Below are 72089 nucleotides of genomic sequence, written 5' to 3'. Positions count from 1 at the left end.
TGGACCTCAAACTTCATTCCATTACATGTAGATCTTGAGTTCTCACAACACAATTTTTGAAATGAAATCCCCAAATGAATTTTCTTGGCACACTTGTTGATATCAGTTTGACCACAGATGTATAGATTTATTTCTGTACTATTAATTCTATCCCATTGGTCCATATTGCTGTCATTATGTCACTATTTTACTGTCTTTATAACTGCACAATTTTATCAAGTTTGGAATGTGGAAATATGAATCCTCTAACTCTGTACTTTTTAAATAATAAATTATATACATATTGTTTTATACAATTGTTTTTTAAACCAATTAAAAGGAAAAAAAATACGTGTTTTTACTACCATTGCTAATTGCACAATTAACATAATCAGTGTCTTTTTTTTAATGTGATTTTTAATTACTGTAATTACTGTTTGGAGTCAAAAGCTTTCTGCTTAAAGATGTCCTTTAGTATTCCTTTTAAAGTTGCCTTTAAAGCAATGAATTATCTCAATTTTCATTGATCAAATGATATTTTTTTTGTCTTCTCTTTTGAAAGTTAGTTTTACTGTACATTAAAATTCTTAGTTAACAGTTTTGGTTTTTTTTTTCCTTTCAGCAGTTCGAGTATGTTATCACACTACTTTTCTGGCCTGGATTTTTTTCTCACGAGAAGCCAACTCTTTTTTTTTTTTTTAGGATTTTATTTATTTATTTGAGAGACAGAGAGCACAAGCGGGGGGAGGGGCAGAGGGAGAGGGAAATGGAGAAGTAGACACCCCGTTGAGTGCTGAGCCCAAGGCGGGGCTCTGCGCTCAATGTGGAGCTCAGGGCTCATTGCAGGACTCCGGGCTTGGGGTTGATTCCAGGATGCTGAAATCATAACCTGAGTCAAAAGTCAGACACTTAATTGAGCCATTCAGCTATCCCAGAAGCCAACTCTTAAATCTTGCTGAGGTTCCCTTATACATGGCAATTTCATTGATCGTTCAAGATTTTCTCTCTCTGGCTTTTAGGATTTTTACTTTGATGTTTCTGATTATGAATCTCTTTATGTTTATCTTATTTGGAATTTGTTGAGCTTCATCTTTTTAAAATCAAATTTGGTAAATACTCAACCATAATTTATTTGAATTTTACCCCTGCTCTTTTTTCTCTCCTTGTTACTGTTATTTTTCTCCTGTACTCCCTTGATGCTTATGTTGATGAAGTTAATGGTATACCACTTTGTCTGATTATTTGTTTCTTTTTCTCCATTCTATCTTTCTCCCTGTTTTTGGATTGTATCAATTCTTTCAAACCGTTTTCAAGTTCACTGATTCTTCTACCAGTTCATTCTATTTTTGAGTGCCTGTAGGGAATATTTCATTTCAGTTATTTTATTTTAAAATTCCAGAATTTCCATTGAGTCCTTGTTTAAAATAATTTCTATCTCTTTATTGATATTCTCTATTTGGATTGACGTTGACATCAAACCTTCCTTTTCTTCTATATGTATGCTTTCCTTTAGTTCCTAAAAAGATTTATAATGGTTGCTTTAGAATCTGTGTTACATCTGACACCTGGACCCTGTCACAGGCCATTTGGGGCTGCCAATTTCCTGTTTGTTTGTTTTTCTTTCCTGTGTATAAGCCCACACTTTTCTGTTTCTTTCCAGTCTATGCATTTTGTTGAAACCTGGACATTAAAAATAGTGTCTGAGGGCGCCTGGGTGGCTCAGACGGTTAAGCGTCTGCCTTCGGCTCAGGTCATGATCCCAGGGTCCTGGGATCGAGTCCCGCATTGGGCTCCCTGCTCTGCGGGGAGCCTGCTTCTCCCTCTGCTTCTCTCTCTCTCTCTCTCTGTCTCTCATGAATAAATAAATAAAATCTTTAAAAAAAAAATATTGTCTGAACACCCTTTCCTCCCTCCTGTCTAGCTGATTGCTCGCTTGCTTATTTGTTTGGTATCTTGGTTGTACTATTTTCGTAAAGTCTGTTTCTCCCATACTGGGAAGCCCGTGGTGTCACTGCTCAGGAGGCATCGACTTGGGTATGTGCATAATCACCCAGGATTTTCTCTGTCTCTTTTTGTGCTTTCTGTGTTAGGTTCATTTGCTGTTTTCTCTGTCTGGTCCCGCACTGGTAGAATTACTGCTCTGACAGAACTGGGAAGGACAGGAAGATTTGAATAGGCCTGGGTGACAATGACATAGACTCCCATGATTTTTATCTAAGGTTCATTAGTGTTTCTTGCAAAACTGCTTTTCAATTTGTCACATCTTTGTTCAATTTTCAGAATTCTGAAAATACTGTTTAGTTTAGAATTGTGGTTGTTTCAATTAATTTTGTGCAATTTTAATATTGTTAAGTAGGATACTTCCTAAATTCCTTACTGTATCACTCCTGAAGCTCTACCTCCAAAAACACATTTTATAGACCCAGTATATAATCCAATATATAGTCCTTTTGTATCTTGTTTCCTTTGTTCAGAATTACGTTGAAAAGTTGCATCTGCATTTTTAATATGTAACCAAAGCTTTGTTCTATATAAGATTTATGAAAATTTTAACAACCAGACCATATTAAGGAGAAAATATATTGTTTTGTCTTTATTTGTAGCCTTTTATTTAAAAACAGTATAATGCAAATAGGCAAAATGTTAACAGTTGTTAAAATTTGGTGGTGGTATATTTTAATTATTTTGTTAGCATTTTTTGCCAGACTGTATGTTTGAATGTTTTACAATACTGATATGACTAAAACAACCACAGATAAAATACTTAAAATACAAATAGCATATTTATTCTTCAAAGATACTAACACTTAACCTCCTAAAAATGTGATATCACATACAAGAACTCAAAACATGATAGCCTAAGTTTCGTTCTTTTCAGCTTTCCCCCCCAAAGTACAAGTGGACACACATATATGCTCACACACACACACACACACACACACACACACAGTCATACACACATATTCATCCCCTTGAAAACCTGATCAGATAACTGATAACCCCTTTCTTGCACTTCAATGATGTAGCTAGACACTTCTGAAACATGAAACATGAATTTGGTCTGGCATTTCAGAATAAATATCGCAAATAACTTCATAGGATAGAAAAAAATGGTTTTTATTTACCTAGTCTCTAGGAAATTTATTACAGAAATTATTTTCTCCCCCCCCAAAAAAACTAGCTCCTTTTTGTTTCACACATATTCAACATGAATAAAGACCACAAAACACAGTTTTACAGAGATAATTCAAGTAAGATTTATAAATCTCTTTTTCTCACATTTGTTCTTTTTCTTGGGCTCCAATATTTTCTGTATTACAAGGAACCAAATTCTGATCCCCCCACCCAAGTTAGGTAACAACAGCCATAAGCTAGGTGGTGTCTCAGGATATTTTCCCAGAGTAGGAGGAATGAATTCTAAAGGTGAAGATAAAACTGTATCAAGCTAGACCATATGGGAGAAAAAAAAACAAATTCAATACAGATCTGTGGGACTAGAACGGACTAAAAAATGTAGATTAAAGGGCCCAAATTTAGTCAGGCTGGATGTACAAATGTACAACATAATCCTTATTCCCTTTTCCATTTTCTAATCCTTACTCAGCTTTGTGGTTTCTGCTTAGCTGTCATCTCATCTAGGGAAGCTCCCCCCACACTTACTAGACTAGTTTAATGTATACTTTTGTTTACTATGCCAGTTTCTTGTATATCTTCCATCCTAGCGTTCATTAGAATATATTTTTATTGTATGTTTGTTTTTCCATCTTTTAATTCCATCATTTCATTCCAGTTCTGTGAAGTAAATAATCATGTGTCTTCAAAACACAGATCAATGTTTGCCATCTAAAGAGCTCCTAATGCATGTAGTCAACAAATATTTATTGAATCCCTATTATGTGCCAGTTATTCTCTTAGGTACTGGGTAAACAGTTCCAGGCCTAGCTTTTAAGAAACTGACAGCTTCCATGTTCATTCCTTAGAGCCCTGAATCACCTAAAAAGTCTGACTACATGGCTAGAGAGACAGGTACAGCCACTCTGAGCCACCCTGAGCCATTTTAGCCACTCCGACTGAATTGCCAACCAGGTCATAAAGACTTTTTGGGTACTTTAGCTCCAGTCAAACCTATTCAGCTAACAACACATGGGTCAGAAACAACTCTTCCTCACTGAGCCTGGTCCAACTTACTATTAAGAATAAATAGATGGCTATTATTTAATATCTCTATTTTATGGGGTTTCTACATGACAATAGATATCTGAAACACAAAAATCAAAGGAGGAAAGAATTAATTCTGCTGGAAGGAATGGATGTAGAGAAATGAAGGCAGGATTGAGAGAAGTATAGAAGTTGAAATCAACAACGTGTTGATTAAAGTGGCAGAATGGTGGAAACTTCTGACTTACCGATTTTGCTTGTAATGAATGATAATCGTATTGGCTGAACTGTAAGAGAATTTTCTGTTTAAAAGTAGTTAGACATCAAAAATATATTTTTCAGACAACTTTATTGAGATTAAATTCATGTAAGATAAAATTTGCCCATTTAAATTGTATAATTAAAATTTTTGGTTCATTCACAGTGTGCACCCATCCCATAATCTAAGTGTAGAACATTTTTATCTGTCCAAAAAGAAAGCCTGTATTATTTGCAGCCATTTCATAATCATATACCCCAAACTTTGTGCAACCAATGATCTACTTTCTCTTTCTCCAAATTTGCCTATTATGCATGTTTCATATAAATGGCTTAATGTTTTCAAGTTTTACCTGTGTTGTAACATGCATCAGTACTTTATTCATTTTCATTGCCAAATAGTATTCCAATAATATTGTTTGAATATACAATAGTTTTTCCTCATCCAGAAGAGATATGTTCCAGGACCCCTAATAGATGGCTAAAACTACAGATGGTTTTAACCCTATATATATTATGGATTTTTTTCTACTCATACACATCTATGATTAAGTTTATTTTATAAATTAGGCATAGTAAAAGATTAACACCAATAACTAATAATGACATGGAACAATTATAACAATATACTGTGATAAAAATGACATGAACGTGCTCTCTCTGTCTCTGTCTCTCTCTCTCTCAAAATATCTTATTGTACTGTACTTACCTTTCTTCTTCTTGTGATGATGGGAGCTGATAAAATGCCTATACGATAAGATGAAATGAGATGAATGATGTAGGCACTGTGACATAGTGTTAGGCTCCTATTGACCTTCTGACAATGTGTCCAAAGGAGAATCATCTGCTTCTGGATCATGGTTAGTTGCAAGTAACTGAAACCACAGAAAATGAAACTGATGATAAGGGAGGATTACTACATTTTGTTTATCCATTTGCTAGTTGATGGACATTTGGGTTGATTCCATCTCTTGGCTATTATGAATAATGCTGCTAGGAACATTTATTTACAAGTCTTCATGTGTGTATATGTTTCTCAGGCATATGCCCAAGAGTGGAGTTGCTGGGTCCTATGGTAACTCTGTGTGTAAACTTTTGAAAAACCGGTACACTTTTTCACAACCAAAAAAATATATGAAGTTTCCAATTTTTTCACATCATCAACAGAACTTTTTATTGTCTACCTTTTTGATTATAGCCATGCTAGTCAGTGTGAAGTGATATCTAATTGTGGTTTTTATTTGCATTCCCCTATCTTATGATGTTGTGCATCTTCCCATGTGTCTTTTGGCATTTGTTTATATTCTTTGGAAAATATTTGTATTTAATCCATTCTCCCATTTTGGAAGTGGGGTGTTTGTCTTCTTGTTAATATGTGTGCAAATTTATACTTCCATGGAAAACATCTAGCACAACTTTGAACAAAAAAATAAATTGAATATTAATGTATTATTCTGTAGTTAAAATTCTTTTACTTTGAATTCATTTAATGCCATCCTCTATAAGATCCTCTATGATGGGCGCCTGGGTGGCTCAGTTGGTTAAGCGACTGCCTTCGGCTCAGGTCATGATCCTGGAGTCCCGGGATCGAGTCCCGCATCGGGCTCCCTGCTCGGCGGGGAGTCTGCTTCTCCCTCTCCCGCTCCCCCCTCTTGTGCTCTTTCTCTCTCTCACTCTCTCTCTCAAATAAATAAATAAAATCTTTAAAAAAAAAAAGATCCTCTATGACTTTTTTTCCCCCACCCAAGATACAGCATAAAATTGTACTGTTATTGCCATTTAATTAGGACATCTGAATGGAATAACATTCACAAACTGCAAAATGACTAGAAACAAATTCAAAGAAAGTCCATCGGATTTTTTATTTACATACTGGATATGAAAACCCTGACTCCAAAGACTTCAGGCAAATATTGTCTACAAAAGAAACAAAAGAAACAACAACATCACATTTTCTTTCTTTCTTTTTTAACATCACATTTTCTATGGCAATTTTACATCATTCTGACAGTTAAGTTGTAATCTATTCTTCAAAGCAATTATAATAGTAGCATTTCAATTATAATGAAGAAATTGAAAACACTCTGTAAACTTTCTATTCAAAGAAAACACACATCTCAATTAAGGCACACTATAATTGACAAATACATGACAGGTGCCCATAGTGAGATGCAATTAACTAATGTGGCCAGTAGGTATGATGTATATTTAATATGAAAAAATGCTCTGGATCACCAATATTATTGAATGCCATGGCAATGAATGGTAAAATGTCATCTCTTAAACAATGAGATTATATTTGTTAATATTACTGTCTGCATTATTCACTAATACTAAAATTTACAAATGGCTGAAATGCATTAAATGTTTTTGTACACCAAGCTTTCTTATAGCAGTAATATGATGTTGGTACTACTATTACTAAGAACAATTTTCAGATTAAAAAAATAGATAAACATGAGGTTAAGTAATCTGTCCAACATACTGCTATTAAATATTACAGATAGAATTCAAACCCAGAAGCTATCGCTTTAGAGACTTCTTTTATTGTTGTGTCATATTACATCCCACAGATGGCACATTTCTCAGAATTGGGTTAGTGTTGTCTGTTAACGCCTTTCTGTGTACTCTCTTGCTCTGGACTTTGTCTGGATATGAACTTTGTACATGCTTTTAAGAATGATTGGAAACTCCAACCTTGTTTCTTGTCACTGTCAGTGGTATATTTTAGTTTTCTTTTTCAGACTCATTTTGATACATCAGATGCTTTTGCACATATTGGAGACACTCAAGGACTAGGGTAAGCTAGAGAAAACAAATGGATGATAGGAAATGAACACAACTCAAGATACCTTCAAGAAACTCACATCCAAGTGAGGAAGGAAAACACACACACACATATATATATTCTATAATTATATTTAAATGAAATAAGGAAATTACAATTTGAGTCCTGTTGAAATTCAGAAAATTAAAAATTATTTAGATAATGTTGTTACATAGTAGAAAGAAAAACTTCACGGAGGAGGCATTACTGAACTTGACCGAGAGCAGTGTTCTCAGTCATGCCTCTTCAGATGATTCCAGGATATAAAGGTTGAGAAATATGGCCCCATAGACAAAGTAGAATATTGCTAGGCATAAGTGAGGGGGGAAAATCTATAAAACTATAGTAGCCTTGAAACTTACAAACTGAAATGTCGTTTTTTTTTTTTTACCAAATACCTGCAATATGCCATCAATAGCCATAAATACTAGACTGCATTAACTAACCTGAATTACACAAAGCAGTAAAATTTCATGTGCAAAATTCTAAAATGGATGATTTTTTTTCTCCTTAGTGCCCTAAACCTCTCTTTCTCATGATAGACCCCTTGTATGTTTGGACTCCTGCCCTATCTATTATGAGGGGAGATGACCTTTTCATTAAGCCAGAGCCCAAATCAGTGGGCTGGATATATGTCAGATGGGATAAATCAAAAGCAGACAAGATAATCAGGCAGATTATTAATGGAACACTAAGTTTTAGAATGAGTTAAATATTAGACAGTGTTTCTAAAATTGTAGGTACACAAGACTCTGCTGATTGTTACATTTTTTTTCTTTGGGAGTAGACCCTTACTAATAATAACCAGAGCTGAGATATTTTTCATGAGTTCAAACACTCCAAAAACCTCAAAAAGTAGAATTTTTTAGGGTAGTGAGAGAGTTTTGTCAGGTAAGGGAAACTATTCAGCTTCTCTAAAATCTTGGCAGGTAGGCAGTAATCTGTGTCTATGTGCGAGACAGACACTGGGGACAGTCTCCATTATTATTATAACATATTTTCCACCCGCCCACACATCCCTTTCCTTAGAGCAGAGTTCTATTTGGATAAATACATTAGAAAACTGCTGTTTCCAAATAGCAAGTGAGTCTTTGTTTATTTCAGACAAAATATTCTACCATAAAACTTTTGTTGACAGGCCTACGGGCAAAGTAAATAAGCTTTAAGAGCTGAGGACAGCAGAGGTGTTCCTCATCTTGTGACAAATCAGGGTTCAATTGCCTGGATCCTGCCGTGCTGTCCTGCTGTGGGGAGAGCCTTGATGAGAGGAGAGCAGGGACACGATTTGGTTTTCTAGAAACAGAGTTATTTCCCCAGAGTGCGAGGACTGTCTGGTGGGCATCCTCACACCTAGCATTATAGATGTTCTAACAGGAAAAATACTGAGAATGAAAAATGCCAAATATCTTATTCATGATTTTATATTAATATTCTTATATTTAAATATTATACAGTTGTGTGATGCAACACACACACACACACACTTACACAGAAGCCATGAAATCAAGAAACTACTCTGTAGTCCTGGCTGGAGGTCTCCATCTTGAGCACCGTAATGTTGAACACAATAAAAAAAGAAAGTAAATATATTTTAAAAACCCCAAATATGGAGATAGAATTTGAGTTTCAAAAACATAGAGATGGCATTTGAAAGCCATATGCCTTAATTAAAGGACCTAGAGAGAGTATGTCTTAAAACAGAAAGGTAAATCAAGAAACTATTCCCCTCCTGAGCTCTGGGCTCTCCATGTTGCCTGGACCAGAGAGACTGGATGGAGGGTGAAGAACTTCCAACACAGTCAAGGGAGGGTGGCATCACACGAGCTCTCAAAAGATCTTCAAGAAGAAATTAGTCTTCAGTATCAATGCTACGGAGAGCTTTTAATGAGGACAGAGATGTGATCATTGAATTTGGCAACCTGGAAAGCATTAGTGATCTTGACAATAAACAATTCAGTGAAAAAATGAAACAGAAACCTAGTTGCAGGGTATTTTTTTTAAAGATTTATTTATTTATTTTAGAGAGAGAAAGAGAGCCCATGAATGGGAGGGGCAGAGGAGAGAGAGAATATCAAGCAGACCCCTCGACAAGTGGGAAGCCCAACTCGGGGCTCGATCCCAGGACCCTGAGGTTATGACCTGAGCCTAAACCAAGAGTCAGATGCTACCAGTTGCAGAGTATTAAAAAAGAATGGGAGGAAAGGCTGTGGAGACAATAGCTATACATAATTATTCCTGTATGAAATGGAAGGATCTGTGGTTCAGGAGGATTTTTTTTTCCTCTTTCTCTGATGGGAGCAATATCTATGGGCCTTGACAGTAGATTCCCTCTCATGCACAGCCCATCAATTTTGAGTGCACAGATTACACCGTCTGCCAGCCACTGACGTCTTTCAATACTGAGGAACATGTCCCCTGATGCTGCGTGTTCAGAGGGTGCTACAGCCCTCCTAGGTCCAGCTGGATGCTCTTCAGAGTACATTGCTGTAAACTCTTGGTTGAGGACCTAAGATCCTGTACAAGGACACAGGTCCACAGGAGCTACCCTAACTAGTATTAAGTGCCACTGACCCTTTGGAAAAGCTTTCTGTTGGTAGTGTGGAGCCAGCCAGCCAATCCCCATACTTGGGAAATATTTTCAAGTCGCAATGATGTAAAGCATAAATAAGTTTCATTTCTTCCATCAATTCAATGTCAGAGAGAGCCCTTTGTGCCGATAGGGTCAGTGGAACCAAAAACCAATTTCCGAAGTCAAAATATTGAGTTCTCAGTTCTACAGCCTCTCCATGTTAAACACCCTCTCTCTTTTTTTATGGATACTCCTTAACCTGACCATTGATCCAACATGCAGTATCCAAACCACATTGCTACCATTCCTCCATCTTGATTTCTTATTCTTATTGATCCTCAGGCCACTTTTCACTCCCTCCTGACAGTCATTATTACGGTGATCATTGCTTCACTCAGCCTGTTTCTCCTAGTTATTTCCAACCATCCATCCAGATCCCTATTCATGGAGCAGCCCTGAAGGCTTTGATGTTCCCTTTCTGACGCTGTCGGAAGGAAGCAGGGGGACGGCTGTGGGAAGTACCCTGTACCCATCTCCTTGCTATCATCGAGGTAGACATCCTCGGAGCAAAATGCCAGGGAGCATGCAAGTTTCTACATATATGATCTCACATAATCCTCGCAAAACCCAGGGAAGAAAATGGCAACATTTTCATTTACAGATGAGAGAACAGACTCAACTGTTTTATGCCGTGAGACCAAAGTTAACAAGCTAGTGGGTAGCAGACAAGAATTCAAATTCATGTTGTCTACCTACATCCCTGTCTACTTCCCACTATTTCAACACTGCTTTCCAGAACTATGATGCCAGAATATTCGTTTACAGAGATATCTTCTCACTCAAGTGAGCTTTTCACCTGTCTGAGCTTCGACGTTTGTGGTTGTTTCTCCCCGTGCCACACATCTGTCAAGTCTCAGTTCAGGCAAATCTCCTCTCTGCAACCTTTTCTGACACCCACACTGAGGCTCTATTGCCTAAGTGCTCCCCTAACACCTTATCTTCTTCTTATTGAGAGGTACCGTGTTTGGAATTTGTCTGTGCCTTCCATGGAGCATGTGTTTATGAACAAATGAATGGATACCCAAATACGTGAAGAAAGGGATATATCTTTAAAAATCTCAGACTGGATCATGCATATCACTTGGGGCCTCTGCACCTGTAGGCAAAGACCTGCCACGCTAAGGGGTCTTGAGGGAAATATTTCCCTCTAACCCTACACCAGGGGTAGCAGTGCCTTCTGACCTAGGGTTATTTTTACACCAGGTGATCACACAGGAGCGAGATCTCACAGTGTTTCCCCCAGCAGCCCCTCCTCTGTGCCCTGCCATTTCTGCCTCTTTGGTCCGGTCTGTCCCTCTCTAAGAGCAATTGAGAAGTCCTCCTATCCCTTAAAGTGAGCACCGTCAATTTTCCCAGATGTCATTTGCTCCCTTTCTGGAGACTTCTGTTCCCTTAACGACTCTTTCTGTGGTGCTTGAAGTTCCCTGGCTCCTTAATATCTGCCACTTTGCCCTTTTCAAGAATCTCTGTGCTGTCACTCACACTAAGTACCATCTTGTCTGAAACCTTTGTCCTCCGGCCCTGAAACTGACAGTGTCTCTCTCATAACTGTCTCTGTAATTGATTTCAGTCTGGGTCTGGCTCTGGTGCAGCCGGGTCTTTCTCCATGAAGAAACAGCCATCTTGCAGTTGACAACCAGTTATCTTCCTACCTCAATTTACCCCTGACTTGGGGCAACAAGGCACTTTGTAGTTAAATAAGTTAAAATTCTGAACCCTTCCAACCTGGCCTTTGTCAAATCGCTTACTGTTTGTGCAATGCAAGTAGTATCAGGGTCAACTCTTCCCTGCAGAGTTCAGGAGTTAAGGTTTGGATTTCAGACATTTATGCAACATCAACTCCCCTGCCCTTTGTCTTCGCCATTCCTCCAGGAAGCATGGTTTCTGTTGGTATATTATACACATGTCTGTTTTAAGAGCATCGCATCATACATAGTTAATCTATACACAGCTGAGACACTAACAATATTCTTGTGCTGTTTCTAGATTTGGAAACTTCATCTATCTCTTTTAAATATCTCAAAGACCCCTTCAATCCAACACTTAACAACTGTGATCTTTCCCCCATCCTTAGGAGGTAGTCCTGCAATCTTTTTATTGATTTGTCTCTATCTTGATTTTTAAATTAAGTCAATTTCTCGGATTCAGTAATAAATAGTGTTAAGGATTGTAGGAATAAGGTGCATATGAACAGGAAAAAGTTCAGGAAGAAGAATATGGATCATCAGATGGGCTGTATTCTCTGCTTTGGTGTGGAAAACTCACACAGCAAGGCATCTATTGCTGTTAATTAATGATGGCTCACCTCAAACAGGACCTCAGTTCCTCCAGGAAATTTCACTATGTTACTCTCGTCAATGTATTCCTTGAATGAAACATTTTCCTCTGTCCTTAAACTTTGACCAACTCATCTCTTCTTTCAAAACTGTCATTTGATAGTAACTCCTTAACAAGGAAATAGGACCTATTAAGTGGGAAATCTCTCAGCTTTTGTTTACCAAACACAAACCAAGCTACTTGATACTCATCCTGTCTTCTTCAGTCTTGGTGCAATAGATCAGTAATTCTCAGACTTGAGCAGGCATCTGAATCTCCTGGAGGGCTGGTAAAATCACCCATTCCTGGTCCCCACCCTCAGGGCTTCTAACTTTAAAACATTTCCAAGTGGTGATGCTGCTGTTGGTCTACAAATCACACTTCGAGAAGCACTGTGATGGAGAACATATCCGTCATTGTCTGTGACACAAAGCCCTTCACCTGCGTCCTGGCCTCCAACCTCTTCCCACTATTAGTATTATCAAGATATTTATCAAATAATGTCATTCTTTCCAGTTCCATAAAATTATATACATACTAATGTTTGAAACAAACTTTTCTATGAACCCATACTCTTCCTAACTCTCCCTTTCACAGGTAAATTTCTTGACAGACTTTTCCAACTTAATGTCCGCATTTATTCATTTCCCTCATACCTCTCAACTCATTCCAACATGGCTATTTCCTCAGTCCACTCAACTGAAACACACCTTGGTAAATTCATCCAAGACCTCCAGTTTGCTAAGTCCAAAGGACTTTTTTTTTTTTTTACTTTTCTCATATTGCTTTTTCTATTTTTTTCTTTCTATCACACCATGCACTTCCAGTTTAACCCATGTGAAAACAGCACAGACAGCCATCCCCCTTGGTTCTCCCTTTGTGAGTATCTTCACAGTCTTCTCCTATATTTAGCCTTACAATCCTCCCCCAAGCCTTCAACTCTTCTCTGTAATCTCTTCCCAGACAATTTCATGCTTCACCAAGATTTTAATTACCACCTTGATGCTGATTACTCTCAAATATACCCACGCAAGAGCTCTCATGTGTTTTTCCTTATATGTGTAGCTAACAGTCTACTGCTTATCTCAACTTGAATAACCGTAAGCACCTCAAACACAATAGCCCTAGACCCGACTGTCTGTCTGCCCTCTGCTCCCATCTGCACAACAGATTTGATCCATTTCCATTGTTCCATATCTCAGAGCATGGCTTCACCATCCAGTCAGTGATGCAACTTACACACCTAATTGCTATCTTTGATAACTCACTCTTACACCATGTGTTCAATTCATCATGTAGTGTGATTAACTTCACATTTTTAAACATTTCTCAAATCTTTCTACACCAATATTGATAGAATTTCAATCTTCTACAGGTTTTATTTTCTTGTGTTCTATAGTTCGATGGTAATTTTCCTAGTATGAATTTCCATTTATCTTGCTTAAAATTTACTAAAACTCATAAATCCCAGGACAGCATATTTTGATCAATTCTAGAATACAGTCATTATCTATTTGTATATTTCTTCTATATATATTCTTTCATTCTGGATTCTGCTTAAATGTATAGTGAAATCTCTCATTCAATTGTTCTTTTTTTTAAGACTTCATTTATTTATATGACAGAGAGAGGCAAGAGAGCACAAGCAGGGGAGCAGCAGAGGGAGAGGGAGAAACAGGCTCCCCACTGAGCACAGAGCCATGACTCGGGGCTCAATCCCAGGACCCTCAGATCATGACCTGAGCCAAAGGCAGTCGGCCAGACCAACTGAGCCTCCCAGGCACTCCTGAATGGTTCTTTTGATTCCAGGACCCAGTTACACTGTGTGTGTGGCAGGGGTTATCCCACACCATCAAGTAATGCTGGGGACACCAGCTGGGTGTCCAACAATTTAATGCAATTCAATTCAACTCAATCCTGACACTATCTACCCAGAGACTGCATCAAGTTCCACAAGTTAAGGGCTCGGTCGTACAAGACTGTCCCCCACATGCTCAGATGCCAAACACAAGCCTAGGTTGTCGCCTGTGCTTCTGACCTACTGCCTATACATCAGAGGTTCCCAAACCCTCTCCTTGGGTTCGATTAATCTGCTAGAGTGGCTCGCAGGACTCATAGAAACATTTTACCTATAGATTACTGGTTTATTATTAAAGGATATGACTCAGGAACAGCAGCCGATGGAAATGCACAGGGCCAGGTGCATGGGAAAGGGATGGAGCTTCCAGGCCCTCCCTGGGCACACCGTTCTCCCTGCATCTCCATGTGTTCCCCAACTCAGAAGCTCTCTGAACCCAGTCTTTTTGAGTTTGTATGGAGGCTTCATCACATAGGCTTTGATTGATCAAATCACTGGCCATTAATGATTAATTTAACCTCCAGCCCCTCGCCCCTTTGTGGTGGGGGGGACAGAAAGTTCCAACCCTTCTCACAAGTTTGGCTCCAGGCAACCAGCCCCCATCCTTAGGTGCAGTCCAAAAGTCACCTGAATAAAAGACATCTTTATTAATCTCATCATTTAGGTAATTCCAAGGGTTTTAGAAGCTCTAAACCAGGAGCCTCGGATGAAGACCAAAGATGAGAAATATCCCTTGGTCATCTCTGAATGACCAAATTTATATTTCTTATGGATCACAACATTGCAATTGTCTATTTCTATTACTTTTCCCCCCATAATCATTATATTTTGCCTTTGGTGCTACATTCTGAATTATTTATTCTGCTCTATACTCTGGAAAAGTAATTATTTTTCAGTTATGCTTAATCTGCTCATCTTGTGAATTTAGTGTGTGTATTATTTCAATTATTAATTTTTTAATTCCTAGAAGTTCTCTATTTTTTTTAAATATGCTTGAACTCTTGGATAGCTTCCTGTTCTATTATTATCCTCTTATTGCTTATATGTTTTATTTAAATATATTGAAATTTTAACATTTTTCATCTGAAAAATCTATGTGTAGGCTTTTGAAATATATTTTGTGATTTTTTTCATTAATTTTTGTTCACTATCATTCATGGTGGGGTTGCTACTTTGTTGATCTACCAAGCATTTTTTTTTTAATTATGTGCTTGTATTTAATATAACTTTAGTTTTAGATATGGTTTTAAAATGTTTGACTCTGGATAAGAATTGCATCCAATTCTGTAATCACTATGTCATTGCTAACCCGGCACTTCTTTAAACTTAATTTTCAATATTTTGTGTGTGGGGGCAGGACACATTGTTAATGTGACCTCAATTAGAAAATCCAGCCTAGGTTTGGACTTAGGAATTCTCAAGGAATTCTCTTAGGAATTCTGTTTTCTTCTTATTTATCTAGATAGAATATTGAGACAGGTGCACATCTCCTCTGTTTACATCTGCATTACAGAGAATTTTTAAAAAGCACCTTCCTTATTGTATTTCTTGAAACTAAAACAATCTTTGATACCTACTCAGTGTTCACTAAGTACTTGGAGGATAAATGTTTAATACTGAGTAGTCACAATTGATGCAGAGAAACTGGGTCTAAATTGCTTGCAGAAGGAAGGCCCTGATGGCAAGGGCATGGAGACTTCACGAAACATCTCAGAGACTCAGTTTGGCAGGCTTCAAACTTAGAGGCTTTTTACCATCTGAAATATTTATGAGTGGCTATCACAGCATATAAATATGTATAGAAAGTTGGTTACAGATAAGAAAATATAACAGACAAATCTACAGGTTAATTAGAAGAAGTTAATATATCTATCTCAACCTTCCTAAAGTGGAAAAATGGATCGATACAATTAGTAGAGTTTATCTTAGTGTATGGATAAAAATCAAACAGGCAGATGATATCTTTTATGATTAAAGTCGTTAATCATAAAAGTTTTAAAGTAGTTTTAGCAGTTTTAAAATCTCAAAATCCTCTCCTGATAAACACACACACACATCTCACACACAAAATATTTCCTTAATGAAATGAAGTCTATTTCAGGTCATTGGCCAAGCTCATACCCACCATATGATACTAAAATAAATAAAACATAAATAAGTTGAGTTGAATTTTAATAACTGGGAAACCCTTTCAAAGTAGTTTACATTTAGTTTCAAATTTACCACTCATATCAACCCAATGATAAAAGGTCAACCAATATCTCTATTTTTACCACAGTTTTAACTGGGACTTCTAGAGATTAGGAAACTCTACCAAGGTCACACGGATATTTAAATGTCTAAGTTGACACTCAAATCTATGCCTGACTCCAAACTTATATTCTTAAACTCTATTCTATACTGAAAATTGTGGAATGGGGTAGGGGTGATCATCTTCTACAGAATTTTCGTAGAATCCAAATATAAAATGAAAATGTATTGCAAAGGATAGTCAACAAATCCATTGCTTTTCTACATATAAAGAATAGCTAGTTAGGGGCCCTGGGTGGCTCAATCAGTTTAGTATCTGACTCTTGATTTTGGCTCAGGTCATGATCTGCGGGTTGTGAGATCAAGCCCTACTTGGGACTCCAGGCTCAGGGCTCCATACTCAGTGGAAGTCTGCTGAAGATTCTCTCTCTCCCTCTCCTTCTGCCTCTCTCGTCCCCCCACCCCGCCCCGCTCATGGGTTCATGTGCAAGTACACACATTCTCTTTCTAGAACAAATAAATCTTAAAAAAATCAAATAAAAAAATAAAAAATAGCTAGTTAGAAGGGCTCATGAAAAGAAAACCATTCAGAATAACGATGTACATATACAGAGAAAAGACAGTTTTCATGGGAGAAATACTCCAAAATCTTATTGAGAGATGGAAGATTGTTAAATGACAGAATCCTGAATGTTGTAAAATTTTTTGAACTTACCTCCTCAAACATGAGTCCTCAAATTAACATGTATTAATATTTTTTGTCTATTTCTATATAAGTCAGGGTACAATCTGGCAGAGACAACTAGCCCTGAGTATTTAAAGCCAGGGGACTCAATGCCCAGGGTGAGTTACACGGCAGCGAAAGAACAGCAACAGGAGCTCTTAGAGTAACCTGAGATTAGCAACAGCAGTGGGCAAAGCTGCTCTCGGGTTGGAAGGGTAACAGGAAGGGGTGGTTTTAGCAGAGCCCAGGAGTCTGACACATCTGACAAGCCAAAGAGGAGATCCACTGGTACTTCAGACACTGTGCAAAGCAGAGAAGGAGGGGAAGAAATCAGTCAGAGAGAGACAAATGCCATAGGATTTCATTTATATGTGGAATTTAAGAGACAAAACAAAGGAGCAAAACGGAAAAAAAAAAAAAAGAGAAATCAAGAAACAGACTCTTAATTATAGAGAGCAAACATGGTTACCCGAGGGGAGGTGGGCAGGGCTGAAATAGGTGATGGGGATGAAGGGGTGCGCTTGTGATGAGCACCAGGTGATTTATGCAAGTGCTGAACACTACATCGTACACCTGAAACTAACATTACACTCAATGTTAACACACCGGAATTAAAACAAAAATTTAAAAAGCCCTCCCAAAAATTTGCAATCTGCAGCGTGGTACTCTGTAGTATAAACCCTGACTGCTTTTTGTTTTTGTTTTTGTTTCTGTTTTTGTTTTGTGATGCAAATGTCTGACTTAAGCTTTGATTTTGGAGGCACCCGCTTCAAAGAGGCTTTCACATAAAGACAGCTCTTTGAAATAAACACATTGCCAGCCAGGGGACTGGGTGAAGAGCCAGCCCACGGCCACCTCCGTCACCTGCCCAGGATCCTTTATTTTAGAGATATTGGCTGAGTTTGATAATTGGCCATTTGGGCCACTTGTTTTTTCCGTTCTCTTGCTTTAAATTCCTGCTCTTATGTTTTAAATTCACCAATAAAGAGTGAGTCCTTGAATCCCTAGGTTCCCACACTCAACCCCGATTAAAGTAGTACCCCAGGCCTGTGAGTGCTCTCTCTCTCTCTCTCCCTCCTGGAACTCACTGTGTAGCCCCAAGTAATTTCCAGGACTTGTAAGTAATAAACCTTTTTTTTTTTTTTCAAAGTTTTCTGATGTTATTGCTGAAGATGTCTTGTCATCCTCAGAAACACAAGGGCTGATCCTGCCACCACATTGCTTATCAATAGACTGATAACCTGCACACTGCAGACTCCCTCTTCCTGGGCACTGAAGTGCAAGCCAAGCAGGGAAGGTCAATAAAGTTGGCAAACCTCTTTGTTCTATGATTTTTCTTAATATGAATATACACACATATGTAATTGTCAACATTCAGTGTATACAATTGAATGTCCTTTGTGCCTTAAAATTATTGGAAGTGTTTTCCTCTACCATAATCTATTTTTCTGAAAAGTGTCTTTTTAGTGATTGTCTTTTCTCAACATATCTCCTTTAAAAAAACAAAAACAAAAACACAGCATTTTAAGTTTTATAATAATTTTAATGTGTAACCCCAGTGTACAAACGCTTTGATTATTTTCTTACTGATTAACAAAGGATTCTTGGGTCTAAAGTAATAAATTTGTTAAGGCTTTTGATAAATTTTGCCAGATTGTCTGTCATAAGTGTTATAAAAATGTCCACTTTACATTTTAAATTTTGCCTCCTAACAATTCATAAAGGGCAAGGAAAGTACCTTCTCTTTCTACATGCCCCAACAGATTTATCTCAGAACATTGCACCATTTAGGGAGACTGCTTATCAAACAGTCTCTCATCTAATGCATTGTACGTCTTGCCTTTATCATCACCAAGACCTCTATGTGGCTGAACGATTTTGGGAATGGCATTTAAACCTCATCATTTGGAAATACAGTTGATAAAAATGATGCCCTCTGGGTGGAATTCACCTCTTGCTCTTCTTACTTGCTTTCTTGATAAAGATATGTGAGTTGGATCAGAAACAGCGATGGGCAGTTTTATCAATTTTTCCTTATCTAGCAATGGTCAATGAGAGTGCTATTTGCACTGTATCTAATTGTTACAACAATACTCCATGAATGCATGTGGTTGTTCCTAGCTTGAAGGTGAGGAAACAAGTTCCAAAAGTTTTGGTTGCCCAAGATTACATATTTAGTTTAGCATTAATATTAATATTGTATTAGTGCTTTATACCAAACATCGTGTGTAATCTTTCCACACCCCTGCAGAGTGTTATCCTCATTTTACAGACATCAAAACAGAAGTTTGAAAATGTTGAGAAACTTGCCTGAGGTAAGCAAAGCTGAAAAGTAGGAAGCTGGTTTCCCAGTTTGTATCTTTTTCTTCAAATTCATGCTGCTTCACATGATGTAGATAACAGTCACCGATAAGTGTGGATTTGCATACATAATTTATGATTTTTATATTTGGCTTCTCTATTGTGCAATCCTGTTTAGACGAAAAGATATAGCAGAAAGCATGGAAGAGTATCATAAAATAAATAAGTGGATAACCCAGAGTTTAATATAAGAAGAAATTCTATATTCTATGTCAAGACGTCACTAGCATTACTTTAGTTCTAAATACTTTTCTTTCTTCTTAATCCTATTGAATATAGGATTTAAGTCCTACCATAAATACACGTTTAGAGATGCTGGTCTAGAGTTCATTTTAGTGCCCCTTGTCTGTTTCATGCCAAATGTTAGGTAAGGTCTCTAGTTTTGTCACATATCGGTTTAGAAGCCTTTGTCCCCTTGCTAGAAAGGAGATTATTTTTTTTAATAAAAAATACTATGGATTCAGATAGACATGTTTTTAATTATAGCTTACCTCTCATTTTCTATGTGCACTTGGTCAAAATATTTAATCTCATTGGGCCTTAGTTTTCCTATTAAAAATGCCAAGGAGTTAAAGATAGCAAAGTAAATCCATTATTACTCCATACAGCATAATTCAAACACATAGAAACAAAACTGCAAGAACAAAAAACAGAATAACTTAAAAGAAAAATTCCTAAACCCATACCACAAATTATGAGTCACTTCTGCAAATTCTAATGGTTTTCTCAACATGAAGAATCTTGCTGAGAGACAACAAACACTTCTCACACCTCCAGTAGAACGTGAAGTGAATAAAAGTAAGGGTCTCCTTCAGGAACTGTTGGTCCGGTAATCACGTGACTAGAGCAAAGCCATCCGAGACTCAGCAAAACACGCAATAAGAGTGGAATAGGCCTAAAACAACCCAATGGCAGGGGCAAGAGATCTGCAGTTAAAACAACCGCACCTGCATTTTCCAACACTTTCTCCTGGGTGCTTCAGGCTGCCGTAGGTCAAGTGGGATTGAAGATGGTGTATCAGTCAAGTTCAGTCAGGAAAAGAGAAACTATTCTTTGTATTCCAGGGCTTACATTAACATTGGAAAAGCAATGTTGCCATCGAATCTAGGTTTCAATCAAGCTGATCCAGTAACTTTGAATTCAGAATCTCTGGTCAGTCTACCCATATCAATAAATTCATACCGACCCAAGTCTGCACCATCTGTTCCTCCTTCATCAACTACCCTTAGAATCCATTTTAATACATATTCCACAGGTTTCTACTTGTAGGAATTGACAAAATTTTGCAATATTATTGTATGTATGGGAACTCTTCTCAGACTTTGTATTTGTGTTCCTTGAGATTCACTGCAGTTTGAGTCTAACACTGAAGCAATGAGTGGTGTGGAATTGGGTATTAAGGAGATTCAACTTGCCTGTGCAAGACAATTGCCCCTGGCAAGAGTATTATTAAGATCTTTAGTCAAGGGGCAGCAAATCTATTCAGATGGGGAGGGACATGTGGTTGTTTGTTTTGTTTTGTGGTTTAGTTTTGGGTTTGTTTGTTTGTTTGTTTTGTCTCCCCTGGGATTTGGGAAATCACAATTCCAAAACCAATTATTATAGTTCCACTTACTTGCAAATTGTAGTGTAAGAGACCTGAGGAGGGTATGAATTCCATTTACTTTGTAATTCAGCCACTTGTTGGATAAGACTTTGGATTTGGTTTCCTAAAATACTTGCCCTATAACAATATAGAAGAGCTTCATAAAAAAAAAAAAATGTCTATTTTCTATCCATGCTTAGAGCTGAAATCTCAAAGTCCCATACTTGTCGCTTTTGTCTTCTAAGATCTTCAGCATGTTCAAAAGCAGCCTTCCCACCCCACAAAACTCGTATGCTTTGTTTCTACGATAATTTTTTTTTTTAAAGATTTTATTTATTTATTTATTTATAGGACAGAGAGAGACACAGTGAGAGAGGGAACACAAGCAAAGGGAAGTGGGAGAGGGAGAAGCAGGCTTCCTGCCGAGCAGGGAGCCCGATGTGGGGCTTGATCCCAGGACCCTGGGATCATGACCTGAGCCGAAGGCAGACGCTTAACGACTGAGCCACCCCTCTACGATAAGTTTCTAAAATCTCTATGGTATTGTCAAATCTCACATTCCATAGGCATTCAATTCCAGGCAACTTTAAGTAGTATGTTAAAAACTGTTCACTGATGATTATTTCTAAATGTAAGGCTCATACATGGTTCTTTAACTTTTATCACATCATATCGTATCATAGGAGAAAAAGTTCTTTCCCTTAAATAGATTTCCAAATACTTACAAAGTAGGAATATAAACTCATGCCTAAATAGCAGATATAATCACAGAGCTGTCTCCCATCCCAACCTCACCCCACCCCAATAAATGACATCTACATTTCATAGAAAGTAAGTGCTATTAGTTATTCAAATGACTACATGTTTATTTTCTGTGATGTCACACTGGAAAAATATTCTCTGTGAGGAAAGGGACTTGATCTGTCTTATTAATATTTTTTATATATGTGGAATGCAAGGATAACTCTATATTATTTATCTAACACAACAAAGCCCTGTGGTTTTTTGTTGTTGTTTGTGATTTTATTAAAGCACCGGGATAGGACTCATGGGTAGAAAGAGCTGCCCACAGTTTCCTTTTCTTTCTTTTCTTTTTCTTTTCTTTTTTTTCCTCGAACCATTCCCTTGACATTGGGCAAATGATTTCATTTCTCTAGGTTGGACCCCTCTTCTGTAAAATGGCAATTTTAATACCTGAAGCTTAATAGACACAACTAATAAGGAAGTACTGTGTGAACACAAGAAATTGCTCATTGTATCTTCATTTATAATTGGTTGTTCAGTCTAAGCCTTGAGGCCTGGTGCTGGCTTCTTGGGTCATATTATAATCATTCCTGTCTTGTCCAATTTTCTGCTGACCCAGTTCTTTACCTACATTTGTTTGTGAACTGTTCTTTCCCGGCTGCCATCTGTTCTACTTTGACCTCTTTAAAAGTTTCAGGCACACATAACTCAGCAGCAGAAAAACCATGGACACACTTATCTACATTTTGCATTTATTAAGTATTTACTATGAGTCAGACGTATTTTAGCATGAGATAAATAGAGATATTTGACAGGTATAGATATATTTTAACATTATATATATTTACTCTCATCAGATTATATTCATTATATCTATCTATATCTATCTAGATAAATATATAAATAATATACATCATTTCTATAATATAATCATTTGAAAATAGGGTCCCATGGGTAAATGGTTTGTAAGTGGAAAGGAATTTAAACTCCTATAGTCAATTTCCATCTGTTTTCTTAACTACTAAGTATACTGTACTAACCTTGATTTTTCACATTTTATATAATTTATTTTTATATAGAAGTTATGTTACTTCACCTTCTCTCATTTTCAGTGACTAATTGTTTTACTCTTTTCCTTTGATCCTGACCCTGAATTTCCCTAGAATGTCATTCCCCAAATTCGCTTCCACTCCACAAATTTAAATCACAGGTAAGAGGCACATTTTTTCCATGAATTCGTTGTCCATGCCACCTTTTGTCCTTGCTGATCAGGAGAGGAGTCTCAGACATCATTCTTGAGTCATTATTAGAATCAACCCAAGAGGATCTTTGGTTTTCTCTGGTCTGGTCTTGTGCCTTTACTTTTTGACAAACCCAACTATTAAAATATCTCTAATAGACCTACTTTCCTCAGTAATTCTATTCAAGGAGTCAGACTTCTGCTAAGCCAAATTCATAATTTATTTAGCCAGATGACACTTACTACTTCCCAATGAGAAAATAATTGCCCTTCTCAGAAGAACTCCATGGTGTAGAAAAGCTATACAGGATGCCAAAACCATGATCCCAAGTTGACTGGGTGAGTACAGGAGTAGATCAAGAAGAATCAAATGGAGATGAATGGCTTAATGACATACCAGTACAAGAGCCCGATGCATCCATGTCTACAACTGAGACCAACTATTGTAGAAACCAAATAGTGGGAGTGAGAGCTGTCTCGTCCAATACCAGTGCTTTTCTCTCCCTCATTTTATGTCCTCTGCTGAAAGATCCCCCTTTTGTAGATACATTATTTGTTTAGCTTTCCTAAAACTAAGATATCCATAGGCCTTTTGGGGGGATCTGTTTTACCTTTGCTTTGTGATTGAGATATTGCATCTCTAACTCTTTAAGAGAGTTTCACAGCTCTAGGGTGAGCACACTGACTCACAGCTCATTGTCAGTCTGTCACCCCTTCCAAGGTGTCACTTACCTAATTCCCCTGACATATTTATGTTGGGTATCTGGCTATTTTTCCTGAATCCACAATCTAAAAAGATGCATTTCAACACAATAAAATATTTGCAGCTTTGCCTCTTCCTGGATAAGGAGGTGTGATTTTCTAGTCATAGCTTTGGCCCCAATTTTCTGAGCCTTGTGGCAAATCACAGCTATGTTTGCAGCTCACTTTCTCCACAGGGAAAAAGGATATTCAACCAGATAACTACTATATTTATTCTCAAATTGACTTGTGTAATTCAACTTGGTATCCTAGGGTCTCCTTCAAGGCATCAGATTCAACATGACAATTTAATAATAATTAAAATAAGAACAAGTAATACAGTGTCTGTTACACAGGCAGGGTAAGTGTAGAGTCTTCATTAAATAGATGAGAAAACTGATGGTAATGTGTGATTTTCCAAAGATGGCATTGTTTGAAGAAGGATCACCAGAATACAAATTGTCTTATCCTAAGGCTCTTGTCTCACCATTATATTCCAATTAGTTTCTCCTTCTAACTACCATGTGATATTTTGGACACACAAATGATTACAGCATTAACCCCATCTATCCGCTCAAATCAGTAATCAGATATTTAACTTGGGCAATTCCTTTTAGAAAAGAACACAGTTTGAAGGTTCCAAAAGCAAAACCAAGAAAGAAAGAAACAAAAACATTTAAAAAAATAAATGAAAAATATTTCATATCCCCTACAAAGACTTGAGAAAATACATGTTTCTGCTGAAAAGAAACTCAATACACTTCAGATTCTGTTCTTAGAGAAAGGTATTGTCCATTGACAAGGTGCTGGTGATCCAATGTTACCAATGAAAACACAGTCAAAGGACAAATTAATCTGACTTTCCTAGAAGTATAAAATCAAATAGTCTATACGAACATAGGAAAAACATCATTCAATTTTTGATGTCACATAATTCAATTACTTTGGATGTTAAAAACATGGGGATAATTTAAACTACACATATTCCATGTCTTAGAAACCTGCAAATCTTATTTATATTTAAATATTAACAATTGAAAAAAATGAAGTCAAAGTAAATCAGATACTGACTGAAATAAATAATTTTCTATAAAAAAAAAAGTATCCCAAAAACTTAGAGTTGTATTTTGCAGAAAGTATTTTTAAAAAGTCATATTTTGTGTTTCAAACTGGAAATTGTTGCTTATAAACAAGAAATTTTTTTATTTTTTTATTTTTTAGAGAGAAAGAGTGCAAGTGGGGTAGGTGGGGAGGGGCAGGGGAAGAGGGAGAAATAGAATCCCAGGCAGGCTCCACGCCCAGCGCAGAGACCCACATGGGGCTCCATCTCACAGCCTTGAGATCATGATGTGAGCCGAAATCAAGAGTGGGACATTCAACTGACTGAGCCACCCAGATATCCCAAACAAGCAAATTTTTTTTTAATGGAAATATTTGATAATTAAACTACATAAAGTTTATAAAATGTTTTAAAATGCTTTGCATACATTCTAATTTGTGGTCCCCAGAACAAGTATACTAAGTAGATGAGGAAAATGAGACTTCTTCCTTATATGGAGAAAAAGGTTTTCTGTGTCATTCTTTGCTGTGGTTATGTATTTAGCTGTGGACATTCTTAGCCTTCTGGTCAGAACACTTAATTCCTAATTATAATTCCAGATCCAAACTACAGATAGTTCTTTATCAAGCCTTCTTTGGATTTCCCAGAAAATTTATTACATCTGCATTTATCATTTATCATCATTTTATGCAAATTCACTCTGTTATTAATGCATCACACTGTAATTATTGCATTAATATTTTTATATTCATTGATACCATCCCTGCTCCAGAAAGTAATTAAGTTAGTTTAGGCAAATGCTTTAAATATAAAACTTTGGAATACTTGAAAAATTCAAATGGCAAATAAAATGAAAGGGGGGGGTGATAAAAACAAAGCCATTAAAATAATAATAAAAGAAAACTTATTATAGTGACCTAATATGTTTGCTGTCAATGAGAGGAAATTTTTTTTAAAAATCAATTATGTAATTTATTATATTCAAAAATGCAGGGTAAAAGGCTCAGGGGAAAAAAGAAAAAAAAAAAAGAAGATCCTTTGCAGAATTTGAAACCAAAACATCTCTGAGCTCTCTGGCACCTTTTTTGGTTTTGTGTCTCTCTCATCCTAGACTAGACTCTGAGTTCCTTGAGGGCTAGGTGAGTTCCATTTGCCTGTCAGAGGAGAGACTGATGTTGTTAATAGTTTCTCCCTCAGTGTAGCAGAGGTAACAACCACCCTGTAAAAAACCCACAGCTAACTTTAGCAAGACTGCTGATCTCCTCAGGCTCTCTTTCTCTGCCTCTTTAGTCCTAAATTCTCCTGTTCTATATGAGAGTTCCTTGACTGTTGCCTTTACATGAATTTTTCTTCTTTGCTTGGTTCCATCAGCTTGACACCTTGATTGTTCTGTCTACTGAGCTTCAGTTTCACTCATGGATACTACCTTTTATTTTTTTTTAAAAAACATTTATCTATTTATTGAGAGGCAGAGAGACAGAGAGACACAGAGAGAGAGAGAGAAACTTTAGCAGACTCCTTGCTGAACTGAGTCCAACGTGGGGCTTGATCTCAAGACCTGAGACCGTGACCTGAGCAAAAACCAAGAGTTAGATGCTCAACCAACTATGCCACCCAGGGGCCCCCATGGACACTACCTTTTAGATAACACTTGGCCTTAAGCCAAATCCCCACTTACCATGAGCAGGGCTAGATTATGATGAATGACTAAGAGTAAAGTACAGCAAAGTGCCATACTCCCCGCAACTAGCCAAATGCTCATCATAATAGTAGATATTTAACAAAAGTGTGTTGGCCATTGGCTCTTTCTTAAAAAATTCAGTGATTGGTCTAAGACCTACAGAATGCAAAGAGTTCATTGATGAATTTGCAATGACATATCATAGTTATCATGTTCTCTGTGAGGTTGTATGGTCATATTTCACTTTTTCTTCCTTAACATGTCTGTTGATGTCTTTCCTACCTTTTCTTAACCTGCTCTCTGTTTCTTAATGAATTTTAGGAGTTCCTTACGTATTCTTTTAGTAGTTATATTCAATTAAACCTATTGTATTTGTCAATGGCTTGTCTTTTTACTTGTTTGAGGGTATCTTTGTTTTTCTTTGATATATCAGTTTTCCATTTTAATGAAGTGAATTTTATCTTCCCTCAATAGTTAGTGCTTTCTGTGTCCTGCTAAATAAATCTTCCTCTATTCTGAGAATAGTCATTCTTGAAATTTAGCATGCATCAGAATCACCCAGAAGGACTGTTAAAATGAAAATTGCTAGACCCCACCCCCAGAGTTTCTAATTCACTAGGTTGGGGTGGGACCTGAGAATCTGCATTTCTAACAAGGTCCAAGGTGATGCTATTGCTGCTGATGATCTAGCAATCGCTCCATTAGAAACACACCCTTAGATCATTAGGATAAGCTTATATAGTACAAAGCATATTTACATTTAGACTGTTACTGAATTGCTATTTATTTTTGGTGTGAGGTACATATCTATTTTTGGTTCCTATATTTATACCAATAGTCCCAGCAATATTTATTGATTGGATCTGTATTTATTCCCTAAAATTTGAAATGCCATGTTCTGTGATTGAATATATAAATTCAATATAGATATTGATATCAATATATATATTATAAAGAGAATCTCTCTAATTTCTTATGAATATTTTATATTGAACTTTTAATCTATATTTATAAGTGATACCTGTTTTACAATTCTATTTTTTTAAGATTTATTTATTTACTTTTATATATAGAGAGAGAGAGTGAGAGAGAATGTGCCAGCAGGGATGGGGTCAGAGCAGAGGGAGAGGGAGAATCTCCGGCAGACTCCCCACTGAGTGTAGAGCCCGACATGGGGCTCGATTCCACATCCCCAAATCATGACCCCAGCTGAAACCAAGAGTTGGACGCTCAGTAGACTGGGCCACCAAGGCACCCTTACAATTCATCTTGTATTCTCTTAATCCTATTCTTATTTCAAGATTATGTCTTTCCCATAAAATGAATTGAGTAAATCACTCTCTTGTTCTAAAACGTATTGTGTAGGAGAGAAAAAATCTTTTTCTTGGGTAATTGTTAAAACTCTCCTTCAAAAATAGCATTTTAAATAAAATAGATTAAAATTAAAGTTCAAGGAATCATATTGATAATAAACAAATAAATAGGGAAGAAGAGGGAGCTCTTACAGAAGAGACTAGAAAATCATCATTAGAACATTACAATAATAATTGCTTCAAGTATAACCCATCAGTGGGTTCTATAGTTTTTGGGTGAAATTTTGAGGAGGAACAGGATATTTGCATAGTCTAAAATTATCTCAGATATTTATTAATTATGAACAGGAAAGTAGTAACTTTACAGAGGAGAAAATCAATATGCACAGCCTTAAATAAGTGATCAAGGTAAATTTCAGTAGGAATAAGCTACATTGACATCATGTACTTCCTGATATGATAGAGTGAGAAAGGCATATCACTTTGTTGGTTTAGCCAAAAAATGCATAAATCCAACCTTATTATGAGAAACATCCAACAAATCGAAATTGTGGAATAATCTTAAAAACTTGATCAATATTCTTCAAAAATGTCAAGGTCATGAAAAACAAGAAATAATTTAGGTACTTTCATAGATTAGAAGACAGTAAGGAGGCATAACAAATATGAGACACAGAAGTACATTAGTAGAAAAACTAGCAAAATCTGAATAAAATTTGGTAACTGATGTTGTACCAATGTCAATGTCTTAATTTTGACAAGTCTACTATGGTTATGTAAGAGGTTAACATTACAGAAAATCTGATGAAGAATGTACAGAAATTCTGCAATACTTTTACAATTTTTCTGCAAGTTTAAAGCTATTTAAAAATGGAAAATTTAAAAGAATAGCTGTTTTATTCAGGGGTCTTTGGTGAGGAAGAATTTTGGTTACCATTTTAATCACTTTTTAAAAATTCCCTCTTTTGGTAACACAATTTTATTTTAAGGTAATTTCAATCTCACAATGAAGCTACAAGAACAGTACAAAGAACTCCCACATACCCTTTGTCCAGATTCACCACCTGTTAATTTGCCACATTTATACTCAGTAATAAATATAATTAATTTTTCTTTTTCAATCTATCGTGTTCTTAGAGAGAACTCTTAAGTCTCTCACTATGTTTATGGAGTTACGTAATTGACTGTATCCAGCAACTCATATCTCCTTTACCAGAACTCAGTCTCAAGGCCACACTTCTCTGCAAGAGAGCCTGCACAATGTGGCTTTCACCAGGAGCGGTAAAGTGCCAGCCTCCACGTAATTGTGGAAGGGGGCAAGCGGGTAGTGGTAGAGAATAACGTTCTCTTCCATGCAGGTTTGTTTCGTTCCCATCCCTTTTCCTCAGCCCCGACCCCACACCACCACCATCCTGGTACCTACCAGAGGTGGGAAACTGACATGGATGGAGACAGAAGTAAGAAATCTGTGCTACTCTCTTCCTTTTTATTTTATCCAACAAATAGGTCTTTTCTCTTTCCAAAAACCTGGTAATTAAATAAGTGTTCTGTATCAAGCACTCCATTCAATGGAATCACATACTTAAGTTTCAGAGGGTATCGAATAATCCCTTGCCTTCAGTTCTAAATGATCAACTGAATAAGAAAGGCTACTCATAATGATGATAATAATATTACAAACAATAGTAGTGACTTATATTTATATAGCTCTTACTATGCGCCAAGCTTTAAGTCCATTTATACATATGTATTTATTTAAACCTCACCAAAGTCTTACAAGCTAGCGACCAGTGCTCTTCCCATTTCACAGGCAAAGGCCTTGAAACATTTAGATAATGGAATCCAAGCGGCACATCCAAACTACGGTAGAGCCAAAGCTTCTGGCGTGAGCACTCTGTCTAGTTCTAAAGCTTGAGTTCCACCTGTAATGCTGTAACCATCCCAGAAAGTCAGAGGGTGGAGGGATTGGCCAGAATATCAGGCTGATGCATAGATATGCCACTCTGAGCCTCTTCTCATTTTCTTGGGATGGAGAACCCCTGAAGGGGTTATGCAGGGCAATTTCATGATACATTCTGCATTGGTGAAGTCACAGTGCTAGGGGATAATTACATGACTGTTGTCCCATTAAACATTACACTTCACCACATTTTATTTCCCATTTTCAGTAAGATTCAAAATGAAAAAAAAAAAAGTTGAGGCAGAAGTGTTGAAGGTGGATCAAAACGGGGAGAAGTCTAGAGGCAGGTTGTACCAACAGTTCAAACAAGGTATCAAAGGAGACAAATTTCATCATCAAGTGGGAAAGGGTGTAGGGAGTGCAAATGACAAGAACAAATCAGAATGTGGTGGCAAATTGAAAGGCTGTATGATGGTTAAGTAATTTGCTAAAGTTTACACAATGGTGTGCTGGTAAACCAGCTCTCTGAAGGGGGAGGGGGCAGAACCATGATGTGCAGTCTGTTAATTTCTGTAGTGTAAACACTACCACCACAGTTAATTTCAAGATATCAATCTGATAAAATCAAACGTGGAATTGGAAGAGATGCACATAATGGGCTCTCAGGAGCAAGCTGGTGGGTTTTGAGTGCAAGCTGGATGCAAGCCACCTGCCAAGATGGCCACAGGGGCAGGCACCATCTCTTCAGCACCGTAGTGCTCTGTATTATGTAGACCTGGCCCTAAAGTGGGTTATTGCCACATTTAGGAGCCTTATGAACGAGCTCAAGTTCTCGTCCTTTCTAAACATCAACTTCCTCATCTTCAAATTAGGGTTAATGCCTACATCAGGGAGGTATTTTGAAAGTTAAATTACAAAACACCAATAGGAAGGCCAGGTGCTTGGCACGGTGAGCCCTCAGTGAACACATTAATATTATTGTTGTTATTCTTCAGGAAGCAGGGGAGAATATAGATCCTGCAAGGAATAATTCACGTGAATTCCAGTACCCCTGACTCTGGTGGACCCAGGTGATGAAGAGCATGGAGTCTGGAGTTACAGGATTTGCATCTGAATTCTGGTTAGATTAGTTGCTAGTTTTTTGACTGTGGGCTATTAATAACCTCTCTCTGACTCAAGTTCCTCATCTACAAAATGGAGGTAATGACAGTATCCACCACATCAAAGCATGGTGAAGGTGCAACAAGTTAAGGTGATAGAATGAACTTAGAATGGCACCTGGCACAGAATTAAGACTTTATACATGTTTACTGTACTTGTTTTTATTTGCAATCAATGACAAACATTGATTCTTCTTTTTTTTTTTTAAGATTTTATTTATTTATTTGACAGAGAGAGACACAGCGAGAGAGAGAGCACAAGCAGGGAGAGTGGGAGAGGGAGAAGCAGGCTTCCCGCCGAGCAGGGAGCCCGATGCGGGGCTCAATCCCAGGACCCTGGGATCATGACCTGAGCCGAAGGCAGACGCTTAACGACTGAGCCACCCAGGCGCCCCAACATTGATTATTCTTAATATAACCTTTTCGAGACAGGGCTTCACCTTCTAACTCACCAGTGGTAATTAAAAAGGTAACTACTGCTTTCCCGGGTGAGGAGCTGAGCTGAGCTGAGACATGCTAAAGACCGGAAAGAAAACTCACATTTTTTTTTGTTTTTAACAGAATCTAAGAGTGGAAATTTGGACAAGAGAACAAATATAAATGTGAAATTTCTGAACCAAAATACATTTTAAGGAGTCATTCCATGACTCTAGGACTTCAAAGACACATCAAGAACACAAAAAGAATCAGAGAGTGGAGAAAAAAGTATTTGGGATCCTGCAAAAACGTCTTCGGAGGAGGCTGTAGCTGGACTCTGTATCTCTTCCTTGGCCTGAAAGGATGCAGTGGGTGCTGGCTCGGCTCCAAAATTTGGGGAGCTCAGTACAAAGTGAAAATGCAGTGGTCTCATTCCAAATGCAGGAAAAAAGTTATTTCCCTTTCTTCTTCAGTCCCCTTCTTGATGCATCGTAGGGATTTTTATTTGCTATTTAATGCTACACTCCGTCGGGTATAGGGATACACCTGTGTATGTGCAAGTGAGCTCTGGGGGCTCTGCCCTGCCCCCTGATGCTGCATATGGGCTGTATGTGCTCGAGCCTGATCCTCCAGCACGCATGCATAGGCCCTTACTGGGGTCCAAGAACCCATGTCAGGGAGGCAGGGATGTGGGGAGTTGTGGACCTTGTAGGAGGGTAGGCCCCAAGCCCCCAGGGCTTAGTCCATTATCCCATGAAACTTAAAAAACACAAGGAAAAATTAGCAAGCATTACAAGAGAGCGCTGACCCACAGAGCATTGATTCCTATGTGTGGAGCCCTTTTTAAACATGGTGGCCTGTGCACTGTCCCAACCATGCCTCCATGAAGCACGCCTGAGGAGCAGTGTGTGGGAAGAGGTCAATCGCCTTTGCATTGAGTCTACTGTGTATGTGTGTGTGTAGGGGTGGTCTCCTTCCTTCATGTCAAGACTTGTGAGGATATTTTCTTGGGATGCCCCTGCCTTTGGGAGAGACTGAATCTAGCACTGACCCATGACTGAGAATTCCAGAGCAAACTGCAGGAACAGAAGACTGCGCAGAGGCAGGCCAGCTTGTGGTGCAAAAGTCGATCTGGGTGTCTTGCACTCCACTGGTGGGCCACGTGGAAGAGAAAACAAGTGTGAGGTCATCCTATCTCAGAAAGGCAGATCATAGGGGAATTCAGCATCTGTATTCCTGAGCCAGAGGGGAACGCCCAAGTGGGTAATAAGGAGTTTCAAGCAGAAGTCTGGGATACAGGTAAGTGGGAACCTGCAGGAGAAATGTTCTGAGGTTGGACACTTCAAAATTACCTACGAGTAGCTACTAGAGAAAGTGTCCGCTTCCAACATCTGCCAGCATCAGCAAGCTCCAAAGCAGCCTACTCAGGGAACACATGGTGTGTGTTAAAAGTGTAGACTCGAGTCAGATTCTCTGGAATCAAATCCTGTCTCTGACATTCTTCAAAAGGCAAGAAAAAGCTGTGGGGCTTATGCAAACTATTTAATCTGTGATCTTTTTTGTCTCAATTTCTCCTTCTAAAAAGTAAGTGTAATGTTCCAGTGACTAGAACCTGAAAAAAAAGCAATAATATTATGATCACAGTATTAGTCAAGTAAGACCTTTTGTTGCCCCAAATTCCTACCCTCTCTCTTTCTGAAAGCTTTTAAAGCATTCTCATTAGGGAATATCTCTCGGTATTATTATGAAGATACCAGTCCAATTAAGAAGTGTAACATACCCATAGATTTTTTTGCCCTATTTTTAAATCTGGAGGATGATAATCCCAAGGCACTGTGTGTGTGCGTGTGTATGTAAATCAGGATTAGTAAAGTATAATTTAGGTACAGAAAAATCACCCTTTCTTGGTACATATTTCCATGAATTTTGCCATATGTATAATTTTGTGTAACCATCACCAAAGTTAGATACAAACCTTTTCACCACCTTTAAAGTTCCTGCCTGCTTCTTTGTGGGATCCCAAAAGTATGAATGTTCTGTTTGTATTCACCACTGGCAAGTACAGATGGTATTTCTGACCCTCTTGTTTCACCATTTCCAGAAAATCACATAAATAATCATATAGTAAGTAATCTTTTTGCATCTGGATTCCTTCACTTAAGGCAACGCCTTTTTGATGTGTCGTGTTGTTGCACATACGTATCCATGCCTTGTTCCTCCATACTACTGAGCGCCATCTTGTTGGATAGATGGACTCTCGCTGGGTTTTGTGATGGTATGATTACAGGACTCTCTGTTATCTAATCCTGTGAGGAAAATTCATGGGATCTACCCATGTTTCTATCCAGGCAGAGTAAGATGACCCTTACTGAGAGCAGAGGGACAAAAAACAAACAAACACAAAGGACACTTCCATTCTATTCTATGAGTTGTACATTCATCCTAATGCTTTCGCAGCATTATTTTATTTTTTTTTAAGATTTTATTTATTTATTTGAGAGAGGGAGAGAAAGAGAGTGGGGAGAAGCAGAGGGGGAGGGAGAGGGACAAGCAGACTCCCCTCTGAGCATGGAGCCCTATGCAGGACTCGCTCCCAAGACCCCAAGACCATGACCTGAGCCAAAACCAAGAGTCCGTTGCTTAACCGACTAAGCCACCTGGGCGCTCCTCACAGTGTTACATTATAATCTATGACTTTCCACATCCCTGGAACTCATGGAAGTTATAAACTTCTATGTACAGGGAAGGCCAGAAATTAGCCACTGCATTTATACAAATCAAGACCAACAGTTCAGGAGGTAAAGGCATTCTAGAAAATACACAGTTAAAAATGAAAATAACGGTAACCATAGCTTACCTTTATCAGGGTCCACTGTGTGTTTGGCACTATGTAATTATTGTTCCTATTTTATAAAGTTTGATCTTAATGTAAATATTAACCATAGGCCTGTTTAGTACATTCTAGTTTTACAAATGGGGAAATTGGGTCTTGGGAGTTTACGTTTACATCACTGGGATGGCCCGGATTTAAAGCAGAATTTGGCTGAGAACTTTACCCCTCAAGTCCCTTTCCATTCTACTGTTTTCCTGTTAAATGGAAACACTGGGACTGTATTCTCATGCCATTGCTTTTTCATAGCGTCCCTTTTCTTCATATGGCAAAATAGTAAGACATAGCCTGAGCAGAAGAAAGCCAAAGGGAAAAGCGTGTGATGGCTTGTACATATACATATATATACATATACATACACACATACGCACACAAACACACACACATATATGTGTGTGCATGAGTATGAGTCTATGATCACATACGTATATGATCATAAAATCATATACATATATGATTTTTATCCTATATATTATATTTTTGTCTCAAAATATTTTTCAAAGAATTGGGATACAAATACTTAGTACATTCATACTTGCATACATGGTAATTTTTTAAAAATTCTCAAAGAATCTTTGGCAGAAATTTACAAACTATGGAGATTGGTCTGTTTCACAGCCTCCCCCTCACTGCCTATTTCACTATTAATTCTAATGTTGAAAAATTGATTTTAAAGCTGTTGTAAGCAGACAAATAATCAGTGCTCACCATCCTGTGACCTGAACATTAATTGGTGTGATACCCTTTAGCTTCTTATCTGGTATAATGCTAAAAACTTCAGCTCGAGGTGGGATTTTTGTATACTTCCAACTTGTCCTCACATACAACACCCATTATCGCTTGATGGAGTCAACTTTCATTTCTAAGAGAATTTAAAGTCCTATTGGAATTGTTATCACTGGTCTGTGGTCTGTGACAATTGATCATGTTTTATTTTTATTAGGTTACTCCAACTCAATACTTCCTTCCAAATATTTCTGTATCCTATAAAACATACAGATGGAAGGGAAGATGTTCTTTTATTAAACACATTTTTTTGTGAATCCTTTTGCTACCGTTCTTGGGGGATAAGTCATAAACTAGAAACAATATGCTCTGTGGAATTTATACTGTCCTGTCTGTATTAGTTTATCTGCCACCAGGAATTGTGCACATTTAAAAATAAAAATAAAATAAAATGAATCTATTGACAGGAAGGTTCTTTATTTTTCTTCTTGATAAGAACTGTTAGAATAATTTAAATTAGGCAGTAAATCGGAGTGTTTATCCTCACATCCCAAACACTCCTGGAGACTGAAAGTCCCTTGTTCTCCAAGCTTACATCTTTGACCATTCATGTTCATCACGTTAGATGTTTCCTAAACTGCAGGTGTGTAAAAAATGCATTTTTGCTTTCAATGGAGTTGTCATTTATTATTTAAAATGCTAGGCAAGATTGAGCAAAAGTTTCTCCTACAGAAACAACTCAAGAAAGTTAAAGAGAGAGAAAAGTTGCATTTGAATATATTTTGTGTCTTTAAAAAAAAACAAACCTTTGCGCATCTGGGGACTGAAATCTGGTCCGTGGAGTCGATGGGGTTCCCATTCCCTAAGCAGTATGTGTGGGGTGGAGCTTGGAGATCATCTCTAGCTAGAGAGCGGTGTGTTCATCTGTGTAATAGGTTTAATGAGTGTTCTCCTGTGCACTTTATACGGCAGGTTTGAGGCTTACATTTTTTGAAGTATGAGAAATATTTGAAATAAAAAAAAAAGAAACTCTATAAGAAAATGTTAACATCATTGAGTGGGAGGATATTTTTCTGGTTTAATCTCGCATTTAAACAAGAAGCATAGGCAGATCGTTCCTGTTCAGACTGATCTTTTGAACATTGTCCAGAAGTGACTATGGTCACTGAACCGATGAATGACTGAAGAACAGCTCTGTGCTCTGCACTGGGAGCTCTCTGTTTTATCCAAGTCTCTTCCCCTCAGTGTCCCAGGTTCCTCCTCATAAAGCAAGGGGTTCAATTACACTTTCCCCTAAGATGTCTCTCATCTCTGCTGAAGGGTCTTTGACTCATAACCATGAACATTACCACCATCCCTTCAAGTTGGTTGGTATTCAGCAGTGGAAAGTCTTAGTACTAACCTCTTAGACTAAATTTCATGGGGAAGAATGGTGGAGAATTACAACAGCAACTAATGGGTGGTGTGATGCCTGGTGCCTGGCACTGTGCTCAGACTCCCTCGTTCGCCTACAATTCAGAGGCAAGTATTTGCATTTCAGTGTAAAGAGGACAAAGCTGTGACTCAGGTTGTCCAAGTGGCTTGCTGAAGGTGACACACATAAGGGAGCGGTAGAGACTAGTTAAGTGGTGAAGATGGGTCCACAGTTGACATCTCTCCATGTTCCCTCTAACTGCTCCTTTGCTAACCTCTATTGTAGAATCCCTTTTTTGAAAAAATTTATTACAACTTACAGATAATCATTTCATTTTGTACTTAGACACTTCATAGAAACTTTGTTTCCAGCTATCCTAACATTCTTTTTTTTTTTTTTAAGATTTTATTTATTTATTTGACAGAGAGAGACACAGCAAGAGAGGGAACACAAGCAGGGGGAGTGGGAGAGGGAGAAGCAGGCTTCCTGCTGATCAGGGAGCCCGATGCGGGGCTCGATCCCAGGATCCTGGGATCATGACCTGAGCCAAAGGCAGATGCTTAACGACTGAGCCACCCAGGCGCCCCTTATCCTAACATTCTGGCAAGACACATATTATACCCCGCTTTTGATTTGAAGAAACTAAGATTCCACTAGATCAAGGAAATTGCCCCCAAATTATATCACAGATAAATGGTGAATCACAATTTTAATATAAATTCATCTGACTTGAAATCTCATGTGTATGTGCTGGGTCACCCTGCCCTTCCCAGAGCCCACTTGCTCCGCCCATTGGCTGGTTGTCTTGCATCCACCTCAAGCCTCCTCAACAGTGTAGAAGGCGGTAAAGAAACTGCTCTGGGTTTAGACAACATGGCTCCAATCTGGTTCCCTATCTTTACTATCAGGATAATAAGACTACCTGTCACATAGGGTTTCTGAGGAGATTAAATGAGTTATATATACGTAAATCTTTACAACAGTGTCTGACATATATTAATCATTCAATAAATGATAACTATTGTCTTAATGATATTGTAATTTTTTTTTTCTTGAACAACAAGTACCAGGGGTATTTACATATCTACTCTCGGAGATAGTTTTTTTTTTTTCCATTTAACTCACTAAAAAAGACATGTAATAGTTAATATTTAATATGAACATTTTTTAAAGTTTGTTCTTTTTATAATTTTATGCATTTCAAAATGGCTTATGTTTCCAATTTGAACAGTTACCTTCACTGATACCATTAAATATTAAATACATTTTACAAACAAATATGTGCCTTTGTATGATATTCTTAATCATAAAACATTCATTTTGTCAAAAATAACATTAAGTATTAATACCTTCAGTAGTCAATATTTAATATATGTGCATCCTACCTAAAGATGAGATTATTTTCATGAAATATTTATAACACTTTTCACCTGTTCGGTGTGAACTATGTTAGAGACCTGGAAGTTAGAGTTGTCATCTATTTCTGGAAGGTCTGTGTAGACACAACTGTATGTATTAAGTCACAATCATCCTGCATTCCTTTTTATTCAAGTTTCAAAACTTCAGCTCTAAATATCACTGTTTCTGCACCTATATAGAGGTTTCTAGATTCATCTAGCAAAATTAGTTAGATGATCCTCTATATTCCTGTAATCTGCTGTACTTATTTATAAGGATTCCAACACATATCATGGTAGATTACACTGTATCTTGTCAATTCTAAGTACAATGTATTTACATACTTATTTTTACATTTTAACATCTCTGAACTCAAGATATGTCTTTTAATCAATGCCATCTTATAGCTGTTGTCAATTAGACATCAGCCATTATGTAGGTATCATGATCTGTGCATGTATAAACATCAAAACAACAATATTAGAATTTAAGAGAAATGTCCAAAATCAAAGTATGGAGACTTTTTTAACTCCTAGCATCAAATTGACTATAAGGAGAGAATGAGGGTGGTAAAAAATCAGGAGTTTTAGGCAACATTTAAAAAGAAGGAGTAAACGATAAAAATCTGGCTGAATGGCTTTTAGTTCTCATGAATTATTTTAAAGAATTCGGCAACACCAATCAATACTTCTGTTGAGCATAGAAGATGGCATTGATTGGATAAACACAGGATTGACAACTCCGTTGGAAAGTGATTCAAAAGGATCGGACTTCAAATGTGAAGAAATTTTAAGAATAATTTAACCAATTTTGTTCTGAATAACTCTTAAATAGCTCTTTCTATAGGGATAAAGTAAGAATTCTACATAACGAGGGCAATGTCAGAGTTGCATTAGCAGCATTTTATATTTCTTGGTAGCACATGACATAATGGCACACATTATGATCAATGTCTTAGCATCAGTGAAATAAGGTCTTCAAATATCTGCTCCTCCTAAGAAAATGAGTTCCTCCTGCTACTCACCCTTGCATTCTTCTTGCCTAGTTCATTTGGCACAGAGGAAAAGGTATTAATTAAACCTAAGAATAAATATGTGAAATTTTTGTTTTTGTGCATAGAGCTTGTCTCCCTTAACTGAAGCATAGACTCCTTGAGTCGTTCCTCAATTTTCGCATTGGGAACTTTTTGGGTTCCTATTGTGTCAGACATTAAAAAGACAGCCCAGTATGATAGAGAATCAAGTACCCGTGTCCAGGAAGTTAGAAGTAGTATGGCATGTAGCTGGAGAAAAAAACAAGAGTTAGTTTATGGAGACTTTTATGCCATGATAAATCTGACAAATTTACAATTCATAAAAATACTCCACAAATGATATAAAGTAAAAACGTGCACAAAGGTGACTCCCTATTAATAATGGAAAGATGCTGTGGGCTAGCGCATGGTATGAGTGGCCAGTGCAGTGGATGGAGCTGCTGGAGAGACATTGTCCTGGGAAGACTGATGGAACAGATGAAAAGTCTGGGAGACAGAAATGCCTGGGATCGATCCCACAGATAATAATTCATTGTACATCTCCCCAGAGACCATTCCAACTTATTTGTTTATCCATTTGTTATTTTCAATAATTTAACATCATCGCCCATCTCCAACATATGGGAGTTTGACCCTGGAGAAAACAGGTAATTTATTTTTGAATTTGAGTAGAAGATTAAGAAAGGGGGTGAGCGGTGTTGACATTTGCATGCTGATAAGTATGTCAGTAAATGGAGGAGAAGTTCATTACCAGAACGTGACCCTTGAAAGTGTCATATTGACAGCGCCAGAGAAAATCACCGTTGCATGAACCAGGAGTCAGGCAATCAAGCTACGTTAGTTAGACCCCCGCAGAAGTCAAAGATCCTTCCACAGTTATTTTAACTCATTGTCTCTCTGTTATTTCCTCTGGTCTTCATAATAGAGGCCGGTATTTACCTGCTGATCTCCCCATTAGAAAACAAGCCCTTTGAATCATGCCTCAGCTGTTAATCATTTCTGTATTTCCCCTCAATGTCATCCATGCAGACAGTGTTAATATGACAACTTTTTAAATTATTTGGATTTGTTGCACTCTCCTTGTAATTGAACGGTTTAACATGTCCTAACTATACAGACGTGGATATGATACGTTATTATTATGCCTGGTGTGATTATTTTACCTGGTCCTTATTCTAAAGACATTTTTTAAGACACTTTTTAAGTATCTGTCATGACTGAAGTATAAAGCATATGTCATGATTTTAATGGCTTTTGGTGTAGCATCATATGCTTATTGTGTTCTTTTTTTTTAAGATTTATTTATTTGAGAGAGAGAGAGAGCATGAGCAGGGGAGGGGCAGATTCCCCACTGAGCAGAAGGCAGAAGCTTAATCGACTGAGCCACTCAGCCACCCCTGCTTATTGTGCTCTTTATGTTTTCTTACATGCCAAGCAGAGGTTGCTTGTTGGTCAACAGTCCCTCCCTCCCTCTCTCTCTCTCTCTATCGGTTTTTCCCTCCCTCTCTCTCTCCCTCTCATCATACTGGGAGTCTATATTCCCTATTTCTCTAGGAGTTAGGTGTTGTGGCAGCCAGTTTAACGTAGGTATACACAACTTCCAGGCAGTGTCCATTCACATCGCACTCAGTGCTTGGAGACAGGTGGGCAGAGTGACCTTAGAAGCCAGGTGCTGAAGAGATGCTCTGCGAGTCTCAGTATGTTGTGAGAAGCAAGGCACTGGTACACACCTGCTGATCAGGAACACCCATGTTACACTGTTCCGTGAGCGGGAGTCAAACTTACCTTCAACCACTGAGGTGATGGCCGGGTTTGTGAGAATAGCGAAGGGGCCCTTAAACACTGAAAAGCATGACTGGAACTAAAAAGCCAAGGATACCCAGAAGAACAGCAACCCAACTTGCCAGGAAGGAAGACTAGCCAATCTCAGGAGAAGTCAGGAGTCTAAATCACAAATCCGCAGAGTAGAGGCAAGTCTGATGCCTCTGTCCTGCGGTGTTGAGAGTTGTGTAGGACGTGTGGATTCAGGGCTTGGAGAAAGCAAAGGTTCCTTTGCGTGGGTGGCTGATTCATGGTTCAAGCACAGTAATATGGAACAAGATGAAATTGCAGAAAAAATTCCAGCTTGAGCCCAGAGAAGAGGAGTTGTTTAAAAGTAACTCAGAAAAGGGGCACCTGGTGGTGGAGTCAGCTGGGCGTCTGACTCCTAGTTTCATCTCAGGTTTTGATCTCAGGATCCTAAATTGACCCCCGCATCCAGCCCCATGTTGGGCTCTGCATTCATTGCAGAGTCTGCTGAAGTTTCCCTCTCCCTCTCCCTCTGCCCCTCCCCGCTGTGGGCTCACCAGCTCTCTAAAATAAATAAAATAAATCTTTACGAAAAATTTTTTAAAAAGTAACTCAGAAAGTCAAATTCCCAGTTTACCTGACTGGAGCTTACCATGCTATCCAGTTCCAGAGAGAAAATGGAGTAAAACCTGAAATTCAGAGGGAGGTTTGATCAGGCCATGTTGGACAGAGGGAGAGAGGAAGAAGTCAAGGCAGTGCACATGAAGACCCCCGGGACACAGCTAGCTTCATGCACACTGGCCGTGGGAAGGGGGCAGGAGACCATTTTTCGACTTTGCCCTTGGCATCCTTACCATTGAGTCTTTATGGGCCACAGACTGGGAACAGCAGGACCCACAACTGTTGGCCTTTGAAACCCCAGATATGCAAGCAAGACAGAGAGGAATTGACCTGTCAAAGCACATAGGTTGTAATTTTATCCATTAAAGTACAAAATAGCCACAACTTTGATATTAATGGATCTTGTATTATCTATGAGATACCATTAAGTAGATCTCACTACGATTGGCTTTTGTTGTAAGATGTATTTGAAAATAATCAAAACCCATCATAAGGTAAGGTCATACAATGGGTCATTCTATTAATCAAAGATTACAAGGTAATTTTTTTTATAATTAGAGCAATGGGAGAGAAACGGGATAAAGTAAAAGTCAGAGCCAAATTAAAGGTTTAGAAATGCAATCTTAGAATGTTAAATGAAGCTGAAACAAAATAGAGCAGAAATAAAAACTCATCTCCTAATTGTTAGAAATGAAGGGGGTAACATAAAATCATTGTAGATAAGTCTAAAGCTACATGTCCTTGTGTGGGGGAGGAGGGAAATAGAGGACAACCCTCCTGAACATTGCTGTTTCCTCTTTAACTTTACTGAACTGAGTACTGTAACATGATATATGTACTCCTGAATAACCTTGTCTTCTGTAAAAAATAACAGGACTGTGGGACAAAAAAAAAAAAGCAATATATACTTATGAAAAATACAGTACAATTCAATATCAGTACAATATAGTATCAGTACTAGCATCATCAACAATGTAAAATTTGTAAAAAATGAAAAAAATGCTAGAAAATATATTGGATGTTTATACCCTTGAAATAAAAGTTGATGCTCTAGATGCCAGGGGCTAGAAACAAGTTGAAGCTGCTAAATCATAGAGAGAAGAAAAAAATGCACACAGATTAGGGAGAACCACACAGGAAGAACTTGCAAAGCAGGACAGGAGTGTCTAAACTGAGTCGAAATAAAAAGTGAGGTGCATAAACATTATATACAATAATCCATTTCTCTGTGGCTTGTGTTCAGCTGTCTTGGTATACTTAGTATTTAGCTGTTCTCACTTGAATGGCATAAAAATATTAATGTAATGGGAAAAATGTGAATAAATCAATTTGACTTCAATATTATATTGACCTCAATCCCTTATATACTGATTGGATATGAGCCCATTTGTATTCCAGAAATACGCATTGGAGCTGAACAGACTTTAAACCCAGTAATACATGCTTTCCTGTTGCAAGCATCCAAAGTTTTACATTGTTAGATATAACTATGCACCCACACATTATAAATTTCACATATTCTAATACTTTGAAATCTACAACATACAAGTAGACATATGAGTAGTCTAGGCTCATGGAATAGCATGTGCAATCACGGGACCTGAAAAACCAAGGCACAGTTAATGCCACAGAGATCGTAAATCACAGAGAGGGCTATAGCAGGGAGTGAAATGGAAGGAGTCCAGATGAAGTTGGTATAGGTGTATTCTATAGACACTGCAAAACCTTCGGAAATTTCTGCAAAAGGAAGCAATGTGATTGTCCCGGTGATTTAAGATGCTGGTCGGCCGGCAGAGCAGATGAAGGAACAGGTAGGAGCCTCCTGCCTTCATCAGATAAAGCGATGGTGCGTGTGAACCAGGGCCATCTCAGTGGAGACTGCAATTTAGTAACTTAGTAATCTTTTTTTAAAGATTTTATTTATTTATTAGACAGAGAAAGAGAGAGAGCACAAGCAGGGGGAACATCAGAGGGAGAGAGAGAAGCAGGCTTCCCTCTGAGCAGGGAGCCCCATGCGGGGCTCGATCCCAGGACCCTGGGATCAAGACCTGAGCCGAAGGCAGATGCTTAACGACTGAGCCACCCGGGTACCCCTTTTATCTCATTTAAAAATAACATCTTACTTCTCTGACATACTCAATGTGATCAACCTTTTTTTTTTTTTTTAACTGTCATTATGGATTCATTTTAAAAATGTTTTCTGTCTCATTTTATTTACTCCTCACCTTTTTTTTTTTTTTAATCTTTGGGTCAACAAGAAGTTTTCTGAAATTGGCTCCTAAGACCTTTTGACATGACCTCTTAATTCATTGACAGCTTCTGGAATGACAAGATGTTCTAGATTTATCCTGTGTTTATCCTCAGTCATTTCAGAGGGAAATGACATTTTGGAGTCTAAACCAACTCCCATGAAAAACCTCATTTGAGTTGGTACTATAACTCTGTTACTCAAAGTTTTCTAAGATACTTATTTTCCAAGATCTTTTGCTTAATCAAAATGTAAGAATAATGTGTCGGACAATACTTCTTGGATGGAAAAGTGAATTGCATTGTGGAACTATGCTTAATTTTTTTTTTATTATGTAAGTCAAAAACTCATCTCATTATTGAAAAATGATGATTTACAGTTTCCACTACCATCTTTTTCCCTGGCACTTTCGGCCCAACATTCTGTATGACAGCTGACTCAATAGTAAATATAGGGAGGATAAGGAAGTCTAATTTTCTTTCTTTCAAAACAAGTAATATTTAAAAGCTAAAAAGTTGTTGGTAGCACATTCAACTTACAACTGGTAAATTATCTGGGTAAAGAAGCCCCTGGGGGGGGGGCGTGGAAATTATATACTTACTGAGTAAAAATGTCATAGATTGGGCTCTATGTAGTTTTCGTTTTCGAGCTTGCTATTCATGTTAAAACAGATGATAGTAAAATACTGATATGCTTATAGTTCTAAATTCATGGAAGCAAGAAATCATCAAGTATCTTTTAAGCGCCTGCTAATTATACAAATGTAATGCAGATAGTGTCTTGTGAAATAATATTTGTGTGCTGTTATGAAAAGAAATTATAAATGTGGACATGTGAACAAGTAATTATGCTCCCTTGTTATGCAGAAGAATAATTTATCATGGAACTGATTATTCTTGCAGGTATTTTCAGAGTAATTTCCAAGTAATAAAAATAGGCCAAGAATATACAGAAGTGAAAATTAGCCTCAAATAAAGACCTCCCAAAAAGCAGCTGGAGGTCTTTCCTAATTCAAGTGCATGGCCAGACGTTATCAGTACACAAACAGTGGACAGTAACTAGTTAGATTTTTCCAAAGTAAATATTTTCCTGGGCTGGCACAGTAGAGACACATGGTTTATGCTTGGGGCATGGATAGAATAGGTTTAAGGTCAAGTTGATAGATTGTTACGTTGAGACACTGCAGATGGCCACAGGATATTAATGTGAAATTTGAAGATAAGAAAAGCAAAATCAGGGGTGTTTAAAATACAATTATCATGAACTCAGAATCTCAATTTCCATGCCCTTCTCTAAAATGACATAATATGATTTTTAACATTACCAAATTTGTATGTGACTCAGCACTAAGAGAGAAAGCCCACACACAAGTGTCAGACCATCAATAATTCAAACTGTGCTCTCTTTTGGGTAGAAATGTTTATTATCTTGCAATCCCTAAACACATACTGAGAGAAGTGACTGTATCCCAGTTTCGCTATTTAGGAACCTGACAGTGTTCTCAAAATGACCTCCAGATTAAAATTCTCGAGTGCTGTGAATTGTGCAAAACTGTTGAATCACAGATCTGTACCTCTGAAACAAATAATACAATATATGTTAAAAAAAAGAAGAAGAAGAAGAAGAAAGCAGGAGGGGAAGAATGAAGGGAGGGAAATCGGAGGGGGAGACGAACCATGAGAGACGATGGACTCTGAAAAACAAACTGAGGGTTCTAGAGGGGAGGGGGGTGGGGGATGGGTTAGCCCGGTGATGGGTATTAAAGAGGGCACGTTCTGCATGGAGCACCGGGTGTTATACACAAACAATGAATCATGGAACACTACATCAAAAACTAGTGATGTAATGTATAGTGATTAACATAACAATAAAAATAAATAAATAAAAATAAAATTCTCTAGCTATACTGGTCAAAAGACAAGATCCTCCCCCCACCCTTAACTAAAGTCACTGTAACATTCTTTTAAAATAAAATGGAAATGGATTCATTTCGCTTTCCCTTCCATTACCAATTGTAAAGAGTGTGCAATCAGAACAAATCAAGGCATCTTAGATGAGTGGGCAGAGAAAAGCTCAGCTTCTGCTTTTGCAAGTGCACTGACTTATTAGTCCTACCAAGGCATAGCTTTTTGTGAACCGGTAATAGGCAAGCCCACAGACATCTCTATTTAGAGCAATAGATGTACAACGTGGAATCAGAATTCCCACATTTGATTTCCATCTCTGCTTCTTGTAGGACAGTACTTCTGGAAATGTTTAACTGTTTGGGGCCTTTTTACTCATCTGTGAAATGTGCAACAAAATATTTCCCACATAGAATTTTGGTAGCTTTTGACATTGGACTGAGTCCAGTGACTGGAGATATAATTTATTAAAATATTCCCTTGGATCTTCTTCCTGCTTCCTTCTAGGGTTCAGATGAAGAAGCCTTCCTCTCCTTCACTTGTTGTTTTCCCTGACCAATAAGAGGAATAACAGTAGTTATTATCCTCTGGGTACTTATTCTGTGGCTGAGTATTCTAAGGGTTTTGCATGGGTCATCTAGCTCCAATGGAAGGTTCTGTTATTATCCTCAATTTACAGATCAAAAAGCTGAGACTCAGGGGATGTAAGTAGCATATTCAAGGTTCCACGGTGTTAAACGTGAAAACAGGGCTTGGATCCAGAAGTCGGAGAGGAAGTCCTTGATCTTCACGTTTCAGTATCCCGTCCATACTGGGGGATGTTCATTGCACCCTGCACTCCTGTTTCTTAGTGTTTACTACCCTGCACTGTACTTGTCTACCTGGCTATTCCTATCTCTAATTCTCTGCTCCTTGAAGGAATGGACCACTTCCACGTCCATCTACAGGATGCAGCACACAGAAGGTACACGATGCATTTTTAAAAAGTAAGCAGTGCATGTGAAAGTTTTGCATGAAATATAATTTGATAAGAAACAGTTGAACAGGGGCGCCTGGGTGGCTCAGTCGTTAAGCGTCTGCCTTCGGCTCAGGTCATGATCCCAGGGTCCTGGGATCGAGCCCCACATCGGGCTCCCTGCTCTGCGGGAAGCCTGCTTCTCCCTCTCCCACTCCCCCTGCTTGTGTTCCCTCTCTCGCTGTGTCTCTCTCTGTCAAATAAGTAAATAAAACCTTTAAAAAAAAAAAAAGAAAGAAACAGTTGAACAGCAAAACCTAATAGACTGTCTCAGGAGTGGAGGGTGACAATGGTACATACAGCAGGGAATAATAGAAACACCACCCAGGGGGCGCCCGGGTGGCTCAGTTGTTAAGCGTCTGCCTTCGGCTCAGGTCATGATCTCAGGGTCCTGGGATCGAGCCCTGCATTGGGCTCCCTGCTCAGCAGGGAGCCTGCTTCTCCCTCTCCCACTTCTGCTTGTGTTCCCTCTCTCTCTGTGTGTCTCTCTCTGTCCTATAAATAAATAAATAAAATCTTTAAAAAAAAAAGAAAAAAGAAAAAAGAAACACCACCCAGGAAGGAACCACAAGAAAATGCTTTGAGAGAATCAACCTTGTATGTTTCTGCCACATTCTCATTAGAGTAAAACCCTAGGAGAGCAGGCAGGTTTTATTACTTATTGTTTTAGTCCTCATGCCTAACATTAGAGAATGTTTATAAAACTGACCTAAAATTGAATATCTCTCTTTAGTTCAATAGTGGGAGCAGCATATCATGCCCTACCCAGGAATTCATATGTGTATAGATAGATCTTGAGAGGTTGATATTAAAATGCATGTAACATCATAATTGTGCAAGAACAGTCAAGGTAATTTTAAGAAAGAATAGGGAAGTTGGCTTTCCTCCTACAAGTTATATATTAAAATGCTATATTAATTAGATAAGTGTGATGTGGTATAGATTTGGCCAATGGGTCAATGAAATAAGAGATTGGGGAATTGAATTCATGCATATATAAACCTCATATATAATGTATATGTAATAAGTAATATAATATCTATAAATAAGTAAGATTTTAACTGAGTAGTGAAAGATAAATTATTGAATAGATGTCCTTGTGTTAGTTGGGTCTCCACTGGGTTCCCTCCAAAAGGGAAATCAAGTTAGACCATTCCCCATAAAAAAATTCTAGAGACATTAAAAAGGAATTTGTATAAACGGAAAAACTAAAGAAAACCAGCTAAAGAAAACAAACAAATAAATAAAAACCTGGAAAACTGTGATAATAAAGATAATATGTTCACCTTAGAGTTATCAGCATATCACAAACTTCTAAATTCCATGTATTCTCAAACTTTTTGTACGCCTCATAGCACATGGCATTATACCAACATGGGAGGGATCTCCCTAAGTTATTATTAATTTTGGTACTCTCACAGTGAGGTGGGTTGAAATAAAATGTGTCAGTCCAGAATATCTACTTTAAAGTTTTGTAAAGTTATCTTTGGCTATGAATTTTGTTGCTCTGTCTAGACCTGATACAGGTGGATCTGTTGGGTTTTGGGATGTACTGAAAGGGCTAGCTGTCCTTTTCACCTTTTGCTCTGCCCTAGGTGATGGGGCATTGTACTTTTGGACATTAGCAAAACTTAAGAAAGAAGCTCAAGTTGCTGCCATGACCCTAGAAGGGAATGCCAAGGCATAGTTTCAGAGCGGGTTCTGGTTCCTGGGGAATGAAATACGAACTATTATTAATTTAATATGCTTGGAAGGATAGTGAAACACAATCACATTTCAGCAAACAAACCACGTGTAAGAAACCATCTTTTTTTTTTAAAGATTTTATTTATTTATTTGAGAGAGAGAGAATGAGAGAGAGCACATGAGAGGGGGGAGGGTCAGAGGGAGAAGCAGACTCCCTGCCGAGCAGGGAGGCGGATGCAGGACTCGATCCAGGGACTCCAGGATCATGACCTGAGCCGAAGGCAGTTGCTCAACCAACTGAGCCACACAGGCGCCCTAAGAAACCATCATTTGTGCTTCAATTAACTCAGATGATATGAAAAAAAATCAACATATGTATTTTTACTTTAGCCATTAGTATTTGGCATCATTAGAAACAAAACCATGGATGTTTCACAGCATAAAGTTTAAGCAGCAATTAATGAAAGATAAATAAAAATCACATTTTGGGGCACCTGGGTGGCTCAGTTGGTTAAGCGACTGCCTTCGGCTCAGGTCATGATCCCGGCGTCCTGGGATCGAGTCCCACATCGGGCTCCCGGCTTAGCGGGGAGCCTGCTTCTCCCTCTGAGCCTCTCCCCTCTCATGCTGTTTCTCTCTCGCTCGCTCTCTAATAAATAAATAAATAAAATCTTAAAAAAAAATCACATTTTGGAGGATAAGAAACATCTGTAGCCATTTTAGGGTATAGGATATGATTGGATACATTGATCTGGAATATCTGGGATAAAGGTTCATTGTCTAAATTTTGCATGAAATGTTTGCATTTAATAGTAGTCCTGTTGCCTTAGAGGTATAGATACTTTCTATTTATTTCTCCAGGTTTTCCTTAGAGGTCATGAGCTGCCCTACACTAGGTTATTGGTAGCACACCTACAATCAGCTCTCTCTCCTGCCTCCTCAGTTTCTCTTTATTGGATCCCTCCTAATAGCTCATGCACATATGTAAAAATCAATCCTTATTTGAGTCCATGTAAATATTCTTTACTTGTTTGCGTGGAAAGAAATAAAGAAAGTGCCTCTAGATTTCCCCATATCCTGACCCTTCCTGTTCTCTTCATCACTGGATCCATGTCACTGTACAGCTTCTACTCTCATCATGGTTATCAATGACATGCTTGTTGATATATCTATCCAGTTACTTATCTCACTTCACTTCACAGAAAAATGTCACAAACTGATCACTTCCTCTTGGCTTCTGGATTGCATACAGCACCTGATTTTCCCTTGCTTCATTGGCTATTCTGCTTTCAATTTTTTTCTTTTTAAAATTTCCTGACTTTGCCTCCCCACATCACCTCTAAATATTAAGATATTTGAGGACACGGTGCAGGTCTTCCTACTTTTATTTATCTACAAATTATCAACAAGTGACCTTATTCAGGCATAGCGCTCAAATATTTATTTCCAATCATACTATTTCCCTATAACTCCAGACTTACATTCATGTATCTTCAGGTATATCATTCTGCCTTTTTAATTTGCTTCAGTTGGTCAAGCCAAAAACTAGAATTCTCTCTTTCTTCCACGGTCAATCCATCTGGAAACCCTGTGAACTTTACCTCCAAAGCATATGCTGAAGTAGACTACTTCACTCCATTTCCACTCTACCATGCTGGTCAAAGCAGCCACCATCTTTCATTAGGATCTATGCAATTGCCTCCTAACCTTGTTTCTGTATTCATCCCTTACAATACACTCATGACATTCATTCCCTTAAACCTCTCCAACAATTTCTAACTTAGTAAAAATCCTAACACTTTTTTTTTAATATAACTAGATCTTAGTTTGCATATTATCTTTTTGGGATAGCCTTCCTGATCGTTCAATCTACAGTTCCACCTGCTCACTTGCTATTGCCTCACTTTATTTAAATTTCCTAAGAGCATTCTACACTTTCAATTTGTTTGTGTGTTTGTTTGCTTGTTGCTTGATTGTTCTTTTTGCTCACACAGGTACAAAGCTCCATATAAGATCAGAACCTCGCCCCTCTTGTTGTCCCTGTATTTCCACTGACTTAGAAAGGCATCTGACAAATGTTTGTTGATGACCAGATACATTTTAAAGAATGAGTAAATTCGTAATTTTAAAAAAGATTTATTTATTTTAGAGAGACAGAGAGACAGACAGAGAGAAAGAGTGAGGGGGGAGGGTCAGAAGAAAAAGGAGAGAGAGAATCCCAAGCAGGTTCCCCACTGAGCAAGGAGCCCAACACGGGGCTTGATCCCAGGATCCTGAGATCATGACTTGAGCCAAAATCAAGAGTCTGACGGTTAATTGACTGAACCACACAGGCACCCCTAAATTCATAAGTTACTATTTATTTGTCATCTCTTCCACCAATCTTTGATCTTCCTGAGAACCTGTGGCTTTTATGATTCAATCTTCATATCTCCAGTAACTTCTGTGTAGCAGGAAGAAATCAATATAGGAATGAATGCTTGAAAGGTAAAATCTCTAACATGGCCTCCATCATCAGATCTCTCAATAGTTCTGAACAGTGAGATCCAATTACAAAATAACCCAGTTTTATAGCATATGATTGAGAGAAAAGGATAGTACAGAACTTGGAGGAAAAGTTACTCTGTGGTTTTACTAGAGCACTGTTTATAGACAGGAAATGTTGATAAAGGAAGTAACAAAGGAAGTATAGACAGGAAGCTGACAAAAGTAGAAATATCTAAATGAGTATAGGGAAAAGAATAGAGTGCACAGATGTGAAGAAACAAAGAGATAGTGAAGACATATTTGGGGCCAGGTGGATGATGTCACAGGCTGCTGGATCATGGCAGAATGTATTTCCCAGATGGTTTGAGAAATATTTCTCATCCCATCTTCTTACATTGTGACATTAGCATTTCTTCCAACAAATAATGAGTCTATTTTCCCTACTCTTGAAACTGGACAGACTCTTGTGACTAACTCAACCAATAGAGAACAGTAGATTTGATGCTACTTGAATTCTAAGTTTGGACCATAAGATTGCCATACACATCTACTTTGTTCTCTTGGATCACTCATTCTTGGGGCCCAGCAAATCATGCTGTAAGCTAGCCCAAACAGCTACATGGAGACTCTGGTATAGATGTTCTAGCCAACCACCTCAGCTAAAGCCAGCATCAATTATTAGACACTACCCACTTCAAATATTTGTCAATGGACAGCAGGTTATAAGGAAATTTAATTTTATTTACATTTTTTTGCCTTTGTTCTCCACATCACTATTACATCAAATTATAGTGATGAGATTCAATGAAAACATAAAGTGGAGAGCAGCTAGAAAGATACACAATTTGCATCTCTCCCCAACAGTCAACCAGAATTCCAAGACCACTCTGGCTGAGACTGAACAGCATAAAACAAAATAGCAACAATAAAGAAACTATGCTCCATACCTTTGGGGGTTCAAAAATTTCCTCTGGGAACATATAAATGATTTGAGAAATTATGGGGCACAATTTTAAAATTTACTCTATGGGATACTTGGAAGATATTTTATATTGTTGGATGTTTTCAGATTTGGGTTATTTAAACACATACAGAATTCTTGTTTGATGACCATGTTTTGGCAAAAACATTGACTGGTTAATATCAGGGTAAGAAATGGGAAATGAAGGACACTTGGGTGGCTCAGTCAGTCGAACGTCAGCCTTCAGCTCAGGTCATGATCTCAGGGTCCTGATATCGAGCCCCGTGTTGGGCTCCCTGCTCAGTGGGGAGTCTGCTTCTCCCCTCTGTTCATGATCTCTCTATCTTTCTCTCAAAAGAATAAATAAAATCTTTAAAAAAAGAAATGTGAAAAGAGAGAGCCCTTATCTCATGTATGAGGTGGCTGTGGGGAAAAAATGTAATTGAAGCAATACTCCTGCACATTGAGGTGATTTCCAGAGGCGACATTAAAGAGATGACTAGGAGCCTGAGTAGGTTATGAGTCCTAGCAGGTTACCAAAGGTCAATTGCAAAGTTGAAAATGTGAGTTAAAAAGGTAAATTCTTCTGACTCTCTGCTGAGTTCTTCCTTCTTGAGAGTTATTAATAGTTCCACTACAATAGAACTGACTGTTCAACTCTTTCAATTAAAAAAATAACAAAATTTGTGCACCTGGGTGGCTCAGGTGCTTGAGCATCTGCCTTCAGCTCAGGTCATGATCTCAGGGTCCTGGGATGGAGCCCTGCCACAGGCTTCCTGCTCAGCAGGAATTCTGCTTCTCCCTCTGCCCCTCCCCCTGCTCCTGCTCTCTCTCTCTCAAATACATAAATAAAATCTTTTTTAAAAATGTAGGAGTTCATTATTGACGATTCCTTACCTGTAAAGGAGATTAAGGAATTCCCCTCGATCATTCCATTCCTCCCAAGATGAGCTGTCATTTGGGCCAAGGACTAACTTGAGTCTTAAGTGTTAGGGATTTGAGCTTTCAGGAGACTGATTAAATGTTCAAAAGCTCCATATGTCTTGAAACATTCTCCATTTTTATTTGATCTTTTGGATGATATGTCACACTGCTCTTCCTTTTTATTTTCCATCTGTGATACTAATGAGTTAAAAGGGGGCTGGGGGTCTATTTAAAAAGCTAAGTGGGAATTAAAGTAGAACTCCAAAAAGACAAAATTGGAAGGGTTCCAGTTAAGTGACATTAAAAGTCCGGGGAAATAGTGTATTCCATTATTTCTTTTTATATTCTTCAAACTAAGGGATTTATGAAACCAAGCATGGGGAACAGTATGGCCATATTAAACTACTAATTTAGGGTTTGTGTGTTTGGCTCAGTCATTCTTGAGAAGATGGCTAAATAAATACATAAATATTATGAATAACTGATACAAAACATTTTATCATTTATACAATGCTTCCACGTCTGTTTCTACAGCTGCTGTCAGTCAAGTCTATGAGTTATAAGTTTTATTTTCAGTTTACAGTTGAGAAGAATGTGTTGAGAAAGGTTAAGAGACATATCCAAGGTCACTACACTGAGCACAGATCACAAATTCACAAATCCAGCTCTTCTATTCCTTTACGTTCTTTTTATGTTAGAGAAAAAACCAATGTGGCAAGTAGACAAAACTGCCACATATAAAAGTTGTATTTACATTGGAAGTGTGATAGAAATTATGTTTTCAGGCAAATTGAAAACTAAGATGTAAGAAGACCATCCTGTATTCTAAGCCAACAACCTATTAAAATTCCTAAAATAGGAGTGAGAATCCTTACATGCACTGTGTGCTAATACGGGCTGATTGTGCTTTATTCACGAGGTTTCCCAGGTTAAGCTAATCATATTTATGTATTGCAATAGTCAAAGTTCTCAAGTTGCCCACAAGTAGTTTAATACACCTGACCTGAATGGCTCCAAGTACTGCCAAATTCATTTGTGAATTTGCATTATCATCTAGAATATAACGTACGAGGTAATCCAAATGTTGATTGTTTTTTTCTTTCTAACCTTCCCTTTGAATGCCAAACAGATGGTCTGATTTGGGTATCAGTAAAGACCTTTGAAGTGTGAGTTAAGAATACCCTAAAGGACTTAGGGTGACTGTTGCTTCAAAGCATAAAATGTAGTAAAACAAAACAAAACAGTTTTTCAAGAATTCTCCAGAGTAGCCACCCTAGTTGTGTAGAGTCTATCACATACAAATTTAGAATGCAATCAAGGAAAAAAAATCTCCCTTCCAAAGTTTAGTTGTGACAATCTTTCTATACTTTCCTCAGCCTGCTGTGCAGAGAGGAAATATTCAGAGATCGTGGTTTTGCTAAGTTATGGAGAAGAGAGATAAAAATGTGTAAAATTAAAGGGGCTCCAGTGTGTGAGGCAGAGGACTGGAAATAAAGAAATTATTGAGAGAAAGAGTAATAGGAATCTACAAAAGTTTCTCAAGTCATTGTCTGAAATTTCACAAGGCTATTCAAAGTGCAACTGCTGAGAAAGAAAGATTACAGGGGAACATTAAAATGAACAGTTTCTAGAATTCACCCAGAGGAAGGGATTGTTTTAGTTCTCCCCAGCCAGAGTGCAGAGACCTCACTGGGTACTTGGGCCCCAGTAGAAGCCCAAGGAGGGTCCACCTCAGTAGGAAAGATAAACTCCTTAGTAATAAGGAGTAAGACTGCTAGCGACTTGCCCTAAAAAGCTTTAGAAACAAACCTCAAAAGACTATGAGAACACAAACCAACACTTTTTGAAGTAATGCAACCATCTATAGCACTCAAAAAGATATAATTTTAAAAATCTAGTATTTAATAAAGAAAAAGACCCACACACATGAGAAAAATCAGTCAGTTGAAACAAGCAAAAATAACAGATATAATGGAATCAATAGGCAAGGACTTTAAAACAGATATTATAAATATTTTGAAGGATATAAAGAAAATCCTAAAGGTATCAAAATAGAATATATAAAAAGAAAAAATAAAATTTTCTAGATATGAAAAATATAGTATCTACTCTGAAAAATATCCTGGATGGGCTTAATAGACTATTAGTGACCAAAGAAGAAAAGTAATGAACTAGAAGACAAAGCAATAGAAATTAATAAACTGACACCCAATGAGAAAAGATAATAAATGGAAAATGAGTAGAACTTCACTAACCTGGGAGATAATATCAAGTGCTTTGATATATGAACACTTGTGTCACAAAAAGACAAAAGAGGTTCAGAAAAAAAAATCTTTCAAGGAATAACAGCCACAGTTTTAAAATTATAGGACTACAAATGCACACATGCATAATGTTAAATTAAACACACACAGGATAAACTCCAAAAAGTTGCAAAACAAGAGATATCATATTTTTTAAAGATTTTATTTATTTATTTATTTATTTGAGAGAGAGAGAGAATCTCAAGCAGACTCTGCACTGAGCATGGGGCTCGATCTCACAACCCTGAGATCATGAGCTGAGCTGGAACCAAGAGTTGGATGCTTAACCGACTGAGCCACCCAGGCATCCCAACAGGAGACATCATATTAAAAACATCTAAAAGAAGAGCGATGAAAAGAAAAATATTAAAGGAAGGTCTGAGTGAAAAAAAAATATTATTTAGAGAGGAACAAGGATATAAATTTTTTGTGGATTATCCAAAACTCTGCAAATCTGAAGACAAAGAGATATTTAAAGTGCTGGAAAGAAAAGACCGCCAACTAGAATTTCATACACAGGAAAAATATATATCAAAATGAAGGAAAATAAAGATTTTTTCACACATTAATTCATTGTTGACAGACCTATAGTAAAAAAAATGTTAAAGGTAACTTCAGGCAGAAGGAAATTTGCACCAGATAGCAAAGACCTACATGAAAGAATAAATAGCGCTGGAAATGGGAAATATGTGGTAAAGATAAATTATTTTTTCATGTTAAATTTAGTCCACCATCTTTGGCGTCATGCTTAAGTTTGAAATTTATAAAAGAACCTTCTTAAATCCCGGACTTGTGCACGTAACAACCTCAGGAAAGGAAAGAAACTTCTAATCATGTCAAAAGACCTTGCTATAGTATATACTTGTTATATTATCACTGGAAAATCTTTTAACTTTTATGACCATTTTCATCATATGCAAAAGGGGATAAGATTAGCTTTGCCATGTATCTCCCAGAATAGACATGAGAATAAAGAAGTACGTTCAAAGAAGGGGATCTTTTAAAATGTTTAACCAATACAAAATGCTCAACCAGTCCTCTACACATGTTAAATTAGGAGATATTTTTATGTACTGAGATTTCAAATATGTAAACAATAGATACCATGCGTGCTCTCATGGGGTGCATAGTCTGGCAGGACATATAGGGATTAAGCAGAAACTTCACTAATAAATGTCACGGTAGGGTGGCAGATAAGCACACCTGGGAGCTTATTAGGCAGTGGACATAATACTGAATTGGGATTCAGGCAAACAGAGGGATGGTAAGATTTTGCTAAAAATTAATGGTATAATGCCAGGAAGTAATTTTACCAATGAGGTTCACAGTGAGTAAAATTTCTCAGCAAAGGTCCCTCTGGATCTAAAGGTCAAGTGATTTAATTATTTTAAAACATTAATATGATAACTTGAAGTTATTGGAATTGTTTATTGGTTGCCAAGCCCTTTCATGGAGGGGCATATATTTTATTTTCATACATTTAGACAAGCATTTTTAAAAGTAATATGCATAAATGGTTGAAATTAATAAATGATATAGAAGGGTATAAAATGCTAAACAAATTTATAGATACATAAGTAACATGATTTTATATATATATTATTTTTATTTTAAGATTTTTATTGGTTTATTGGAGAGAGAGCGAGCACAGGTGTGCACATGTGAGCAGAGCGAGGGGCAGTGGGAGAGAAATTTCAAGTAGACTCCCCACTGAGCGCAGAGCCCTATGCGGGGCTAGATCTCACAACTCTGAGATCAAGACCTGAGCTGAAATCAAGAGTCAGATGCTTAACTGACTGAGTCACCCAGGCGCCCCTATATATTTTCTATATATATATTCAAATCCTATACTTTATTCTTTTGTGTAATCTTGTGTAAATGGATTCTCCTCTCTGAACACTTGTTTCCTTGTTAATGACAATGACTTCATAGACTTATCAAGACAATTAAGTGATCAAGATGATTGTTCTTTGTAAACTATAAAGTTCTAGAGAAGTGATGCTTATTACTAGTATGAATACATTTTGATCCAAACAATAGTTTTATAATGATTGATGTCTGTGCTGTCCCTTTATTAATTCATTCTCAGATCTGACTTCTGCTTTTCCTTCCTCCACTCTGCTCTGGAGGGGCCTGCTGGCCCCTAGAACTTCTATGGATTTCTTTGCCAACTGCATTCTCAGGATTCAAAAACAACAGAGAAGAAGCCAGGACTGTCCCCAGTTCTTCCCTTCCCCTGTCCAGCTTTCTTTCGCCCTCGTGGCTTGTCCGGAGTTGTTGCATCTCAAGGTCCAGCAGGATCATGGGTGGAGCCTGGGCCCTGACTGACACAGCAGGAAAAAGGTTTTGCCATGAAGGAATCTAAAAACCAGAAGAGATAGTTTACTTGTCCAAAAATGAGGTAAACTGAATCACACTTTTAATTACTAGTACACTGTTATTTCTTTTTACATATTACTTTTCCATGAGATGTTAGATTCTGTATATAAGTGACATCATACTGTATTCATCTTTCTCAGTCTTATTCCACTTAGCAGAATATCCTCTAGGTCCATCCATGTTGTCACAAACAGCAAGATTCCATTCTTTTTTAATGGGTGAGTAATATTCCGTTGTGTATATGTACCACATCTTCTTTATCCATTCATCTGTGGGGTGGACACTGGGGCTGCTTCCATAATTTGGCTATTGTCAATAATGCTGCAATGAACATAGGGGTGCATATATCTTTTCAAATTAGTGTTTCTGTTTTCTTTGGATAAATTCTCAGAGATGAAATTACTGGTATAATATGGTATCTCTATTTTAACAAAACAAATGAACAAATTTTTTTTAAGAGAGAGAAAAAGCAGGAGCAGAGGGAGGGGCTGAGAATTGTCGAATCACTATGTCCTATTGAAACTAATTTAACATTGTATATCAACTATACTTCAATGATAAATTTTTTAAATGAGATTTTAGTGCCAGAGGTCTTCAACAAAAAATAAAAATATAATCACAGCTTTAATATTATCCCACCATTAACATCTAAGCTTGAAAACTGACTTTTTAAAAAATGTTACACAGAAAAAAAAAAAAAAAAACACTGTTACTCTAAGTAATCCCCAACAGGCATGTTGTTTTAAATGCTGGGTTTGTGACTTGTCTTAATCTCATTAAAATCTTTAATATTATTACCATCAGTTTTAATATCTGAAGCACATTGTGATGAAGTTCCATATAGTTAAAATGCTTGGTTGTCACATTTTCTTCTGTAAGTAATAATTCCATGGTTTTAAAAAATGTCCTTATACCTAAAGGAGCTTTCTGAGGAAAAAGATACCAGCATGGGTCTCCTTAGTACAGTTATTTAAATTTAAAAAGTTATGCCACTTGCAGTTAAGTTACTTTAAAATCCAAGAACACATTGGAACTTTGCTAAAATATGAGATGCAATATGAAATTTAAAATAACCTCTGTATCAGTTCGAGTTCAAGTAAGTCCTCAACTTCTCTCTTCCCCCATGCCTTCCTCTGTTCTTCATGATGGTCAGTCCTGTTCCCCTCATTGCGCTGTATAATTATTTAGTGCAAAAAATGGTCCCTAAGCCACTGCTAGGCTTCTATAAAGGCCCCTTATCTATCCCACTCATTTTCTTCCCTATCTGAAACCTTAAATGCAACTTAACTGGGTTGTTTGCTTTATCTTAACATAGGGAATCTTTGGCTTGACTTTGAGACATTAATGCAGGTAATGTGAAACAGCCCACACAATTTATTACACACTTCAACAGATTTTGAAACTGACGAGCTCAAGGAAGTTAAACATATATTATTATCATGAGCCTTATTTAGCCTTTCCTGTGCATGTCCAAGGAGACACTGGGGGGAAGGGGTGCCACTTTTCCCAAAATTACTTGACGTTGACCAAACCTATATTTTGTAACCTGGGCTGGGAACAATGCCTACACTAGCCACATTGTGTCATTAATCATGTAGACACTTACAGTGTCAGCACAGACAAGGGCCTCAGAGTATATTTTGAACAATGATGTTATTCCTCAGGAAATGTAAATGAGACATAGAGGAGGGAAGAAATTCTTTAATTAGTTAGTTGGTTAACTCATGGATTAATTAGTTAATTTATTCACTTATTCTCTATATAGTTATTGAGCACAGTGCTAAGAGCACTGTGTTGTGATGTGCCAAGCACAGTGTTAACCCACATGGAAAAAAACTAAGAAAAAATGATAATGATAAAGGCTCTCCAAAGCTCCAGCTCAGGAGACAATTTGTCCAGAGAAGCCTTCGGAATGGATGGGGCACTTGGGTTTGATCTGAAAGGATAGGAAAAGTTTGCCAAGTAAAGAAAAAATATCTTGGGCACAGGAAGAAGGCAGAGAAACAACAAAGTAGATTGAATATCTTGAGAATGGCAAATTCCATGGATGGCAAGCCAAGGAATTTGAACAACCCCATGAGTATCCGAGTACCATTGAGATGATTTAAGGAAGGGGATGTTGGGGAAATAATTATGGGAAGAATGTGCTGATAGCCCACTGGACGTTACATTTAAAAAGGAGAACTGCTGTAAAAGACTGTGATTGCATAGGGATTAAATACATTTTCACTTTTAACAAATAGATACAGATGTTGATAGGTACCCAAGGCAGAGATCAGCATGGCAGGAGCACACTCACGGAACTTTAAAATCCTCTGGAACTCTAAGTCACTGTTAAACATTTGGAAACAGACTCTACTTAAATAACATATGTTTCCCACAATTCTGTATCATGTGCTCCTTTCTGGTCCAACAGTCAAAGAACTGTTAAGATCCTTTTTCAGTTTTTGGTTATGTGTTTGGAAATATGGCATAACTGAAGAGTTTGTGAGCTAGATGCAGAGAGGGTGCCTACCTAAAACATCGTCAAAGCCAAGAAGCAGTATTTGGGTAAGGACTAAGTCCTCATATTCTATAGTTTGTCCAGAAACTCAGGAAAATAGTGTGAGTGAGCACTGTCAAGAGTAGGCATCATGAAGGAGGTCAGACAGAACAGAAGCTGGAGAACTACGTAGAATCTATCAGGACAGAATTTGCAATCTGGTGTTCAACTCTGAGATTTTTGTTTCTGTTTATAAAGAAAATAATATTTACTTTTCTTATCATACCTACCTCATAGCATTGCTCCACAGTTTAAAATTAAATTTGGTGATTTACATACAAAGTGTTTCTAAAACATCTGCCTACGCAGATTTTATTTTTGGACATCTCTAATATGACAAGCAGAGTGGAAAGGCAGAAGTTTGGGGAAATAAATGGTGACAGTAGAGTTAAGCAAAGGTATTTTCTTCCTAAATCTCTTCCTTATTCTTGTCCTTTTCTCCTTCTCCCTCATCTGCTGTCTCTTTACTGTCTCACCTTTCTTTCTGCTATCCCTCTTCATTGTATACTATTCTATGCCAGGACCAAAATTGCCTTGGTTCTCATCTTCCAGAAGACCACAGAATACATGCTAGGGAAGAAAACCAGGTGAGTACCTGTAAGCACTAGAGTAGAATTAAGTGTGTGTCTTGGTGCTGGGGGCAGGGTGGTGAGGGTGGAGGGGTGGGGATTTGTTTTTCCTAACGGAGAAGGTAAAATATCAAACATATTTTCCTACAGGGACATCTACGTTTTCTCCATCCGCAGCAGCACTCCCCAACCAGGTGTCTGTGATTCTGTGGCTCTCTGAGTTGGCTTGGCATCTTGAGAAAGGGAGACCAACTAGGAGGGAGAGAGAGCCTTCTACTGGAGGAAACCACGAAACTCATGTGCGTTTACCACAGAGTTATAAAGCGATACTTGCTGTGAAGACTTTTGAATTAGCTTAATCCCCTCTTTTACTACTATTGTCCCTGTGGTCCAAATTTCCCAGGTATAACAATTCAGCCACAAAGCAGGGACTTCATCCTCTAATCCCACCATATAAGACAGAGAAAGAATGGTAAGCTGAGTGTGATCTGGCTCACTCATTGATAGAGTCATTATGTGTTTTACAAGAGGTCACAGGTGATAAAGGATCACATCTGCCACCCACTTCTGTCCTGGTCTAAGTCCCCTTTAGCCAAGCTATTTAGTTAGAAAACTGCCATCCACAACCCTCCTCCTCATTTGAACATCCGATTTTCATGCAAGCTTGCGGTAAAGATTTCAAAATATATTTTCTGTTTATATTTCATGTATAAACTGGGAACTCTGGTTGTTAATTAAATCTTATAGGGCATATTTTTAGTAGAAATTATTTTTAAATGTGTTATTGGTACGAACTCATCACAGTTCTACCCATGCCATCTGATTCAATCACTGGCAATCACTGCATCTTGAATGAAGGCAGGTTTTGTGCGGTAACACCTCTAAAATTAGCAGGGAGAGAAAACTAGCAATATTCAGGAGGAATTTTCTCTTCACATGACACTTAACATTTTTAGAGTTACACGTTTCCTCTTTAACAGAAATCAGAGATTGTGTTTCTTTAGAATTCATACCACATTATGAATGATTAAGCTGTTCTTAAAAGATACAGAAATGTTCATATGCTTTGGGAGGAGGGCACTTATTCACATTATCCTATTTTGCGTGTAGGAGGGGAGGAGACTAAGGATTCATTTCTAAGGATAACAGAAAGAATGAATGCACGCTTTTTTTTTTAAAGATTTTATTTATTTATTTGACAGAGAGAAACACAGCGAGAGAGGGAATACAAGCAGGGTGAATGGGAGAGGGAGAGGCAGGCTTCCCGCGGAACAGGGAGCCCGATGCGGGACTCGATCCCAGGATCCCGGGATCATGACCTGAGCCGAAGGCAGACACTTAACGACTGAGCCACCCAGGCGCCCGCATGCACGCTTTAAACAGCCCAGTGAACATTTTGCTGTCTCAGTTGCTAACCTCCAAGGTCTTTATTAATTTCTGGTTTTCCTTTCTATATAAGAATAATATAATTTACATTATAGCCTTTGTTGATGGGAATGTAAATTGCTGCAGCCACTATGGAAACCAGATAAAAAATTAAATATAGAACTACCATATGGTACAGCAATTCCACTTCTGCATATTTATCCAAAGGTAAGGAAATCTTTATCTCAAAGAGATATCTGCATCCCCACATTCACTGCAGCATTATTTATAATAGTCAAGATATGGAAACAACCAAAGTGTTCATCAAGGGATGAGTGGATAAAGGAAATGTATATACAATGGTGTAATACTCAGCCAGAAGAAAGGAGAAAATTCTTGCATCTGTGACAACGTGGCTAGACCTTGAGGGCATTAAGCTAAGTGAAGGAAGTCAGACAGAGTAAGACAAATGATCTCACTAATATGTGGAATCCAACAAAACAAAACTAAACTAAACTAATAAAGCAAAACAGAGTAACGCTCCATGGGTACATAGAAAGAGTGGTGGTTGCCATGGTAGGTGCCATGGTAGGTGCCTGCTTGGCTGGGTGGGCGAAATGGGTGACGTGGGTGGGGAGGTACAGACTTCCACTTGTGGCATGAATCGGTCATGGGGGTATGGTGTGCAGCGTGTGACAATAGGTAGTAGTATTGTTAGTGCATATTTGAAGTTGCTGGGAGAATAGATCTTGAAGTTCTCATTACAAGACTAATTTTTTTGGTAGTTTTCATTGGTGACAGATGGTGACTGCACTTACGGTGGTGATTGTTTCACAATGCGCACACGTGTGGAATCATTTCGTTGTACACCCGAAACTAATACAATGTATGACAATTACATGTCAATTAGAGGGGAAAAAATTAAAAGCAAAGCCGCAAGCCTAGGTATGGAGAGAAGTGGATGGGGTTTGGGGCTGGCAGGGGAGATGGTGCCCTGGGCAGGCATCCCCTGGCCACAAATCAATGAAGCCGACCCCACCCCGAAGATGAGGTCTCTGGCATCATTTTGCAAAGGAACCCAGCTCAGTCGGAGTGCCTGCTTCCATTTCCAAGTCCACTCATCTACTAACATTTGCCTACAGCCCTTAACCCATCCCATCTTCTGCAGGTGCCTGGGGGACCTTAGTACTGTCCACAATGCACTGTTGAGTAAGTCCCACACCTGTCCCATGATTTTCATTGTCTCACTCCCTTACCTTCTGCAAATGGCAGGCACGCGGAGCCCGGTTCTCCATCAGGATACCCAAAGGAAAGCCTTCCCACTATTTCACCTTCCTCTTAGAGACAGTGAAAGGAGCAGTGAGGAGACAATTGCAAAGCCCCCCACATGCACCTGTTTGCAGAGGGAAGGAGAGTTGCTATACAGATATTATTAAGAAGACCCACCTGAGTCAAAGGCACTCCAGAAATTTCATTATTGTGTGCGGCACGTGGCTGTCTTTTGAATATTCTGCTTACTTGCTTTCTAATTTCCTTTCCTTAGGTGAATTTTTCTCCCTCATAAATCTTTACATCTTTAAAAAGGTAAATAAAAGAAAGAAAAAAAGTAGATCTCTTAAAACATAAAACCAACACAGATGTGCATTGTGTCTTTGGATCCTTCCTTAGCAGAGTGCAGTTATGTTGGAGGCAGACAAGGAAAAACTTACAGCAGAACAAGGATAAAAGCTCCATCTATAAGCACATTAAATACATGATGATAGAGAAAGAGGTGTAAGTAGTCAAGTATCTTAGCTTAATTGTATTCATTTGCAAGTCTATATCTGTGCATGACCTAAAATTCCATGGCCAGAGACAAAGGGACAGTGGGTAGAGCCATGAGCTCCTGAGAGTTCGGAACCTCCTTGGAGCCACCAGCACTACACGCTTTGTGACAGGGAGCAAGAGATGCAGACTCTAGGGAAGGAGAGCACAGGATGGAGGAGACAGGACAAGAGCGTGTAGTGCAGAAGGCAGAGGAGAAAAATACAAGGATGGAAAAGGGAAGAAGAAAGTGTTTTCCAAAAGCAGGTGGCGAGGTAACACCAGAGTGCGGGAGGTCAGCAGATCCTCCATCCTGGCTCCCTCTGGGAGAAAGGAATAGACCACTTCACCACGCTGAGGCTCAGTAATCCCATCTGTAGTGACACAGCTATCACTATGTGCAGATGCAGTAAACAAGTGCACATTCCCCGCACAGTTGTGCCCTTTCAGGCTGTGCCTGGCTACCTTCCATTTCAACTCAAACTCACATTTGCACCTGCACATTGTATGCTTGGAAATCCAGGCAGGTAAAGGTCTGGTTAGTCTCAGACTGCTGTGTGGGCTATCGGCTCTTGATTCCATATTCCATTAAACTACTTACTCAGGAGTCAGGGGCTGGGAAGGGGTTCATTTCCTTCTCCTGCCTCTTCCAAGAAAGAGGCCTTTACTTACCGATTCCAGGACTTCCCCCCTCCTGCAACTCGTCCATCCCCTCAGATATGTGCAATAATTTAACAGTTAAAAATTTTTTCCTTGTAAATCATTATGGTAATAATTATAGACAAGGGAAAAACAATTTCCAGCATTAAACTTTCATTTCAATATGTTCAATAGCCCTCCAACATTCAGAGCAATTAAAATCTAAAATGATTTGCTCGGACAGTCATAACCGCTACATAATTAAAGGTATTTATTTAAAAGCCAAAATGAGTGATTGGTAGAGATTGATAATTAATTAATTAATTTGACAAATATCATCTTCTTCATTTCTTAAGTCCCACTACGGGTCTGAGTTATTCTAACTACATAGTCAGTGATATTCTTTGAAGAAACTTTCCTTAACTGATCTCCTGAGCTCTAATGACCTTTTTCATTCCACTCGTGTTCTCAGGGAGTCCGCCCACCTATAAGCTTGCGCTTGAACATAATTAGGCGAAGAGTTGGACTTGTCATCTTCTGAAGATCTGAACTAAGGAATTTAGATGACATCCCATATTTCCTTGACTACAGGAGCCTAACCATGCTCTTGTACTTGCACACGTCTCCCCATCTCTATGCTGGACTCCATAGCTAATTCCTTCTCCTACTTGATTTCTGCCACCCCTGCTCCCAACTCCTTTGTCCATGTCACCTTCCATCACCACCTCAATTACAGCATGCCCTCTTCCCTAGATGAAGATATCTTCTCTGCTCTTAAATGCAGGAAACTGAGTACAACTTAAATATACCAAACAGAAAACCTTAAACTGGGTTGTCAGTTAGAATCCCCAGCAAGATTTATTTCAAAGAAGAAATCACCTAGTGCCATGTGTCTATGCCTTCATGACGATTACTCTGACTTCCCAAGTGCCTCAGCATGGCACCTGTCCTTCTCCTGAGGTAGAGCTTTGTTTGGGTTTTAATTTTTTGACCTAGGAACTGACATGTAAATCCCCAAACTCTTTTCACCTTTTCTCCCAATAGAGTGATAGGCCAAGAAGAGATCTGATGGCCTGCCAGATGGTCCTCAACTCTTGGGGTGAAAATATACATTAAAGCATTCCCATGGCACTGCTATAACTTCCATTTGTGCAATCTCATTATCTTTTAATGTCCTGTGCTTTGCCCACTATGTGGCCTCTCAGAATACCCATCCATCAGTAATGCATGCCAACTTCCCAGTCTTCAAACTATGCTTCTATAACACATTTCCATATTGCACATTCAAAAATATATATATTTAAATTGTCTCAGTCTGTCAGAGAAATGAAATGTTGAATTTCTTTCCCTGCTAGTCCTGTACTAGAAAGGGTGCCCGTAAGATGGCAGCCCACCATTCCAGACAACTTTAGGATGTCTTCTGTTACAAAAACCTTTGGTCTGGTTGAATTCAAGTAGGAGTTTTAATGTCATTGTAGGACGATCAATCTCTCATTTCAGTATGGCTCTCAGGTTGGTGGTTTTGTCCATGAACATGTTAGAAAAATTCTCCAAATTTCATGAGAAAAACCAGAAGATGAAGTTGATGCTAATTCTTAGTTTTATTAATAGTGTCAATTTAGCTGACAAGGGTGTGGTTTATGGGGGCTTCCCCAGAACTGAAAGTAAAAGAACGTAGGAAACACAGATACAGAACGCAGCATGAAAGACGAGAGGATCTTATGTGTTCCAAACATATAGTTGTAGGAAAAATAACATGTTACTTCAAAGGACAGTGTTATTTATTTTCATGAAATAAGAAGTGTATGAGAACTTCAGCCATATTATATATGATAATCCTAAGAAGGTTGTTATATAGGTTTAGGTGGCATTCTGCTGGCCTAGATCTTATTTGAATTTATATTTTTAGTAATCTCATCACATAGTATTGTAGACAATAAATTCTGAAATATGAAATTCACAAGAAGTTACCAAAAACAACTTCTATATTATGATTCTATATTTGAGTAAAGTATTTCGGTTAGTAAGCATCCCATCGATTTTTACCTAAGCACACATTTAAATACTATAAATCAGGAAATATTTTTAAACTGAAGAACTAAGTCTAGGAGGTAAATGTACATTACTTTATCCAGAATACTTAGAAAAGAATTGGAATTTGCAATAAAAAGTTTTATATTTCAATGTATTCAATATAAAAAAGCATACACATACTATTTTAACAGAAAATAAAGAAAATTGTCCTTTATTTTAAATAAGGCAGATATAGTAACCATATAATGTCCTCTACTTTTATATATAAACAAGAGCCATGAATCAGATTACTTAAAGTACAGAACACATAAGTTCTCAAGGGCACTGGAGTAATTCAATGCTGTATGGGATTAGCTTTCTAAGAATGCGTTGTATAGTCCCTAAGGGTCCCATACCTCACTAAATTCAGATTCCTAATGTTCTCACTTCAATTTTGTCAGACATAATAATAGACCCTAAGCTGGGAATATGCTATTTAGAGCCATATATAAATATAAAAGCATACCAATGCCCTGTAAATTATAGATGTATTGTATAGGCAGAAAATGTTTTCACCTTTAATATGGAACATAACTGAAAGGCAGTATTTATATATGGTAATCCAAAGAGGAGGAAGAAGAAATTACTTTTTGGAAAGGAACATAAATTGTTTCCTAAACAAAGGTCAAATATGACTCTCCTTCTTAGGCTGGGCAAACAATACCTACATTACTCCCTTGCCTGTGAAAAAGCAGTTCTATGTCTGGGTCATTGTAGGCATTTTTCTCTCATTCCTCCATTTTAGTTGGCAGATTTTCAGGAAAGCAAAGTTAATAAATGGGGTGGATTTCCAACTTTTTTATTATCAACAAATCCCCTTATTATTATTTCATCTCACTATATATATATATATATATATATATATATATTATAAAATGTTTGGTAAGGTTCCTTGCCTAGCAACATCTATAAGAAATAATAATGTGGGGGCGCCTGGGTGGCTCAGTCATTAAACGTCTGCCTTCGGCTCAGGTCATGATCCCAGGGTCCTGGGATCGAGCCCCGCATCGGGCTTCCTGCTCAGCAGGAAGCCTGCTTCTACCTCTCCTACTCCCCCTGTTTGTGTTCCCTCTCTCTCTCTCTCTCTCCCAAATAAATAAATAAAATCTTTAAAAAATTTTTAAAAAAAGAAATAATAATGTGCTATTATGGATTGAGTCTGACTTTGGAGTGTGTTAGAATTGAACTTGACTTCTAACTTGGCCCTTTGATGCCTTAGTAAATTTTAGAAAGTTAATTAACCTACTGGATTTTCAGCTCCATCTATTGCTATTGTTCACCTCTACAGTATAGAATATGGTGGTCTCAGAAATAGATACAAGATGGCTCTTATCGTTAGCTGCAAACTTTTCTTATTTGTTTTACCTCTTTTAAATTCACACCTTTCTGCAACACTAAATTCCAATAACTATATTTCTAGTGTTAATGATTTTTTTTTCCATTCCAGAAATAGCAGAGAGATTGCACCTCTTTTTTATCTCTGGTGAACTTACTGTAAAATGTTTCCTATTCCAGTTATTTATAAAATATTGTTATAAGTATTCCAAATCAATTTTTTTATAAAAGTGTTTGTAGTAGTGTACGAACTCCTATCACTATATAATGTTCACTCACAGGGCTGGGCAGGAGATGCATGGTCCTTCTGTTGCTCTTATCTAACAACTTGGTGAACTCCAACTGGGGACTCATGTTCTGGGATTCTTAGAGCAAATGCCAATGTCCTTTTTGGATTTGGAAGCAGTGTCTAACATCTTCTCTACTTGGGATGAATTTCTGTTTATTCTTCTACTTTCTGAGCCTCTCAGTGTTCATTAGTGTTCAACTCTCACAATTCTTTCTTTTTCTTTTCTTCAGAGGGAGAGTGGAGATGGTCAGAGTCTTCTTACACTTACATTCTGTGGAAAATACGTAGTTCAGGAAACCAGGGCAGGAGGCTGAAGTGAGCACACTGAAAAAAAAAATGTTTTCAGTCTAGAACATCCTATTTATGAGCATTTTCTTATTGCTTTCTTTATTATATAATAATGCTTGTTCAATGAAGAATAGTTGGAAATTATAATAAAGTTCAAAGGAAGATACTACCCATATCTCATTTTCCAAAGTATTATTTATTAATATGTTTGAATTTATTATTTCATGCTTTTCTAATGTGTATGTGTATAATTTATAAAAAATGAAAGGTTATTAAAATTATTTGTTACTATTTTTATTGAACAATTTTAATGACCTACTTACCACATCAATAAATATAGATCTTTGACAGTGGATAATAGTCAAATGTAGTGATGGTATTTTATTATATAAATGTGTATAACAATGGGGCGCTTGGGTGGCTCAGTTGGTTAAGCGACTGCCTTCGGCTCAGGTCATGATCCTGGAGTCCTGGGATCGAGTCCCGCATCCGGCTCCCTGCTCGTCAGGGAGTCTGCTTCTCCCTCGGACCCTCCCCCCTCTCATGTGCTTGCTCTCTCTCATTCTCTCTCTCTCAAATAAATAAATAAAATCTTTAAAAAAAATGTGTATAACAAAATGTATAATTCAATAAACATTTTCAGAGGGCAGATGGCTTTTCCTCTAAGATAATGAACAAGGTAATGAATAATTGGCATTTAAGATAATAAAAATTTATCATTTATAGTAAGAACCCAAAATTACAAACCACTATGTACAGGATCTATTTGTGGAAAAATAAAATAACTCTGATGGAAGAAATCAAAGAAAATCTAAATAAATGAAGAAGTATTGATGCTCATAGATTAGAAGGCTCAGTATTATTTAGACTTCAGGTTTTTCCAACTTGATCTACTTATTGAATGGAACCCAATTAAAATCCAACTTATTTTGTAGTTAGCAATAAAACGAATATAAAGTTTATTTCTAATGGCAAAAGACCTAGAATATCCAAAACAATATTGAAGAAGGAAAACAAATTTGGAGGATTCACACTACCCTATTTCAAGACTTGCTGTAAAGTTATGGTAATCTTGTTTTCTCAAGCCATTCTCTGACAAAAGGAACCAGGGTTCCTTGGAGAAATGGCTGATCCATGACTAGGATAGGAAATACAAAAGATGGTTCTGGAGTATCTTGCAGTATGCCTCTAAACTGTAAAGGCTAGCAAAAACTAGAAAATCTGGGAAACTGTTACAGTCAAGAAGAGCCCCAAAGGTAATGACTAAATATAATGTGGTATTCTGAATGGGATCCTGTAAGAGAATGAAAGATCTTTAGGGAAAAACTAAAGACATCAGGATGAAAAATGGATTTTAGTTATTCAGTTATTAATAATGTATCAACATTTGTTCCTTAATCCAAAGACAAATATACCACACAAATGTAAGGTATTGATAATAGAGAAAAATAGATACGAAGTGTACTGGAACTTTGTCTCTGCTCTCTTCATCCTCTTATAAAGACATTAATCCCGTCATGAGTACCTTGCCCTTATGACCTCATCCAAACCTAATTATCTCCCAAAGGCCCCACCACTAAATACCGTCACACTGTGGAACAGGACTTCCACCTATGGATTTTATAGACACAGTTCAGTCCATAGCAGGGAATGAAAAACGAGGGGCTAGTTTGATAGAGGATCAGGAAATTCTTTTGTTAGGAAGTGATATTTGAGTGACCTGTGGCTATCTTGGAAAAGAGCATTCCATCAGATATAACCTTTTTGTCTTCCATTCATTCCCTCCACCTTTCCATCCTGTTTCTGCTGATGAGCTTCTGTGTTTTTTAGCTCTGACTGAAATTCTCCTCCATTAGCTGTTTCATTCTCACCTGCAATTCTCAGCTCAAGTATTACTTCTGCAGAAAGACTATACTTGGAGTGTATCTAATGTGGACCCCCAGAATTACTATATATTTTATCATCCTGCTCTTGCCTTCATAGAATCTATCAGAATTTGTAATTATGTTGCTCATTTGTTTAGTTGTTTACATCTATCTCTTGGGTTAGGCTACAGTTCATATGAGGACAAAAAACTTGTTTGCCTCATTTACAAAGGTATTCCCAGCTCCTTTTAAAGTGTGTTATGTGAGTGGGGGGGTACTCCATAAATGTCTCTTGAGTAAAGGCATATTATTTCTCATGGTATTGTACCATAGGAAGGAAGTTCTGCATTTTTTAATCTCTATATTTGTGGCCCATTAAAAGGATCTATCCTATATTAGATGTTGTAAATTGGTTAACTGATTAATTATAATTACTACGTCTTCCCTAGATGCTCTCTCTTTTTAAATGAATGTAATTACTTGAAATATTTATTCAATACTCCTATTTTTTTATTTTTGCAAGTAAAAAGGCTTCTTTGTAATATTTTCTATGCTGCCTAATATTACTCTCAATTTAAGTAATTTGAACTGTCATTTAATTAGTGATATCTATACTTACTCTCTTAACATGACTTTTTAAAAAATTTTTTATTGTTATGTTAATCACCATACATTACATCATTAGTTTTTAATGTAGTGTTCCATGATTCATTATTTGTGTATAACACCCAGTGCTCCATGCAGAACGTGCCCTCTTTAATACCAATCACCAGGCTAACCCATCCCCCCACCCTCCTCCCCTCTAGAACCCTCAGTTTGTTTTTAACATGACTTTTTGATCCTTACTCTACAACATACCTCCTGATAAACATTTTCTCTAAAAGAGACATTTTCTTTACCCTCAAATTTTAAAAACATTCTTTCCTGTATCTTCCTGAAAAAAAAAAATCCAAATGATTTTCTAAAAGCATAATTTATCAGCAGACTTCCTTGTACTGGAACACAAAGTTCTACCCACACATATGTTGCTTTCAAGAAATAAAGGGAAATCTTTATAAAATGTGATGAGAAAGTGAAATATGCATGTATGTATGTTGGATGTGTATGTGTACATTTACAAAGAAATATTCATATATATTTTATATCAATATATATATCTCTATATCTATCTACTCTACAATGTAAATAACGATATTAGAAATAGAGTATGGCATTTTATCTATTTTCTTATCTGTAGAGCCTTATAGGTTTTTCAATGTGGAATAAAGTAAGAATTACCATACAAAGGTATAAAATATATGACTCTTCAACAAAGATATGATTAATATTGGATCTAGGTATGTTTAATATATGTATTTGTGACTATAGTATTATTTTAACATAGTTTACCAGAAATTTAGAAACTCTTGTCTCATGTTACCTAAACCCAATATTTCTTAAATGTGTAAAACTTAGTGAGGAAGTGAGGAAGGGCCAAGACTACATAATGAGGAGTAATAAAATTGAGGCTAAAACTATATTACCAGTACTGCCACAAATTTAAAAGCCATATGCTCATGAAAACTGAAAAAAAAAAAGAAAGCTGTAATGAAATCAGTAAGGTTCAAACATTGCTTTAAGAAAGAAGTAAATAATGAAAATAACAACAGAAATAACACAGAACCTCAGCAACAAATATCATTTATTAAGTGCTTTTTAGATGACAGATAGGACTCTACGCACTCTATATATGTCATTATACTATGTAATTCTTCTAACAAAACTGAGATTTATATAGTATCATCATATTATTTTATTTAAAATAAAAATGAGTCTGAGAGTTAAGTAAAAATGCCCAAGATAGTAAAGCCATAGATAATAATATTTAAGTCCAAATATTGTGATTCTAGTACTATTAAAGCCTTGCACATGATATTTTTATTAAACCTTTTTACTGAAGTATGTAATATACACATAAATCATAACTACACACAAAGTCCGCGAACTCCTAAAACAATCAGAAATAAAGTAGAAAATTACCAGCACCCCAGGAGCTGTCTTCAATCCTCTTCTAAACTACTCTCCTTTCTCTCAAAACGTAGCCACTATCCTGACTTCAAACAAAATAGCTTAGTTTTGACTTTCTAAATTTTATATGTTGGCTTGCACAGCACTTAATTTCTTTCTGGCCGATTTCTTTCATTCTTTCCCTATTTTTGTGTGTATCAGTAGTTTGCTCATTTCCATTGCTGTGTCCCAGCTTCCACCACGACGCTATTCGACAGTTTATTTATTCATTCCATTCACTATTGATGGACGTTAGTATTGGGGATATTATCACTAGTACTGCTGTGAACATTCTGT

This window comes from Neomonachus schauinslandi, chromosome 10 (genome assembly GCF_002201575.2).
Source record: "Neomonachus schauinslandi chromosome 10, ASM220157v2, whole genome shotgun sequence".
In the NCBI taxonomy this organism is placed as follows: Eukaryota; Metazoa; Chordata; class Mammalia; order Carnivora; family Phocidae; genus Neomonachus; species Neomonachus schauinslandi.
This window is presented reverse-complemented; position numbering follows the sequence as displayed.